General features: G+C 31.4%; 3 protein-coding genes across 3 annotated transcripts; 2 read left to right on the top strand and 1 right to left on the bottom strand.

Annotated features, from left to right (window-relative positions):
- Positions 1-12,633: 12,633 nt before the first annotated feature.
- On the top strand, positions 12,634-38,638 carry LOC139493045 (uncharacterized). Its single transcript, XM_071281186.1, has 4 exons — positions 12,634-12,785; positions 26,361-26,474; positions 28,669-28,769; positions 29,555-38,638. The coding sequence occupies exon 4, from the start codon at positions 29,558-29,560 to the stop codon at positions 38,636-38,638; it is 9,081 nt and encodes a 3,026-aa protein (XP_071137287.1). The 5' UTR covers positions 12,634-12,785; positions 26,361-26,474; positions 28,669-28,769; positions 29,555-29,557.
- On the top strand, positions 15,469-22,340 carry LOC139492032 (uncharacterized). The gene is made up of 5 exons (XM_071280096.1): positions 15,469-15,685; positions 16,545-16,627; positions 17,680-18,403; positions 19,240-19,346; positions 20,174-22,340. The coding sequence occupies exons 1-5, from the start codon at positions 15,505-15,507 to the stop codon at positions 20,555-20,557; spliced, it is 1,479 nt and encodes a 492-aa protein (XP_071136197.1). The 5' UTR covers positions 15,469-15,504; the 3' UTR covers positions 20,558-22,340.
- LOC139493046 (uncharacterized) lies at positions 21,253-23,514 on the bottom strand. Its single transcript, XM_071281187.1, has 2 exons — positions 23,219-23,514; positions 21,253-22,294 (listed from the first exon to the last, which is right to left on the bottom strand). Exons 1-2 carry the CDS (start codon positions 23,512-23,514, stop codon positions 21,253-21,255), a joined length of 1,338 nt encoding a protein of 445 aa, XP_071137288.1.
- Positions 38,639-72,089: the final 33,451 nt, after the last annotated feature.

Below are 72,089 nucleotides of genomic sequence, written 5' to 3'. Positions count from 1 at the left end.
AATGTCCGCTCCTAGATTGAAATACTTATCTGTGTTACAAACAGGTGCTGAAAAATGTACATTATCAGAAAATTATTCTTAAATGTGTTTTAAAGTTACACCGGATCAATTAAATCCAAATCATGCACTGCTGGTGAACTGTGATCAAAATGTCAATTTCCTACAAAGACAAAAGAAATTACATTGTGTGCATTCTGTCTCTATACATGTTGTCTGTTCAACGTCCCCACCCCACCCCACCCCAACTATATGTCCCCATTTCAATGCATTGATCGGCCAAAAAAAGGGGGGTTCCAACCTCCGGACACCCCCCCCCCCCCCCTGGATCCGCCAATGCACTGTGTACACGAAAGGTGCTGTCTACACGAAAGGCATTGTCTACACGAAAGGCTTTGTCTACACGAAAGGTGTTATGCATTTCACTGCATCTAGACACAATGTCGCTATTGTGTCTTAAATTACATAATGCATCTTATCTAGACAAAGGTTAAAATGACAGATTAAGCTATGTCACTTTTATGTGAATTTTAACTTGCTTTTCATAGTTCATGTTTCACCAGACACAAGTTGGTTCCTTTTTCCTTTTTCCTTTTTCGATATTCAAATTTTAAAAAATATACAAGTCCAAACTAAAAAAAATTTTTCCTTCAAAATTTTTTTTCCTCAGAATTTTTTTTTCCTCAAAATTTTTTTTCCTCAAATTTTTTTTTTCCTCAAATTTTTTTTCCTCAAAATTTTTTTTTCCTCAAATTTTTTTTTCCTCAACATTTTTTTTCCTCAAAAATTTTTTTTCCTCAAAATTTTTTTTTCTCAATTTTTTTTTCCTAAAAACATTTTTTCCTCAAATTTTTTTTTTCATCAAATTTTCTTTTTCCTCAAAAAGTTTTTTCAAATTTTTTTTTCGTTTCCTTATTCGGTTTTTTTCTCCTTATTCGATTTTCATTTCCTTATACAGTTTCTATTTCCTTATTCGATTTTCATTTCCTTATTCGATTTTCATTTCCTTATTCGGTTTCTTTTTCCTTTTTCAATGTTCATTTCCTTTTTCGGTTTCTATTTCCTTATTGGATTTTCTTTTCCTTATTCTATTTCCATTTCCTTATTCAATTTCCATTTCCTTATTCGGTTTCTTTTTCCTTTTTCAATGTTCATTTCCTTTTTCGGTTTGTATTTCCTTATTGGGTTTCTATTTCCTTATTGGGTTTCTATTTCCTTATTGGGTTTCTATTTCCTTATTGGATTTCCATTTCCTTATTCGATTTCCATTTCCTTATTCGATTTCCATTTCCTAATTCGGTTTCTTTTTCCTTTTTCAATATTCATTTCCTTTTTCGGTTTCTATTTCCTTATTCGGTTTCTATTTCCTTATTCAGTTTCCATTTCCTTATTGGATTTTCATTTCCTTATTGGATTTTCATTTCCTTATTGGATTTTCATTTCCTTATTCGGCTACTTTTTCCTTATTCGGTTTCTATTTCCTTATTCAGTTTCCATTTCCTTATTGGATTTTCGTTTCCTTATTGGATTTTCATTTCCTTATTGGATTTTCATTTCCTTATTCGGTTTCCATTTCCTTTTTCGATATTCAAATTTTGAAAAATATTACAGTCCAAACTAAAAGAAATTTTTCCTTCAAAATTTTTTTTCCTCAGAATTTTTTTTTCCTCAAAATTTTTTTTCCTCAAAATTTTTTTTTCCTTAAATTTTTTTTTCCTCAAATTTTTTTTTTCCTCAAATTTTTTTTTTCTCAAATTTTTTTTCCTAAAAATATTTTTTCCTCAAATTTTTTTTTCATCAAATTTTTTTTTCCTCAAAAAGTTTTTTCAAATTTTTTTTTCGTTTCCTTATTCGGTTTCTTTTTCCTTATTCGATTTTCATTTCCTCATACAGTTTCTATTTCCTTATTCGATTTCCATTTCCTTATTTGATTTTCATTTCCTTATTCGGTTTCTTTTTCCTTTTTCAATGTTCATTTCCTTTTTCGGTTTCTATTTCCTTATTGAATTTTCTTTTCCTTATTCGATTTCCATTTCCTTATTCAATTTCCATTTCCTTATTCGGTTTATTTTCCTTTTTCAATGTTCATTTCCTTTTTCGGTTTCTATTTCCTTATTGGGTTTCTATTTCCTTATTGGGTTTCTATTTCCTTATTGGATTTTCGTTTCCTTATTCGATTTCCATTTCCTTATTCGCTTTCCATTTCCTAATTCGGTTTCTTTTTCCTTTTTCTATATTCATTTCCTTTTTCGGTTTCTATTTCCTTATTCGGTTTCTATTTCCTTATTCAGTTTCTATTTCCTTATTGGATTTTCATTTCCTTATTGGATTTCCATTTCCTTATTCGGTTTCTTTTTTCTTATTCAGTTTCTATTTCCTTATTCAGTTTCCATTTCCTTATTGGATTTTCATTTCCTTATTGGATTTTCATTTCCTTATTCGGTTTCCATTTCTTTTTTCGATATTCAAATTTTGAAAAATATTACAAGTCCGAACTGAATTTTTTTTTTCCTTCAAAATTTTTTTCCTCAAATTTTTTTTTCCTCAAAATTTTTTTTCCTCAAAATTTTTTTTTCTCAAATTTTTTTTCCTCAAAAAGTTTTTCAATTTTTTTTTTCGTTTCCTTATTCGGTTTATGTTTCCTTATTCGATTTCATTTCCTTATACAGTTCCTATTTCCTTATTCGATTTCCATTTCCTTATTTGATTTTCATTTCGTTATTCGGTTTCTTTTTCCTTTTTCAAAGTTTATTTCCTTTTTCGGTTTCTATTTCCTTATTCGGTTTCTATTTCCTTATTGGATTTTCATTTCCTTATTCGATTTCCATTTCCTTATTTGATTTCCATTTCCTTATTTGGTTTCTTTTTTCCTTTTTCAATATTCATTTCCTTTTTCGGTTTCTATTTCCTTATTCGGTTTCTATTTCCTTATTGGGTTTCTATTTCCTTATTGGATTTTCGTTTCTTTATTCGGTTTCTTTTTCCTTATTCGATTTTCATTTCCTTATACAGTTTATTTCCTGATTCGATTTCCATTTCCTTATTCGATTCTCATTTCCTTATTCGGTTTCATTTCCTTTTTCGGTTTTTATTTCCTTATTCGATTTCGATTTCCTTATTCAGTTTTCATTTCCTTATTGGATTTTCATTTCCTTATTCGGTTACTTTTTCCTTATTCGGTTTCTATTTCCTTATTCAGTTTCCATTTCCTAATTGGATTTTCATTTCCTTATTGGATTTTCATTTCCTTATTCGGTTTCTATTTCCTTATTCGGTTTCGATTTCCTTATTCAGTTTTCACTTCCTTATTGGATTTTCATTTCCTTATTGGATTTTCATTTCCTTATTCGGTTACTTTTTCCTTATTTGGTTTCTATTTCCTTATTCAGTTTACATTTCCTAATTGGATTTTCATTTCCTTATTGGATTTTCATTTCCTTATTCGGTTTCCATTTCCTTTTTCGATATTCAAATTTTGAAAAATATTACAAGTCCAAACTGAAATTTTTTTTTCCTTCAAAATATTTTTTCCTCAAATTTTTTTTTCCTCAAAATTTTTTGTTCCTCAAAATTTTTTTCCTCAAAATTTTTTTTTCCTCAAATTTTTTTTCCTCAAATTTTTTTTTCTCAATATTTTTTTTTCCTCAAAATTTTTTTCCTCAAATTTTTTTTTTCCTCAAATTTTTTTTTCTTAAATTTTTTTTTCCTGAAAATTTTTTTTTCCTCAAAATTTTTTTCCTCAAAGTTTTTTTTTCCTGAATAAGTTTTTCAATTTTTTTTTCGATTATCATTTCCTGATTCGATTTTCATTTCCTTATTCGGTTTCTTTTTCCTTTTTCAATATTCATTTCCTTTTTCGGTTTCTATTCCCTTATTCGGTTTCTATTTTCTTATTGGATTTTCATTTCCTTATTCGATTTCCATTTCCTTATTCGATTTCTGTTTCCTTATTCGGTTTCTATTTCCTTATTCGGTTTCTATTTCCTTATTCGGTTTCTATTTCCTTATTCGGTTTCTTTTTCCTTATTCGGTTTCTGTTTCCTTATTTGATTTCTTTTTCCTTATTAAATTTTCATTTTCTTATTCGGTTACTATTTCCTTATATTTTCAACTATCAAACATCAACACACACCAAACTGGATGTAATTGAAAGATATCTAGAGGTCAATATACAGGCTCGAACAAAAGACAAAAAAGGAAAAATATAGCGAGCTTTTTTGGGATGAAGATGTAGTAAAGACCGAACGTCAGTTTTAGTCGGATATACTTTAATGTTAGTCTTACATGTTGTTCTGGAACTCATTCCTCATTTATTCGTCAAGTGATCATCATTTTATATTGTTAACGTTCCATTGCGTACATCGCTTAATGTGCGCCAGTTTTAGGAGTTTTATACAGGACAGTGTAGGAATCCATGATACTTTCCCCTTTCTCTAAATAACGAAAACTGCTCAGCGTGTCATGTGCACAACTACAAGGATTCAGCGGACACGTTGTCCAAAGGAACAATTCATGGCTAACCACAGCGTGAGTTACATTTAAAACATTACAAATTTTGTATTTACATCAGCCATGAACTGTTTTAATATCTTTTCTTATGTTATAAAGAAATTATGAACATTTTACCGTTCAAACTGTTCGTATCTTAGATGAGACAACTTAATTCCAGACAGAACCCGACGTGTGCAAGAATATTTATCTATTTATTATTATAAAGAACTTTAACGGCTTTATATATCTACGAACTGTTTATCCGTATATTTTATGGACTTAAATTATCATTGAACACATTGTAAAATTGTATTTATATTTGTATTTTCAGTTTTTCATCTTTTGGATTGGTAGTAAAATAAAAGTCAGCTCCTGATTGTTTTATCCTTACATTAACCCAGTCATCTTGGTTACACTCACTGGTCCGGCCAGTACACATGTATAGATGTGTATATATATCATTGATTCAGTGGCGATGGCAAATAGACACTGATAAGTCTTGAATGAAATTTTATAGTTTTGAATGTTTCTTCATTAGTTGACTAAAAATAAGTGGAGGTATGTTCTTATTACCGACAAGAGAGGCACTCTACCTATATTAATTTGTGCATAAAGCGATTGAAAGTTGTTAGATACTGAATGCTTTTACCACAAATGCGCCTAAGTTTTAATCTTAGTATATATACTTAAAATATGATGATAAAATTCATGTCTTTTTCAGGTTTTCTGTCAGATCCAACTATGAAGTAAGTCATGTTTGTGAGATATGGTTTTAGTCGATGATGTTCATGAATGATCTGTAGTACAAAGTATATCACTGGATTGAGCTCTCTGTCTAAGTGTATCATTAAAGTGCTTTGCTTTGAGCTGAGTTCATTGCGGTGCAATTCATTTTTTGTGAAATAAAGATTTGACAGACAACTCTCATGTACAAGGATTTGTCAAAGTAGTATTCATTCTATGTACAATGTATGTAATCACTGTGCTTAAACGGCCGTGGGTAACTTAAGTTACCTACAGCCCAAAATGGAGCCGCCTGGCTTCGGTTAGGAAGTTTGCTCCTATATGATAATAATACAATGAATACAAAAGAAATGTTCAGTAATTAAAAAGTTATATAAATCTTTTAAGAAAACTCTGCAATATAAAACGTGGTTTATTACTACAAAATAATTGATTACAGCACGATTTTCCAAAACACTAATGATGTCCGTAACTTAAAAACAGCTCGTCCGTAACTTTTTTCCTTATACCAATAGGGCTGTCCGTAACTTTAGCATGATGTCAGTAATTTTCAAAGAATCTTTATTCGTAGATGTAATTATAAAAAAAAGAAATGATAAATAACAAAAATACCGAACTCCTAGGAATATTCAAACGGAAAGTCCTTTATGGAATTGCAAAGCCAAAAGCTCAATTTAACACACCAAACGAATAGAAAACAACGGCCATATTCCTGCCTTGGTACAGGCATTAAAAACTAAAATTACAAAAATACTAAACTCTGAAGAAAATTCAAAAAGGAAAGTCCCTTATCAAATGGAAAAATCCAAAACTCAACCGAATGGATAACAACTTCCATTTTCCTGACTAGGTACAGGCATTTTCTTATGTAGAAAATTGTACGGCAAAATTAATGTATAATCATACATTCTACTGACTTTATAGATTGTTTACTGCTTAAGTTTTAGATGATAAATCATGACATGCAGGTTATAAATCTCACCATTTCCAACTGTAGAAATTACATTAATAGTGAACACCCCAAAGGGTGACTGGGGAATAGAAATATGGTCACTTGGTCTTCTCCCGACCGGCAGTAAAACGCTTGCCGAAGTGAGGCGTCCGTTTGGCTGTGCGGGATGTATCAACTACGCAGTCACGTCCGGTCAGATTTGGGACGTTAAATCCGATGCCTCGTGTAAGGAGGGCACGTTAAGAACCCTTGCAACACTTCTTTGATGGGTCCGTAGGTGGCCTGTAGCTAGGCAAAATTTCTGTCCCTATCCGATATACCATTAATTTCCAGTGGCAGTCCATATTTCCCCGATCTTCATCCCAGATGGCTTCTATTATTTCAAGACCTACCTATAGTATTTATTGTGAACTTGTTACCGTCTAGATGTGCATGAAATATTTGCCACTGGACGTTAAGCAACCAAAAATCGATCAATCAATTAATAGTGAACATATGCAAATGACATTAGGAGAACAATTTCGGAGGACAATCCTTAGCAGAAATACATAGATATATCAGTCCAAACCTCTAAAGAAGATATGTATGATTTGATACCCGATCTTATTGAATCTCTGAGGTCAATGAAACTTTTAGAAGCTTTTAAATCTACTTTTATTGCTATAATAAACTAAATCCTGTTTAACAATATAGCCTTCCATCTATTCCTAGATATTGGCATTTTTTTTTCTCGAAATCAACAACACATCACACTAGATATAGTGAAGAGACTAACAATTCAGAATATCATGATTTAAAGGAAAGGATATCAATTTTTCCGCGGCTACACCGACCAAGGACTCATCAGTGAACAATCTTTATAGCTAGAAGAATGTTAGATCAATTTCGCCATACCGTAAAATCCCGTTTTATCCCAGGAATATTTTTTGTTTAATTTAACGGAAAATCCGTGACACTTTTGTTTGCTTTTTGAAGCATATCGTTATTGTATAAATCTATGTAATAATTAAAGGGTTTGATAGTGTTTATTGTCCTTTAAGTGTTGAAATTGTTAATCTTACAGTTTTGAAAACAAAGTTACCCACATCCGAAAATAAAGTTACGGACAGTCTGATTATTTTTGATTTATAAGTTACGGACATCTTATGCTTTTTTTTAAAGTTGGCCTTGCGCTAAAATGAAGTTAAAATTAACGCATACATGTATGTAGTGATGGCAAGTGATTTCTTGATTCAAAAGTCTTCTCAATATTTACATAGATCATGAAAAACGTTGCAAAAAGTAGATTTCGTATCAACTATCATCTCAACAAGTTTAGAGTCCGCCATCTTGGGCTGTGGGTAACTTAAGTTACCCACGGCCGTTTAAGCACAGTGATTACATACATTGTACATAGTATGAATACTACTTTGACAAATCCTTGTACATGAGAGTCTGTCAAATCTTTATTTCACAAAAAATGAATTGCACCGCAATGAACTCAGCTCAAAGCAAAGCACTTTAATGATACACTTAGACAGAGAGCTCAATCCAGTGATATACTTTGTACTACAGGTCCTTCATGAACATCATCGACTAAAACCATAGCTCACAAACATGACTTCTACATGGTTGGATCTGACAGAAATCCTGAACAAGACATGAATTTTATCATCGTATTTTAAGTATATATACACAGATTAAAACTTAGTCGCATTTATGGTAAAAGCATTCAGTATCTAACAACTTTCAATCGCTTTATGCACAAATTAATATAGGTAGAGCGCCTCTCTTGTCGGCAATAAGAACATACCTCCACTTATTTTTAGTCAACTGATGAAGAAACATTCAAAACTATAAAATTTTATTTAAGACTTATCAGTGTCTATTTGCCATCGCCACTGAATCAATGATATATATACACATCTATACATGTGTACTGGCCGGACCAGTGAGTGTAACCAAGATGACTGGGTTAATGTAAGGATAAAACAATCAGGAGCTGACTTTTATTTTACTACCAATCCAAAAGACGAAAAACTGAAAATAAAATATAAATACAATTTTACAATGTGTTCAATGATAATTTAAGTCCATAAAATATACGGATAAACAGTTCGTAGATATATAAAGCCGTTAAAGTTCTTTATAATAATAAATAGATAAATATTCTTGCACACGTCGGGTTCTGTCTGGAATTAAGTTGTAACATCTCAGATACGAACAGTTTGAACGGTAAAATGTTCATAATTTCTTTATAACATAAGAAAAGATATTAAAACAGTTCATGGCTGATGTAAATACAAAATTTGTAATGTTTTAAATGTAACTCACGCTGTGGTTAGCCATGAATTGTTCCTTTGGACAACCAGTTGACGGTGGCCGCTTACCGGAAGAAGAAGAAGAACGTGTCCGCTGAATGTTCCTTGTAGTTGTGCACATGACCCGCTGAGCAGTTTTCGTTATTCAGAGAAAGGGGAAAGTAACATGGATTCCTACACTGTCCTGTATAAAACTCCTAAAACTGGCGCACATTAAGCGATGTACGCAATGAAACGTTAACAATATAAAATGATGATCACTTGACGAATAAATGAGGAATGAGTTCCAGAACAACATGTAAGACTAACATTAAAGTATATCCGACTAAAACTGACGTTCGGTCTTTACTACATCTTCATCCCAAAAATGCTCGCTATATTTTTCCTTTTTTGTCTTTTGTTCGAGCCTGTATATTGACCTCTAGATATCTTTCAATTACATCCAGTTTGGTGTGTGTTGATGTTTGATAGTTGTAAATATAAGGAAATAGTAACCGAATAAGGAAATGAAAATTTAATAAGGAAAAAGAAATCAAATAAGGAAACAGAAACCTAATAAGGAAAAAGAAACCGAATAAGGAAATAGAAACCGAATAAGGTAGCACTCCACAGTTAGATGTGTAGTTTCGCATTTTGGCCCCTGTGAATTTTTCAAATATGAGAGCTAGTGTGCAATAAAATTCATTTTTGGATAGCTGAGTATTAAAATAATCTTTGTATTGGGTTTATATGAACATCAAGGTTATGTTATGTATGTAATATAGGCTGTTTTCTGTATGACAGTCCGTATTTGCATGTCCCTACCATACACTGGTCCGGCAATTATTGCAATGTTTTTTTTTCAACTTTTTATCGCACGAACTTTGTGATTGGATTTTACGAAAAAATGAGGCGAAAGACACCCATTTTTTATTTGATCATTAGGAAGATTTAGGGAAACAGTTTCTGAAAAGGTATCACTCAAAGGCATTGAAATTCTAGTTTGATCCAAATTTTTGGGTGAAATGTGACATGTTCACCCCCCTTTTTGCAATATTTTATGGGAAATAAATGCAGAATGTTGTTATGAATTAATTTTCACCCTTTCACTTTTGAAAATCAAATCTATGGAAGATACTGATTACATACATATGCACATGTACAACACAAACAGTTAGGTTAATGTATTAGAAATCCAGGAATAGGAGATGATAAAATATTTTGTGGCTCATTTTTAATTTTATTTTTTAACTGTGGAGTGCTACCTAAGGAAATAGAAACCGAATATGGAAATAGAAACCGAATAAGGAAACAGAAATCGAATAAGGAAATGGAAATCGAATAAGCAAATGAAAATCCAATAAGGAAATAGAAACCGAATAAGGAAATAGAAACCGAAAAAGAAAATGAATATTGAAAAAGGAAAAAGAAACCGAATAAGGAAATGAAAATCGAATCAGGAAATGGAAATCGAATAAGGAAATAGACACCGAATAAGGAAATGAAAATCAAATAAGGAAAAAGGAACCGAATAAGGAAACGAAAAAAAAAATTTGAAAAACTTTTTGAGGAAAAAAATTTTGAAGGAAAAAAAAAATTCAGTTTGGACTTGTAATATTTTTCAAAATTTGAATATCGAAAAAGGAAATGGAAACCGAATAAGGAAATGAAAATCCAATAAGGAAATGAAAATCCAATAAGGAAATGGAAACTGAATAAGGAAATAGAAACTGAATAAGAAAAAAGAAACCGAAAAAGGAAATGAATATTGAAAAAGGAAAAAGAAACCGAATTAGGAAATGGAAAGCGAATAAGGAAATGGAAATCGAATAAGGAAATGGAAATCGAATAAGGAAATAGAAACTGTATAAGGAAATGAAAATCGAATAAGGAAAGAGAAAGCGAATAAAGAAACGACAAAAAAAAATTTGAAAAACTTTTTGAGGAAAAAAAAATTTGAGGAAAAAAAAAATTTTGAGGAAAAAATTTTTTGAGGAAAAACAAATTTTGAGAAAAAAAAATTTGAGGAAAAAAAATTTGACGGAAAAAAAAAATTCAGTTTGGACTTGTAATATTTTTCAAAATTTGAATATCGAAAAAGAAAATCGAATAAGGAAATCAAAATCCAATAAGGAAATGAAAATCCAATAAGGAAATGGAAACTGAATAAGGAAATAGAAACCGAATAAGGAAAAAGAAACCGAATAAGGAAATGAAAATCCAATAAGGAAATGAAAATCCAATAAGGAAATGGAAACTGAATAAGGAAATAGAAACCGAATAAGGAAATAGAAACCGAAAAAGGAAATGAATATTGAAAAAGGAAAAAGAAACCGAATTGGGAAATGGAAATCGAATAAGGAAATGGAAATCAAATAAGGAAACGAAAATCCAATAAGGAAATAGAAACCCAATGAGGAAATAGAAACCCAATAAGAAAACAGAAACCCAATAAGGAAATAGAAACCGAAAAAGGAAATGAACATTGAAAAAGGAAAAAGAAACCGAATAAGGAAATGGAAATTGAATAAGGAAATGGAAATCGAATAAGGAAATGAAAATCCGATAAGGAAATAGAAACCGAATAAGGAAATAGAAACCGAAAAAGGAAATGAACATTGAAAAAGGAAAAAGAAACCGAATAAGGAAATGAAAATCGAATAAGGAAATGGAAATCGAATAAGGAAATAGAACTTGTATAAGGAAATGAAAATCGAATAGGAAAGAGAAAGCGAATAAGGAAACGAAAAAAAAAATTTGAAAAACTTTTTGAGGAAAAAAAAATTTGAGGAAAAAAAAACATTTGAGGAAAAAAAAAAATTTGAGGAAAAAAAATTTTGAGGAAAAAAAAATTTGAGGAAAAAAATTTTGAAAAAAAAAAATTCAGTTTGGACTTGTAATATTTTTCAAAATTTGAATATCGAAAAAGTTAATGGAAACCGAATAAGGAAATGAAAATCCAATAAGGAAATGAAAATCCAATAAGGAAATGGAAACTGAATAAGGAAATAGAAACCGAATAAGGAAAAAGAAACCGAATAAGGAAATGAAAATCCAATAAGGAAATGGAAACTGAATAAGGAAATAGAAACCGAAAAAGGAAATGAAGATTGAAAAAGGAAAAAGTAACCGAATTAGGAAATGGAAATCGAATAAGGAAATGGAAATCGAATAAGGAAACGAAAATCCAATAAGGAAATAGAAAACCAATAAGGAAATAGAAACCCAATATGGAAATAGAAACCGAATAAGGAAATGGAAATCGAATAAGGAAATGGAAATCGAATAAGGAAATGAAAATCCAATTAGGAAATAGAAACCGAATAAGGAAATAGAAACTGAAAAAGGAAATAAACATTGAAAAAGGAAAAAGAAACCGAATAAGGAAATGGAAATCGAATAAGGAAATAGAAACTGTATAAGGAAATGAAAACCGAATAAGGAAAAAGAAACCGAATAAGGAAACGAAAAAAAAATTTGAAAAACTTTTGGAGGAAAAAAGAATTTGAGGAAAAAAAAATTTGAGGAAAAAAAATTTGAGAAAAAAAATTTGAGGAAAAAAAATTTTGAGGAAAAAAAAATGTTGAGGAAAAAAAAATTTGAGGAAAAAAAAAAATTTGAGGAAAAAAAAATTTGAGGAAAAAAAAATTCTGAGGAAAAAAATTTTTGAAGGAAAACAAATTTTTAGTTTGGACTTGTAATATTTTTCAAAATTTGAATATCGAAAAAGGAAAAAGGAAAAAGGAACCAACTTGTGTCTGGTTCATGTTTCATGTTTTTATCTGTACAAATTGTTGATATTTGTTGAATTATGTAATTTACTAATAAACTATGTAAACTTGCTAGTGTTAAGTTTTGCAAAGCCATATATGAAGGATCAGAGACTCGGCTAGGATTCCGATATCTACTCTTCACACGGGCTGGGGTAAAATATGTTAAAGTTGACACTGCCAAAATACGGTACCGAAAATACACATTGTAAAAACCCCTCCGGCTACATATTTAACATACCTGCTATTTTAAAAATTGTTATAGTAATGTTTTATGTTTTCATTAAGCAATAAAATATATTCGTATATCCTGGGACTATCATACTATATATATAATATTACTTATTAGTATTTATATATAGTCCCAGGTATGAGCTACAAAAAATGCGGAATTCTCTCCGACTTTGGTTTACACGTTAAAAATTTGATTTGATTTCCTGTGCAGGCTTTGTGGCATAGAAGATTTCGAGCTGTTTTGAAAAGATAATCTTATTATACGCGATAAGCACATTTGAAAAAAGACTGAGAGTATCGTCACTCATTGTTTAAAAGGTATTCATATCATCTTTTCCTATTGATATTAAAAATTTAACATCTTTTTAGGGTAAACTTATCATAACAAATGGAGAAATATGAATCCGGGTCCGTTCGTCCTGATTCACGTTCGTCCCAGAGACTGTTCACCCTGATTTTAATTTTCTTCTTTAAGAAAATATTGTATTCTAGTTGTATATTTTTTATTATTTGAACAGAATAAGTACACAGTCTTAGCCAAACCGTTATAAAGTTAGCCTGACCGAAAAAAGAAAAAACATTTTTACTACATGTTCAACTAAAAAATCTTGAAAGTTCTGTCTCTCCGAAAGAATTTCTTGTCTGACATCGTGTCAGCCAGACAAAGTTTGGGATACACTAAGTTAATGTTTGTTGAAACATTCGCCGAATATTTGTATTGCCACAAATAAGTGTTAGTATAATAATAAATGAACTACTTGTATTTTTCCTCTTCAACATATGTTGAAAAAATAATTGATACTGCACAAAAGATTTGGGAAATTGAAATATAATAAGATGGTCACCCTGCCTCAGTCGTACGGGAATCAAAATTATGTACATTTACAATGCTTTACCTGTGATACAAAATTAGAACAAATTGTTCTAAAAATAGATTTGTTTCTATGACCTGTACATGTTTGTATGTTCCAGACCGTATGAGTATTTGAACTGTACATGTCTACACGTACTCATATGGTCTGGAACATGTACAAATTACAATGTACATTGTTACGCTTTGATTAAAGTAAGTTGTTCAACTACACATACATTGTAACGCAGTCTGTTATCATTTTTATCAATAAATGTGTATTGAACTGCCTTTGAAATGCAGTATTTACCACTTGCACAGTGATGTAATACTGTTTCTTGAACCTGGTTATTTTTTTATATACATGTGTATGTGCGAGGCAGTAAATAGGTAACTGTAAGTAAGGGAGGGCTATACAGGTTATTTGCTGGAAAGGAGTGTTGAAATTGTGAAAATATAATAATTGCTTTAAAATAAGTTAATAGAGGTGAATGCACTTTTTTGAAAATAATAATAATATAAAATGATTCACGTATGAAATTCCTCAACCGTATACTGTATATATTTTTTTAAATGAGCTGTAATGTCACATACCAACTCTGCACATGCTCATCAGTTTGAACTAAGCATATCAAGGAGGCGATTATTTTCTATGCAATTAACTGAAATGCCACTTGAATGACTTGTAAGGCTAATAATTAGTTTGTGATAATGTATAGTTTATGGTTAACCACAAGTGGCAGGTCAATGATATTTAGTATGCTGTATAAGCATTGGCATATCTCATTTCCATGGAGATTATTTGGTCATGCCCCCTCATCCTCAGTCATTGTCTATTGACTTTGAAAATTTGCTTAGTTTACATGTACATATGTATTAGTTTGTGATTAGGTCAGTTTTTGGGGAACGACCAGAGGCGAATTTAGGGGGGGGGGCGAGAAAAAAAAATGGTTGCTTATATAGGGAATCACTGAAGCATGACTGGAGCGGGCCCCCTCTTAGGTCAGTCAGTGGGCCCCCACTTATGAAAATTTCTGGATCCGCCACTGACGACTAGTGGTAGCTATACATGTAGGTCAATGATATTTGGTATGCTGTTGTATTACATGTACCATTGGCTAGGGCCCTCATGGGGTTTTTGATTATGTGATTACTTGGCCGTTTTTTTAATGATTATTTGATTATTAAGCCAAATATTTCATGATTATTTGATTACCTAGGACTGTATTTTTAGTTTATGATTATTTGATTACTAAAGATAAGCAAATATTTAATGATTATGTGATTATATTGGCAAAAAAATGGTGATTATGTGATTACTAGGACCCCCCATGAGGGGCCTCATTGGCATATATATCTCATTTCAATGGAGATTATATGGCTCTGCCTCCTTAGTCATGGTCTATTGACTTTGAAAATTTTGCTAAAGTTTACATGTATTATTAGTTTGTGATTAGGTCATTTCAAGGAAAACCATTAGTGGTAGGCCAATGTTTATTAATATTCAGTTGTACAATGAATAAGCATAAGCACATCTTATTTCCATGGAGACTATAAAGCCCAACCCCCTCATCATGGTTCATTGACCATGGTTGACTATGAAACTTTTACATATACAAGTACATGACGTATTAGCTTTCTAAAAAAGCTATGTACTGCTTTGGTTTACACTAATTTAAGGTTATATGTGTGCATGTGGTTGTTAAATTAGTATTGGAAATGTAGTATTTTTAGATATTGATTGATATAAAATGGATGTACTTTAAGAGTGTGCGTTAAACACCCATGCCTTTAAAAAATTTTAATTTCTTGTTGAAAATTAAAACAATTATAGATTTAGACACGGCTCTTGAGGTGTGCCTATATTGTCAGAAGTTATAAAATACAGACAATGCATTTTTGTAAACATTGTATAGGAACATTGTTTAGCAAAGCAAAACATGCAAATTGCAGAGTAACAAAGCAATTAAACACATATTAATAATTGATATTTCAATATTGAATTTATCTGTGAAAGGTATGCATAATAAAAGAAACATGAATTAAAGACAGTTGATCAGAACTGAAATGCACATAGTTAATCATTGTTAATTTTCTGGCATTTGATGTCTTATACTCCATTCTTAATGAGATGTCATGAATATTCATATAATTATCAGAACGAGGTTAAGGTCGTATTCTAGCAACATGGCCGATAAACAAGATCGCTTACAAGACAGTTGTGGAACACACGATTTAACGATCGTTCCACCAATAACTTTTGGATTTGTTGAAGACATAATTAAAGGCAGTAGCCAGAGCCTTGGAATTAAAGAAGTATCAAAGGGTTATAAGTACTTCAGCGAGAAGTACGTTACAAATATTACTGGTAAGTTATTGACTTTTGTTCAAATTCCGCCTTTCAGTGTTTATTTACATTTTTGTACATGTGTCAACTGTCCTCTTCTCTAGTTTTAACGAAAAAATACTCTAAATACTAACGTCTTCCATCCATTTGTTTCCTCAATTTTTCTCTATGTTTTTAGCTAAAATTAAGAATTCTTCAGGCGACTTTATCAACGAAATTACAGTTCCCATATTTCTGATGGGACTCTGACTCCCTTTACAAAGACATAAAACTTTCTACCTCCCACTACTTTTATACTTTACAAATATATACTAGCAATCAACATGTACAATTTCCATTTAATAAAAAGGATTGAATCTGTACAAAGGATGAAGAGCTTCATGTGTATGATGTGGCTGAAGTTATTTGTGACTTCATGGAACTTTATAATCCAAATAATCATGACATCTTGAAAGGCTATTATATTTTTTTTTCTTTGGCGTCTTACTCGCAGGAAGGTATCAAAGCAAAAATTTTTAATAGCCTTCCATGACATCGTAATTATTTGGACTAGGAACATTATCATGATTATTAGACATATATAAAAATGAGATGTGGTACATGCATGCCCATATGCCACAAACTGACAAACCCTCCTTAAACGACAACTGCTAGCATACATGTATATACATTTTTGTACATAAAAGTTTAACAGAGGTTTGATTACTTGACTTTAAGTAATTAAAAACTGTAATACTGTTCAATTTCTTGATACAATGTAAAAATTTTACATGTAACACAGGTTTGGTACGAGTGTATACATACATGTACAGTACATGAATATACATGTATATAAGGAGTAACTTCCTGTATTTTGCACGAACTTCTTTGTCTTTTTCAGTGCATAAAGTAGATAATGGATGCCTAGTGAAAGGGAAGTGCCACAGGTCACAGAGAAAGAATGAAAGCCCACATGACATTGAGGTATGATATTTGATATAAAATCAACATCTGAGAGTATATCTTTATTATAAAAAGAATTAGATAGACCAAAAAAAGTTCAATTGATGACTGTTTTTAGTGCGAGAATGGAGATTCAATAGATAATGACAAATCGAATTATATTTATGTAAAAAGTTTAAATTTTACTTATTCATGTTATTCATGAATCATGTTACTCCTGAGAATCTGGTGTTTATGAAAAACAAATTTAATTGTCTGAAAAGTACAAGCAGATGTATGAATAATTTTGATATGAACATTACACAAGGATTATTTTTGGCCATTTTTAATCTGGTTTCTTTTATCATGTTTATTTTTATTCTTTAACTTTTCAGTAGTTCTACAACGGCTTATGATGCCACACAATGAAATTTAAGAAATCAATTGAAAGTGTTTCAGTTAATTTTTATTTCAATGTAAAATTATGTGATAATGTCTTAGTATGTTAACACTAATTACATCTATACACAATCCTTGTTAGTATAATTGGCAATTACACCCATCTTTGATGAGAAATCGAGGTTCGAATCCTCGACAAGGAGTATAGACAGTGTTACCTGCTCTTTGATGTTGTAAGCAATATTTCACTTTTGCAAAAATTCATACATTCATGACATTTAGAGTTTAATACAGCCTGGTTTCGTATCAAGCCAGTTAAGAACTTTGAGCTTTCTATGATACAGTATTTTATGGTTTACTCCATATATATATATAACATGAATTGATACTGTATACATCTCAACATCTTTCAGTAGTTTATTATTGTTTCTGTTTAATATTAATGAAACTTTTATATAGACTGGACAACTTTTTTTAAAAGCTTGCCACATTGTAATACAGCTGTATGGACCTCTATATTTGATTTTGGTTGTGTTTGTAGTTTGGTTGCTGTCTTATGGTAATTTGTGTACACCCCACATCTCTGTTTCTTATATGTACATGTCCTTTGACTTATAAAACATTTAATATATATATGTAAAGGCATTTTCTGCTTGTAATTATGTATGCATGTATAACAATGATTATTTTTGCAGATCATTTTATTGGATGGACCTATTCTACAGGAGAGTAAATGCTCATGTGCAATTGGAAAATTGGGAACGTGTGGCCATGTAACTGGTTTATTGTACAGCTTAGCACATATGAAGACCAGTAATTACAGATCTATACCAACTGATGTTTTAAAGACTTCATTGCCACAATCCTGGCACATGCCCAGAGGTGAAAAGGTAAAGGGAAATACAGCAGATGATGTTATTGTAGTAGGCTACGACACAAAATCACCGTACAGGCAACCAAGAGGATTAAGGTCTACCCTCTACAATCCTATTAAAGTACCTCTGCCTCCTGTATCTGATTTATGTTCTGCAATAGCAGACATAGATAACACCTGTCTTTTGTTGTCGGTCTCTTCACACCACAATACATCTACATGTAACATGATTGAGACCAGATTTGGAAAATATCCTAAAGGATCACCAATTAGCTACCAGCAAAAGTTATCTAGCCATTTCATTCTGAATGTCTTAGATGCAGATTTCCCCCTTTTGCCTATTGAGAACCTGATGGTCAATGAATTGAATCCAGTTTTAGATCAGAAAAAGTGCACCAGTTTGGACTCTATATGTGTAACTGCTGAGGAGAGCCACAACATAGAAGAAATGACCCGTCTTCAGAGTGTCGATCCTAAGTGGCATGCTATCCGCAAAGATAGATTAACAGCATCGGTAGCTGGGGATATCGTAAAAAGAAGGGCTGGTTTGTACATGTATATAGAAAAAAATGCACACATTTGCCACAAGTTAAAGAACATTTCTTTAAACTATAAAATTTTAATGATGTCAACAAGATACCTAATGTAAAAAAACAAAAAAGTGACATTTATCAACATTTATTTATCACTTCATTGCATTGGGTGTCATGAAGTACATATACATTGTACAATATTTAAATGTAAAAGGGGGTCCATATGCAAAATCTATATATATATATATTCAAACATAAATTATTATAAATATTGAATTGAATTGAGTATACTAATAATTTATTTACATCTATATGTGTAGCCAACATATTTTAAAAAAAGACCATTCATTAGATAGTGTCAATGAATTTTTATAGAGTATATATCTTATTAAATTAGAAAAGATTTCATCAATAATAAAAATTATGATATGTTGTATGAATGCCAGTAGGATACATTTTGTACATGTAGATATCGAACAGAGTTCAAATGAAGCAGATGAAGGACTATTTACATTAAAAATATTTGCTTAATTATGATATAAAACAAATAGCATACATGTGTAATGCACACTTGGAAAGGACTTGTTGGATAGAACATTGCAAATTGTATGATAATTGTCAACTTAAAAAAATTTGCTAACATAACATACAACCAAACATATATACATGGATCGAACAATGATGAATAGTATCCTAATGTTAAAAATCTATAGATAAAAACTATAATCTTCTTTTTACAAGTAGACACAGTTAATATTATTTTTTATAAAATGCTGAATAATGAATACCAGATATTATTTTAATGAAATGCTGAATAATGAAAACCAGACATTGTTTTATTTTTTCAGATAATGATCCTTTAGTTGCAAGATTAAAGACAACTCGTAAAGTTGTAACAGAAAGTATGAGACATGGGTTGTTGTTTGAGGCTGTAGCTGCCAATGAATATGCCAAGGTATTTGAAATTACTATTTTATAGCCTATTATACAGTTTCTGTAGTTATACATGTATATAATAATTCTTCTTTACTTTTCACCATAAATTCAGCCAAAGTATGTTCATTCACGGCTTAAAGTTTGTGACCTAATAAGGTAAACATTTATGTAACACAAATGAATTGTACTGCATGTATTGTAATACATTTTTAAGTGTACAAGAGTGTGCATGGGGTTTACATATTGGAGAATAATAAGCCAAATACACAGTAAAATGAATAAAAAATAAAGAAAAGAGATTATTGGATTTCTTAAGGTGGTACCTAACACTACAGGGAGAAAACTCTGCAAAATCAGCTAAACGTTTTAATTACGTTGTGTTGTTTAGGGAATATTAAGCTTCTCGATGATCAAAATAAGTACTTGTCAAACTGCTATATAAACCCGTGTCATTTTTCTGATAAAACGGTTGGTTCAATTTTTTTTTATTTTTATATTTTTGTCAAAGGGATAAAGTAAATACTTTGTCAAAATTTTATGAAAATAAAACGAGCCATAATTTTAGTTAAGGTGTTGGGTACCACATTAAATATCAGGAAAAAAAGAATAATTGACAAAAACAGTAGAGAATAATTAACAACCAAAAATTGAAGATTGCAGGGAAAAATGGAAAAGTACTGAAATGAATGGCTACTTTTATTACTGTTTCAACAAATTGTCTATATGAGTGATTAAGTACTGTTGAAATGAATTAGATAGAAAAACTATAAATTCGATAACATTTTTGTTATTATTTCTATTTCATTCGACTTGTAGCTTTTTATACCATTTTTGTGTTTCTTCCAGCTTCAAGATGACAGTGTAAATGTGTACCCTTGTGGCATAATTGTAAGCCCATTCTCTCCTTGGCTGGCAGCAAGCCCAGACAGAAAGGTATATAACCCATTAATGGTGCCACCTTACGGGTTATTGGAGATCAAGTGTCCTGTCAAGCAGTTAGAGGAATGCATCTATCTGACAAAAAGTGATGATAACACCTGGACATTGAAAAGAAATCATAACTATTACCACCAAATTATGATGCAACTGGCTGTTACTGGCTTAAAATGGTGCCATTTTTATGTGTGGCGCTCAGATGAAAGCCATCTTGAGTGTGTAAAATTTGACGAGAAAGTGTGGAAAGACATGAAAAGCAAATTGGACATATTTTACTTCTATCATTTTCTTTAAAAAAAATTACTGATCTTAATTTGTATTTCACAATCAACAGGACTTTTAGGTGTTTTTACAAAGAAATAATCTCATTTATGTTAATTGAAGAAAAGAGTGGAGTTTAAAACTTTAAAATAAGTTGTTAAGATGGGTAGGTAAATAAGTTTCAATATTCACTTCACTTGTTGAAAAATATATATATTATTGAAAATTAATTAAACTTTGAATATTTTATTTTGGGGAGTGACATTGAAATACAACAGTATTGGCACACATTTTTCCTGTAATTAACTTTTCACAAATTTAAAGGGGTTCTTCCACAAGGTTTTAAATTAAAATGGAATGTATGATGTGGGACAGGAGGTACTTGAGTAAAACTTGATTGCATTTTGTTTACAATAGCTTCAGGAATAAAGTTAAAGATGAATGTATAAAAGTCCTGCAATTTTATAGTTTATCAATATATTTATGTATATATGATTCAATATTGTCCATGATTTGTGGTTTAAAAAAAAAAACTCACTTAATTTTATAACAGTGTATATATATACTCTGTTGAATGAATTTCCAAAGTTATTTCTAAAGTTTTAGAAAGAGCACAATTATTTTTTTGTAACCTTATCATCAATGAAAACAACTATGTATGATTAGTCATTACAAATTTTTTAATAAAGTTAAATTTAATTTTCAAAATTAATGTTTAATTCAGGATTTTATACCGCTTGATGCCAATCTTTAACTAGAGGACCTTTAAACAAGGTCAGCATGTTTGCCACAGTCCAAAGCTGGTTGATAGTACCAACCATACTTAAAGGAATTATATTATCAAAGAGATGATATTCCTTTACCCTGCGAATATGTCGCTCAATGTGAATTCTTAATTTAGCAATAGTTTGAGTTTCCTCCACTTCCTGTCTGCTAAACTGACCGTGGCTCATAAGGAAAGGTGGAGTGTTTACTGTTATACCTGTACCATCTAAAACTTTGTTAAGTACAAAACCTTTGTCCGCCATAATACTATCCCCACTCTCCAGTAGATCAATTAAACCACACAGTTTTGTGATTTCTACATCTGACATTGAACCAGTGTATAAACTAGAAACAAAAGTTAAAGCACCATGAGGTGCAATACCAACAAGTCCTTTCCATGTATGGGAACTCTTATATGAAGAGTAACATTTTGAGCCAAGTGCAAGGGATGAGGGTCTCTCTGTTTTTATCTCAGTGCAATCAATGACCACTCTAGTACTTGGATACAACATTCTAAAAACAGCTGGCATTTTAGCTTCAATGTTATACTTATTAGGCCATATATTAAAGCTACCTAATACAAAATATAAAAAATTAGACCAAGTAATTATCTTACGACTAACTGTAGATATATGACAATTAAATCGTACCGCCAAATCTTGAGTAAGGAGCCCACACTTTAGTCTACATAAAAACATAAAAAGTTCATCAATAAGTAACATATTTCTTTGTCTTCCAATAGTAACATTAACATTATCTACAGATTTATAATAATAGCTTGTCATGGAATTAGCAGCAGGTTTAATGAAATTAAAAAATGTAGTGAACATGGACATTGATACAAATCCAGTATAAAACAAAATCATTGAGTCATCTTTGGTAAATCTGAAAATGCCAAATCTTTCAATTTGTAATTTATCCTGTAGCCGCTTTATTTCTTCCTCTTTTTCCTGTAATTTCTTTTCTAGTTCAATAACTCTTGATGAAGAAATTTCATCAAATGCACTGCAAAACAATTGACATACATGAACATAAAAGTATCATATATATATATATACATGTATTTATAAGTATATTATGTACGGTAATGTCTAAGCAACAGTGTTATACTCATAAATATTATAATTAATTGGTGATAAAATTTGATTAAAATGAATAGTTTTGGTTATGTCTTTATTTAGATGATTATGAGTACTGTATTAGGTTTATTGATATATTATTTGAAACAATATATATAACACAACAACCACTGAATTTGCATAAGAATGCTGAGTGTCTGCAAAAATTTCTGAAGGTGACACATCAAGTGTATCATACTTTAAATTTATAATTGGAGACTGCATATAAATTTAAAGAAGCAACAAAAAAACTAACATGTTTGAGAACTTTCACGAGATAGTATTGGAAAGTCATATATATATGCATATATACCTTGATTCTATTGAAGACTCCAACTGACCAGCAGATGTGTAACAACAGATTTTTAAGGTCCCATACCGTAGTACTATGATGATCCAGCATCTCTCTGTCCAGCAGCAGTACATGATGTAAATTAACTCATTCAAAATAATTAATTACAATTGCAAACTGATTATAAAGAAGCAGTTTGACAACTGAATAATCATCTTGAGAATGATTTAGGGTCGTGTTTACTTTCAGCTCATCAAACTATAAATCATAATCTATCACAGAATTCTGATAAAAAAGACTGAAAAATTTAATTATTCTATATATCTTTAATGCAAATTACATTTTATATTGTTATACACAATTTTTAGTATATACAAAATGTATTTGAGAGAAAAAATTAAATATAAATGAAATAAATATAGACAATACATCAAAAAAACTGACCAGCAGATATGTTTTTGTCTTTATCATCATGATTATGAAACAATATACATACATTATGTACAATGTAATAATTACCATAAGCTTAGATCTCCATCTTGAATCTCTGGAATCGGTTCACAACCTAGATCTGCAGCATTATCTCCAGCTTCATCTTCATATTCTGGTCTTGGCCTTTTCTGTGGCACTGGGTGTTTAAAAAGTTCCCTCCGCGGTGTTACTTGGTTGGACCAGTCAAAGATCGACGGAACACTGTCTGGTTTCAGTGTCTTTCTCACAGGTGTCCATTTAAAATCAGTGAGTTTAAAATGTCTTGAGCAAAGAACTGTTTGATCACTGATCTGAAATTGAATAGTTTTAGGATTTATATTCATTATTTCTATATAATTGAGTTACATTTAATATATATATGTAGTTAGATATAAATAAATGACTTGTTGAAAAGCTGCAATCATCAAAAAATTGTTTGACCAAAATCATGGAATATATATATCCTTTGCATTTTATATTTAAATGTGAATGATTCCTAGGCTTAATGTTACAGGTGGTGAGGTTGGAAGTCATCTGATCACTTGTCTTGGTAAATGTTACGGACCATCACAAGTTGGTTATCCTTTTCACAGATAATAATATAAATGTCTTTAAAATTTTCTTTTTAAGCAAGGGTTTTGTCTGATGTTTTTTTTACTTGTGAGTTTGAATGTTCATCAGGTACAAAAATGTATCTTTTGCCTTCTTCATAAAAAGAAACTCAGTTAATTATGTTAAAGGGAGCATGAGAACTCAAACTTTTACAAACTTAGAAACGATTATTAGTGTAAGTTTCAATATTGTATGAAAGAAATACCAAGTAAAGCGGGACGGCTACAGTGCAGTCGATTTAGTGTCATGATATCTCAGTAGCATGGGTTCAAATCCCGGCGAGGGAAGAACAAAATTACAGATCTATCATTGTTGGGTTGATGTTTAGACGAGTTGTATGTATATGTATATATACAATGTATAATGCACGTTAATTATATTTATAATATAATAATATAATAATAAATACAGGTTACAAGTTGGTAGAAGTACAAAAAAATGTATGAGTGTGTAAATATACATGTAGGGTACAGGTTGGTTGAGAACCAGCTAGCAACTGAATAGTTGACATGGTTCCATTTCACTACACATTTCTACAGACTACATGGTATTATCATTATCTATAAACTGACTTGTCATATTAACAATAATGCTTTTCCCGTTATTAAAATATTCGGAATTTAATTAAAATGTTCAGTATCAGTGATGAATGCAGTAGAAACCATCATTTTCATTCAACTGAACCTTGACTTATAACTTATGTACATCAACAAAGACAACATGCGATGTTTATACGACACCGATAATTTGGTAATTATTACGTTGAACATGGGCCCTGGATCCCTTCTTATTGCTTGTATCCACAGATTTCTTATGTTGTCTGTTTTGGGGAACCTGTGGAACGACAATTCCAAGTGCCTCCGCCCGTTGCCATTACATAACGGCACACAACAGTGCTTATCGTTCCCTTTGGATTTGCATGTTATTTCGGCGTCCATCTTTGTTCGATTTACCGACCTTAGCCTCGATTTGAAATTTTAGGCGGAACTTATGAATATTCGTTGAGAATGGAGTATCCTGAACGAGAAAAGTCTGTAATTCTTTATCTCATTTAAGCCAATAGCTGTTGCTGTATTGATCTCAGCCTCGTTATTATGCAACTAATCAGAATCTATACATGATAAGTAATTTATTCAAGATGGCGTGTATTTCGACTGAAACTAATAGCTCCGCACCGTGATGTGAAGCAAAAAAAGAAGATGTGGTATGATTGCCAATGAGACAACTCTCCACAAGAGACCAAATGACACAGAAATTAACAACTATAGGTCACAGTTCAGCCTTCAACAATGCCCATCCTGCATAGTCAGCTATAAAAGGTCCCGCCCCAAAATGACAATGTAAAACAATTCAACCTAGAAAACTAACGACCTTATTTATGTACAAAAAATTAATGAAAAACAAATATGTAATACATAAACAAACGACAACCACTGAATTACAGGCTCCTGACTTCGGAAAGGCACACACATACAGAATGTGGCAGGGTTAACATATTACCAGGATCCCAACCCTCCCCCTAACCTGGGACAGTCGTGTAACAGTACAACATAAGAAAGAACTATAAAAATCAGTTGTAAAAGGCTTAACCCATCAGATAGATAAAATACAAACAAGACAAGTGGACGTGGCTGGGTACTTATACATCCCATAACAAAGAGACACTGATAAAATTGGGAAAGGAAATGGGGAATGTGTCAAAGAGACAACAACATGACCATAGAGCAGACAACAGCCGAAGGCCACCAATGGGTCTTTAATGTAGGGAGAAACTCCCGCACTCAGTCGTCATTCAGCTGAGATAAAATAGATAAAATTAATGTTATTCAACGTCATGCAATCTATGTTCAAGACATATTTTCTAAACGGTTGAATTGCCATAGTTGACTTGTAATAACTATGGTGCTATCATACATGTATCTATATTTATTTTATTAATTTCCTATCAGACTTGTATCAAAATTGTCGGTATACTTATATTCTATTTTTTATCATTTAATTTTGTTGAATTTTAAAGGTATCATATACATTTTTCGGTACTAGTCCCTTTTACTATAACAACATACTAGTTAAACACTTTTAACCATTTCATGAAATTCATAAGGCATGTTATAAGATGACATCACAAAGTATATCAGTTTTAAGACCTTCTAAAAATAACCGTGCAATGTCAGTTTTGCTTTCCCCCGTTTTCTATCAAAAATATAGTCGTGTCACTAACCCAGAACAAATTAAGTTAGTTAAAATATACAAAATTAATAATATCACAAAATATTGATTAAGATTAAGCACTTTGTTCCATTACTTTTACTGGTAGGGGACTAGTGTCACTACATATTACCAGGCAATACTCTCAGAATGCTCTCAATCATGTCAATTCATGCAAGTCTTGTGAAAAATAAAGGCAATTTATTGTAATGATAACTTCATACACATGTACTAGGTATTTGTTTTTCTCAAGCAATGATAAAGTTATGTACAACAGTAGACATTGTTCATGTTGTTATATAAGTACATCTCATGAATACATGTAGTATTAAATTAAAGTTACATTTACCAATAACATTTTTATTTACAGGCCTACTTCAGTTCTTACTAGTTGGAGTAACAGAGGTTTTTGATTTAATTAAGCTGACCAAAAAAGCTGGTTTCTTTGATTTTGGAACTTCATGAACTTATAGTAAACATTGTGGTAAGCTAATATAATATACCGTATTCAGAAAGTACAGCACTTAAGGTAGATCTTCTGTGGCGTTACCTTGAATTGTAAAGTAACAGAACACAATTGTCTAGATCTTTAATGAAATACACAAATTTTGAAAAAAAAAATGTAATTGATTTGTGTGAAAATTGTGTAATTGTTTTTAGCTCACTGTTCTGAAGGAACTGTGAGCTGTAGCCATCACTTGGCGTCCGTCGTTCTCGTCCGTCTGGTGTAAACTATTTCAAACATCTTCTCTGAAACTACTGAACCAATTCAAACCAAACTTTAGCTGAATGATCCTTAGGGTATCTAAAATAAAGTTTATGTTTTATTTTCTGTTTCGTCAAAAAACATGGCCGCCATGGCTAAAAGTAGAGCATATGGGTAAAATGCAGTTTTTGGCTTATATCTGAAAAACCAAAGCAGTTAGAGCAAATCTGACAAGGGTTAAAGTATTCTTAAGGTAAAGTTCTATCAGCCCTGAAGTTTTCAGATGGATCTAATAACCCATTGTTGGGTTTCTGCCACTAAATTGGTAATTTTAAGGAAATTTTGCAGTTTTTGGTTATTATCTTGAATAGTATTCATGATAAAGATAAACTGTAAACAGCAAATTTGTTCTGCAAAGTAAGATCTACAAATAAGTTTATATGACCAAAATTGTCAATTGACCCCTAAAGAGTTATTGCCCTTTAAGGACAATTTTACAAAAGGAGTAGGTCCGGTAAGGCCTGATTTCGGCCTCAATTTTCAAATTCATCTAACGAAAAATTTTAAACGCTTTTTAAACACTTAAGTGTCTATTTCAATTGATTCAATTAGTTTATGGGAAAGATTTTAGCTGATTACTTCATTAAAAACGCTCCGACTCAAGCTTAAATATGAAAAATCTATCAAATATGCCAAAAATCGTCATTTTTCAGATGGTTTTTGTCAAAAATGAATGTGGCCGCATCCGTGTTCATCCTCAACCTTTATATATATTGTGTATTATCATAAAATACAACTTACATTTCAATATTATGGATGAACACGAATGCGGCCACTTTCATTTCAGACGGAAACCGTCTAAAATTTAACTAAAATGATCAAATTGTGAAGATTTCAGTAACTTAGCACGACTTAATGATGCTAGTACTCGATATATGTGCATCGTATTGTCAAAAACAGCCCATATTTATGTAGCAGAAGCATTCTACTTTTCAATAAATATCTTAACGATTACATATTCACAATTTTCTAAAACTGCTATATTTTGAGGCCAAAAATGGGTCTTACTGAACATACTCCTTTGTTTATCATGTTTTCGAGCTTTAAAAAATCTTCTTTTCTGAAACCATTGAAATAATTGCAACCAAACTTAAGCTGAATGATCCTTAGGATGTCTAGAATAAAGTTTGTGTTTTATTTTCTGTTTCGTCAAAAAACATGGCTGCCATGGCTAAAAATAGAACATAGGGGTAAAATGCAGTTATTTGCTTATATTTCAAAAACCAAAGCAGTTAGAGCAAATCTGACAAGGGGTAAAAGTATTCATAAGGTAAAGTTCTATCAGCCCTGAAGTTTTCAGATGGATCTAATAACCCATTGTTGGGTAGCTGCCACTAAATTGGTAATTTTAAGGAAATATTGCAGTTTATGGTTATTATCTTGAATAGTATTAATGATAAAGATAAGCTGTAAACAACAAATATGATCAGCAAAGTAAGATCTACTAATAAATATGACCAAAATTGTCAATTGACCCCTTAAAGAGTTATTGCCCTTCAAGAACAGTTTTACACAATTTTATTTAATAACAAACTACAATGACATGTGACACTTAAAACTCTAAAACGAAAGATAAATGCCAAAAATCAAGGTGAGTGATTCAGGCTCTTGAGAGCCTCTTCGTCATCTTATAATTTTAAAAAAACCAAAAAAAACCCAGAATATATATGTTTAATTCATATTCATTCTACTCTGCCATATAACCCAAAGGGCAGCTACTCAGAAATACTTTTTTAAAGGCGCATTTACAATACAACTGTCAAATTCATGTTCACTGATTTGACGACAATAGGAACTGTTAATACATGTCAATTTTTTTTTCTGAAGCTATATTTTGAAAATTATGAAAATATAAAAAAGACAAACATGAAACAGTCAAGTACATGTACACTGATAACATTTCTTTTAACAGGTATTTCTTCAGTTCTGACTTGTTGAAGTGAGGGTATAGATTACATTTGAAGCTGACTGTTAAAGCCTGTTAATTTTATTAAGAAGTGGTAAATAGTTGTGGTAAGTTAATACAGCTTTTTCTGTTATTAAATCACATATATATAACAAACAAAAAAATCTTGTAAAAGATTAAAAAGGAGTAGAGGCATTAAGGCCATCTTTTTGCCAAAGAACATTTAGTTTATGAGAACTGTTTGGAAATGCATTTATTGTAGTGGGGAAAAAGTTAAGAATATTAATGGTAGCTTTTCAAATTGCACTAATATTTGGGCCGAATAAGGGCCTTATTGCCTCTACTCCTTTGTCATTGTAGAATAACCCATCCAATAATTCAAGTATAGAAAAATATCAAATGAATAACAGAATTATATATTGCATAAGTTGATTATCAGAGTTGTTTGGTTTGAAGTATTTGAATATTATAAGATCGCAAACACTTTTTATGCCCTTCCTGTGATAGTAAAGGGTCATATTTTTTTCTGGACTGTACGTCCCTCCATTTGTTCATCTGTCCATTCGTTCGTTCCTCCGTATGTCCTGCTTCAGGTTTAAGTTTTTGGTCAAGGTAGTTTATGATGAGGTTGAAGTCCAATCAACTTTAAATTTAAACTTAGTACACATTTCCCTATGATATGATCTTTCTAATGTTAATGCCAAATTAGAGTTTTTATCCCAACTTTGAAAATAAAAGTGTGAGTGTACTGTACTATGGACACATTCTTGTTAGATAATAGAATATATATATTCCAGGACTTTTCTTGTCTTTTAATCCTCTTTACACAATGTTAAATGTTGCTTTTAGATTTCATAACAGGGTTTTATATAATTTTATTCTTATTTTGTAGAAAATGCCACGTAGAGGAAGAAAGAAAAGTGATTTAAGTAAAAAGAAAGAGCAGAGAGATCGAATGAGAGAGAGAAGAATAAAGCAGGCCAATAACAAAAACCTCATCTCCGTGGATAATCAGAGCGCCACCTCTTTAAACTGCCCTACTAATCAGAGCGCCAACTCTCTAAACTGTCCTACAAACAATGATCAGAGCATCAACTCTTTAAACTGTCCTATGCAGCTAGAGCAGAGCGTCAACTCTATAAACTGTCCTATACTGCTAGATCAGAGCGTCACCTCTATAAACTGTCCTATACTGCTAGATCAGAGCGTCACCTCTATAAACTGTCCTATACTGCTAGACCAGAGCGTCAACTCTATAAACTGTCCTATACAGCTAGATCAGAGCATCAACTCTATAAACTGTCCTAAACCACTAGATCAGAGCGTCAACTCTATAAACTGTCCTATACAGCAAGATCAGAGCGTCAACTCTATAAACTGTCCTATACAGCTAGATCAGAGTGTCAACTCTATAAACTGTCCTATACTGCTAGATCAGAGCGTCAACTCTATAAACTGTCCTATAAAACAAGATGAGAGCATCAACTCTATAAACTGTCTTATGAAACAAGATCAGAGCGTCAACTCTATAAATTGTCCTATAAAACTAGATCAGAGCGTCAACTCTATAAACTGTACTATTAAACAAGATCAGAGCTTCAACTCTCTAAACTGTCCTACCAACAATGACCAGAGCATCAACTCTCTAAACTGTTCTACCAACAATGATCAGAGTGTCGACTCACTAAATTGTCCATATAATAATGAATCAATCAATAGTACTGAAATAATAGTATCTAAAGAATCTACCAAATTAAATCTATCAATCAAATCTGAATCACAACAATCAGTCAAATCTGAATTAAAACAATCAATCAAATCAATCCAATTAAATAAATCAATGAAATCAAATGTGGGTTCTGAATCATTTATTTCAAACCTAGATATTAAATCAACTAAAACAAAGATGCATAATGAATCGATGAAAACAAATCTGGATTATGATTCAGTTAATACAAGTATGGATTATGAATGGATTAAAACAAATATGGATTATGTATCAATGAAAACAAACATGGATAATGAATCAATGAAAACAGATCTGGATGTTGAATCGATGAAGTCAATGATATCAAAACAAAGTTCTAAAATCAAACACAATCTTTCAAATTTGAATGATGCAATCCAATTGGATACAAATTTTAATAAGGAACACATGAATAGTCATGAATTCTTGGATAAGACTGAAAGCATGGCTATTGAAACTGAAAATATTCAGCTTGATTGTAATGATTTTTCAGAATGTAAACAAGAGAATGATAAGCTAAAGTTGTATAGTCATAGAAATAGAAGAAACATATCTGAAGATAGTATAGAGGTTAGATCAGTTTTTGATAATTGGGTAGTTCAAGGTAGTTTTCACCAAGGAGATACCAGATTTGGAATTGATAGTGGGAAGCAATGTGTTGCAAACTGTTTATCAGCTCTTGCCCATAGTAAAATTAAAGATCTAAGTGATTGGGATCCTATGTATTTAGACAATGTTTTGATTGATGGAAATGAAATATATAGAAATATTCATGGTAATAATACTCATTTACTTGTATCAGACCTACCAGGTATGATAGACATGTCAGGAAAGTTATTGGAAATATCAAGAAAAGAATCAATTACAGCTGTTGTAGATACTTCTGGAACTACAGATTTTAGTGCATTTGGAAATTCTTTACCTTTAGACCAAGCTTTACAAGAGTCCCTTATAGACTATGATGCTTGCTATATATGTGCATATGACACTACTTTTTTAGCCTTGAAACATAATCAAGAATTACTTTTGTTTGATTCTCATGCACGAAATGAGCTTGGCTTAAAGGACAGTGATGGTAAAAGTTTACTTTTAAAGTTAAACAGTCTGGATCATCTATACCAGTATTGTTGCAACATGATTGCTGGTGCAAGTCAAGATCAATGGTTTGAGGTAACAGGAGTCAGTATTTCTAATTTTGGACAACAACCTATAATCAAAACTAACTCTGAACTTTCAGAAAGTCATACACAAATAAACACTAGTGAACTTAAACTATCTGAAATTCTACAAACTGGAAACAAAGATAGTCATGAGCTTCCTAAAACTCAAGAAAATATTACTCTGAACGACAACATATCACCAGAAATAATCGAATTGAACATTAATAAAAGTATTGGCATTGATAAAATTAATGAAGTACACATTAATGAGGTTATTATGGATGATGAATCTGATATTGAAATATTGTCTTCAGCTGAAATCTTTTATGATTTTATACCCCTGCATACACTTTTAAAGAGGAAGCTTTGTAAAATCATAAATATACCAAGCAAGTATATATCCAAACAGAATTCTTCAAATTCTTATAAAATAGGACCACCAATTGCTTGCAAGACAATCACAGGTGATGGAAATTGTTTATTTCGAGCCATTTCATATTCACTATCCAGTAGACAAGAATATTTTGGAAAAGTAAGAAGGGCAATAGTTGATCATTTGATGAGAAATGCAGAAATATTCAGGTCTTTTTTACAGCCAAGATTTAAAACTGTAGAAGAGCATATACAAACACTGAAAATGGTAGAAAATAATACATGGGGAACTGAACTGGAAATACTAGCTTGTGCCGACCTTCTTAAAACAGACATTTATACTTTTTTTAACAATTCATGGATTAAATATTCTTCATCTCAAATATGTAGCAACAATAATGTTAATGATCAAGCAATTTATCTTCAACATAATGGAGATATAAATCATTATGAAGTAGTCACAGCTGTTACACAAGAGTCCATTTCACTAAATGGATCACAATCTAGACAAGAACATTGGAAAAAGTATCAGAATTCTAAATCTGAGGTGCCAACAAAGAAAATGAAAATTGATGAAAACCAGATGACCGATTCAGATAACAAAATAAAAGTCGGCAGAACTGAATCAAAAGTCTTTTCAAAAAATGAGAAAGAAAGGATCAAGTACATGACAGATGGTGAATTTAGAGCTAGAAAGATTGATACAGGAAAAAGAAAATATTGGGAAAATGAAGAAATACGTTCAAAAAAAATCTATTCAGGCATTAAGAAATATGAAGAGAATGAAATATACAGAGATAATATGATACATGCAGGTATTCAGAAATATCAAGAAGACGAAAATTATAGAGATACCTTAATAGACTATGGAATTCATAAGTATCAAGAAGATGAGGATTACAGAAAAGCCCTAATACAATCAGGAATTGAGAAATATAAAGATGACAATGAGTACAGGGAAAAGCTGAAGCAAGCTAGTATACACAAGTATGAAGCAGATGTTAATCATAAGGAACATGTGAAGCAAGCTAGTATACACAAGTATGAAGCAGATGTAAATCATAAGGAACATGTGAAGCAAGCTAGTATACACAAGTATGAAGCAGATGTAAATCATAAGGAACATGTGAAGCAAGCTAGTATACACAAGTATGAAGCAGATGTAAATCATAAGGAACATGTGAAACAAGCTAGTATACACAAGTATGAAACAGATGTAAATCATAAGGAACATGTGAAGCAAGCTAGTATACAAAAGTATAAGGTAGATGTAAATCATAAGGAACATGTGAAACAAGCAAGTAAACAGAAGTATGCAAATGATGATGCACACAGAATTAAAATTAAACAACAAACATCAGTACGTCGTGAAAGTCTTCAGGAAGAAAACAAGCAAATATCTGAGGTAATAAGAAAATTTAAAGATGAAGTTAAAAAAGGTCCAGAATGTGTTTGTGCTTGTTGTTTGAGACTGTTTTTTGAAAAACAGGTTCAGATCTGCAAGAAAGATTCTTATGATAATTCTATATTTGATTCAGTTACAACAAATAAATATGAACACAAATGCACAGATGATTGTAAGACAAATTGTGCTTTTGAAGGAACATGTAGAACAAGTCTATGGATCTGTTATACTTGCCATCGTAAAATGTTGAAAGGTAAAATACCTGCTGACTCCTTTTCGAATAGTCTATTACTAGAAGATGTTCTAGTAGAGTTAAAACGGCTCAATTCAATAGAGCAGCAACTTATAGCACAGAACATTCCATTCATGAAAATTATGGCTTTACCAAAAGGAGGACAAAAAGGAGTTCATGGACCTGTCGTTTGTGTGCCATCTGATTTGAAAAAAGTGACATCTATATTACCCCGATCTGAAGATGAAAGTCTATTACTAAAAGTAAAGTTAAAGAGAAAGCTTAACTACAAAGGATATGACAAATATCAATTTGTAAGACCAAACCATTTAGAGCAAGCACTTTTGTATTTAAAGGATCAAAACATATGGTATAAAGATGTGACTATCAATAATGAATGGATTAATCCAATTCCTGAATTAGACGATAATCAAGTAGTAAATGAGGAATCTGATGATAATGAGCTGGTAGTGGAAAACGAAATACAGGAAGAAGAAATGAGAAAGTCTTCTACAACAGGCAATGAAAGAGAAATAGAAAGTGAACCAGTTAGCTACATTGATGATAGTTTACGTGGTGTTCAGTTAGACACTTGTTTACAACCTGCTGATATCGGACAAGAGGCTTTAGATTTATGCTTTGACCAAGTATTTAATATAGCTCCAGCAGAAAATAATAGTCCTCTAAGTGTTCTTCAAGAACCAGGAATTGAAGCTAAAACCTTTCCTGTACACTTTCCTTCAGGCAAAAATACTTTTGATGAAAACCGTGATGAAAAACTGACTATTGGAAGGTACTTTAATCTTAGATTGATGAGTGTCGAAAATAGATTTGCCAGAGATACTTCCTATATATTTTTCAGTCAATATTTAACAGAGCTCACTAGCGTGATTTCAAATGTACAGATATCTCTTAGAAAGCAATGTCCTATTTCAAAAGAAGGAAAGAAAGTAACTAGAGAAATGCTATGCAACAAGGAAACATTAAAAGAATTATTTAAAAAAGATGAAGCTATAAAATATTTAAAACCTATTCGAGGAACTCCTCCCTATTGGCAAAGTTCACAAAAAGATATATTTGCAATGATAAGACAGTTAGGAGTCCCAACATTCTTCTGTTCTTTTTCTTCTGCAGACTTTAGATGGACAGAAATTGTAGACACAATTTTAAAACAACAGGGTGACATGCGAAATACTGAAAATATGACATGGGATGAAAAATGTAAAGTTCTCTGTAGCAATCCAGTTACAGCAGCAAGAATGTTTGATAATAGATTCCATAAATTTCTGAAGAATGTTATCATGTCAGAAGCTCAACCAATAGGGAAAATAATCGACTATTTTTACCGAGTTGAATTTCAACAAAGAGGTTCTCCCCACACACATTGTTTGTTTTGGGTAGAGAATGCTCCAAAATTTGGTGAAGTTGAAAATGATGAAATTATAACTTTTATTGACAAGTACATTTCATGTGAGATACCAGATGAAAAGGAAGACAAAGAGTTGCATGACATTGTTATGGCAGTACACCAACATAGCAAAAAGCATTCAAAATCTTGTAAGAAAAAAGGAACAGTATGTCGTTTTAATTTCCCTAGACCTCCCTCAAATAGAACATTTATCTCAGAACCAAGTGATCCAGATAAGGATTCAGAGGAAGAGGAAGAATTTGCAAAGGAAATGTTGTCAAACTTATGGAAAGTAATAAAAGAGAATGAAGACAAAAACTTAGATGTATCTGAAATTTTCAAGAAAGCAGGACTAACTCAAGAAAGCTTTGAAAAATGTTACTGTTTCATCACCAATCGAAATACAGTAGTTCTTAAACGTCAGCCAAATGAAATATACACCAATCAGTATAACCCACATCTTTTGAGGGCTTGGGATGCAAACATGGACATACAATATATTTTGGATGCATTTTCCTGTGTTGTATATATTATAAGCTACATAAGTAAAGCTGAGCGAGAGCTAGGATTACTACTGCTGCAGACCAAAAATGAAGCTGAAGAAGGAAATTTAAATGCTCAACAGACTTTGAAAAAAATTGGAACTTCATACTTACACCATAGGGAGATAAGTGCACAGGAAGCTGTTTTCAGAGTAACAGGATTGAGATTAAGAGAATGTTCAAGAAAAGTAGAATTTATACCCGTTGGTGAAAATCCATGTCGAATGAGCAAACCTCTGAAAGATCTGGAGAAACAACAAAGTTGTAAGTCTGCAAAAAGAAAAAGGAGTAATAGTGACAGTGAAAATGAAGATGAAGATGAGAATAGCACTTGGATGAACAATGTTGTTGATAGATATAAAGGTAGACCACACATTGACATCTTTATCAAAATATGTCTGGCAAGATTCTGTTCTGAATACAGTGTTATACTAGAATCACAATTACCACAAAAAATTAATAAAGAAACAACCTTCAAACTTGATGGCTCACTTGGATACATTAGAAAGCGCACAAGAACTTCCCCTGCAGTTATAAAATATCCACGCTTCTCATCAGAAAATTCACCAGAAAAATACTATCAAAGCATATTGCAACTTTATTTACCATACAGATATGATGAACAGTTAAAACCACCACAATTTCAAACATATGAGAATTTCTTCACCTGTGGTACAGTAAAATTTGAAGGAGATAATGAGTTAAGTTCTGTAAGAGAAATTGTTGTCGAAAACATGTCAGATTTTGTAAAAGATGGTCATGATTTAGAGGAAGCAGAAAAGCAATTAAATGAAAAAGGTCCGAATGAAGATGCTTGGTGTGAGTTATGCCCAGAAGCAGAAGTAAATAGAAGAGAATGTATAGATGAAGGCAAAGTAACAAGTGTGATTGAGGAGGATTTATCAATACCAGATTTGAATAATGAAAAGAGCTCATCATCTGTTGGAACCAATTTGCTGTCTGTTTCTCTCACAAAAAATGAAATTATTCCAAGGCTAAGAAGTCTGAATGTGAAACAAAGAAGAATTCTCTATAAAGTAAGAGATTGGTGCATTCAGAAATCAAATGGAAAAACACCAGAGCCTTTACATTTATTTATCACTGGAGGAGCTGGAACGGGTAAAAGTCACTTGATCAAGTGTATACAATATGAAGCAACTCGAATATTAGCACAAACTTCAGAGAATCCAGATGATCTCACAGTTCTATTAACAGCTCCAACTGGAACAGCTGCTTTTAATATCCATGGATTGACAATTCATAGTGCTCTTGGAATTTTCAAAACACTGTCACCTGATCATGCAACTCTCAGTGAAGACAAAATTAATTCACTCAGAACAAAGTTAGAAAATTTGCAAATCTTGATTATTGATGAAATTTCTATGGTCAATAAGAAATTGTTGTTTTTCGTACATGAGCGACTTAGACAAGTGAAAAAAAGACCAGACAAATGTTTATTTGGAGGTGTTTCAGTTATTGCTGTTGGCGATTTTTATCAGTTACCACCTGTCAAAACAAAAAGGGTAGACAAATTGTATGTAGATGATCCCTCTAATCCCTCAAATCAACTATGGAATGGTTTGTTTGAAATTGCTGAGTTGGATGAAATAATGCGTCAACGTGAGGATGGTTTGTTTGCAGAACTACTAAATAGATTGCGTGTTAAGCAGAAAAATGAAAGTTTGACATTGTTTGATAAAAGAACGCTAACACACTGCTTTGGAGATGGCCCCGATGAAGCCTTGCACATATATTCCACAAATGCAGAGGTTGATAACTTTAACAAGGAGATGATAATGAAGCTATGTACAGAATCAAAACTAATTGAAGCACAAGACTTCCAAAAAGACAAAACGTCAGGAAAATTGACTTTGAAAAGAGTCCATTGCACAAAGTCAGATGTATGTCTTCCAATATCTATCCTTTTGGCCGAGGGAGCAAGAGTAATGCTTATCAAGAATGAGGACACCGCAGATGGTTTAGTAAATGGTGTAATGGGAACTGTTATATCTATCAAAGACTTCTTGCCTAACTCCCTCCCAAGTACCATATTCATTCACTTTGACAATGAAAGAGTAGGAAGAAATGCAAAGGTACAAAAAATCATAAGTGGAAAACGCTGTGTTGGATTGAAACCCTCAAGTGAAGACATTCCTTTTAGCAATTGTGTACGAAAACAGTTTCCATTAAAGTTAGCCTGGGCTTGCACAATTCACAAAGTTCAAGGATTAACAGTTGAAGAATGTGTTGTTGATTTGAACAAATGTTTCACATATGGTCAAGCATATGTTGCTCTTAGCAGAGTTACCTCAAAATCTGGTCTACACATTAAAAGCATAGACACTGAAAAAATAGACAAGAAAATCTTCTGTGATCCTGATATTGTAAAGGGTGTTTCAGAAATGACTAGATTTTTGCTTGAAATTGATGATGTAGCAGAGAAACCTACACAATCTTTTCAAATAATGTATCACAACATTCAAGGTTTACAGACTCATGCAGAAGATTTGAAACATAATCCAGACTTTAGAAGGGCTGATTATATTTGTCTAACTGAAACCTGGACTAATCAAGAACTCATTTGCTTTGAAATGATGGGATATGATGGTTTTCATTTGCCCAGATCTCTAGCTTTCGAAGATGATAATTCTTATTATTCTTCTTTAAAGGAAATACAGCATGGTGGTGTATGTGTTTTTTACAAGCTTTCTACAGAAACTGAAATATGCAACTTGGCCTCAAACTTAGAATGTATAGTTTTCAAGATATCAAGTAAAAATATTTTAGTTGCTACTGTATACAGAACCCAGAAGTATAATCTAGGAAAATTTTTGGAGAATTTGGAGATATTAATATGTAAGTTAGTAGACTTATCAGAAAAAATTGTTGTAATTGGTGATTTTAATCAAGATATTTTGAAAGGTGGTTGTACAGTATTTAATTTCATGTCATCAAAAGGTTTCAGACAGCTTGTAGATAGTCCAACAACAGAAGGAGGGACTCTTATTGATCATGTGTATGTAAAAGGATGTCTTGATACACAGATTGCTATTATTCCAACATATTACAGCTATCATGAGGCACTGAAAATAGTAATTCCATATGACTGAAATAGGTAAGATAAATATGTAGAACCGACAGAGCCATAAATTATAAATATGAACAGTATTAAACAAATATCAGTTTTAAACTTGATTTAAAGCATTGTATAAATAAAAAAAAATATGCCTCCTAAAGTCCAACCCTTCGTCCCCGTCGTAGGAGGCGGATATCAGCACTAAAACATGATTTAGTGCTGATAACAAACAGGGCTCTGGCAACACACCATACCCATTGTTATCCGACACAATGGGGGATCAGAAAAAATGTCGAAATACTCGGGTTTTTTCTGCAAGGATAGGTATATTTTGGGACCACTAAAATGTGTCGGTTAAAGCAGGATGTTGGAATACTCAGGTCTCGATTAGGCAGGTTAAACTGTATGACCATCGTAGTTGCTAAAGTGTTTCTTTCGTCATTCTGAATGAGTTTGAAATATTTGCCACTGTATGATAAACAAACAATTATTTAATCAATTAATCCAAATGAAAGATTAGAAAAGATAATTTCTTAAAGTAATACACATATTTAATGTTTATAAAACAATTCTATGTTATATTTTTTTCTCTGTCTAAATATAATAATTGATCATAAAGATATATATTTTCCAGAATGAAAATCATCGTTCTCTAGAAAATGTCCTCAGTGAGAACAGTATAAAACTCAATTGTTTTAGCTCTTGTGCATTGTTTCATATATAAAATTACAACTGCCATGAGGTGAAATAGTTGATAATGACTTATCAGCAAAGAAGGAAGATGTTTCTATAAGACATAGTTTATATCCAAGGCTTTGAGTACTGGTAAGTCATACTTTTCATACTTTTCATACTTTTCAGGTCAATATAACAATGTGATTATTTTGTATTTCCCAATTTATGCATTTCAGGATATTTTTGCTATTTATAGAAAAGATAACTTGAGCGATAAGGTGGAAAGACCTTCAATTGTTCTCTGAACAATTGGTTTTTAATTATTATTATTATTATTAGGTCTTTCCACTTTTCCGTGGAAAGACCTATTGGATTTCTTCTGATTATTATTATTAGGTCTTTCCACTTTTCCGTGGAAAGACCTATTGGATTTCTTCTGATTATTTTTTTTTTTTTTCTTCCGCCTAATTTTTTTCCTTCGCTGTTTTTTTGTTTCACAAGATGTCGCTTAGATTTTTGGAATATGATATCGAACAGTTTATACGCTTTTGAAACCAACTCTGCTTAACCGAATACTTTCCCAAATAAGAGTTATCTCCCCGAACACTGTTTTTCTTGTTATCTCTAAGGCTTCCCAACCGTATAAGAAACCGACAAATTTATTTTTCCAAATTGTTCGTTAAATCCTCAGAATGTTCTGTTTTATTTTGACCGAAGCTATTCGGAGACTCCATATGAGAGTTATCCCCCCTTTTGTATATGATATAAGTGATATGCATTTCTAACTGGTAAACCATAAGTGATAGCGACCTAGGGTCTTTTGATTTAAGATCCTTGGTCCAAAAAAATGAAAATTAGGTCAAGGTCAAAGGTCAAGGTCAAATTCTAAATTTTGATTTTGACCTATTTTCACTTATTTTCATTAACCTTATAAGATATCGACAAATTATTTTTACTTAACTGTTAGTTGCGACATGTCGTAACTTATAAATTTTGGTTGCAAGGGTGCGTAGACAATAAATGGGAGTTTTCGCCCCTCTTATATTTAGAATTATGTGTAAAGTGATATTACTCATGAACCATACATATTAAGGAACTAGTGTCTTTTGATTCGATATGTTTAGTCTATGACCTTGAAATTGAGGTCAAGGTCAAAGGTTAATTGGACGTTCTAGATTTTGACCTTTGCTTTAAATTCATATTTATACATCATTAAGCCATAGGAACTGACATTTTCAACTGAATTTTAATATTTTCATATCTAAATAGATCCTGATTGGTTGAAAGACCTTCAATTGTTCTCTGAACAATTGGTTTTTAATTATTATTATTTTTTTTTTTTTCTTCCGCCTAATTTGTTTCCTTCGCTGTTTTTTTGTTTCGCAAGATGTCGCTTAGATTTTGGGAATATGATATCGAACAGTTTATACGCTTTTGAAACCAACTCGTTTTAACCGAATACTTTCCCAAATAAGAGTTATCTCCCCAAACACTGTTTTTCTTGTTATCTCTAAGGCTTCGCAACCGTATAAGAAACCAACAAATTTATTTTTCCAAATTGCTCGTTATATCATTAGGATTTTCTGTTTTATTTTGACCGAAGCCGTATATAGATTCCATATGAGAGTTATCCCCCTTTTATGTTTGATATACGAATTTGAATTTCTAACTGGTAAACCATAAGTGATAGAGACCTAGGGTCTTTGGATTTGAGGTCCTTGGTCCAAAAAAATGAAAATAAGGTCAAGGTCAAAGGTCAAGGTCATATTATAAAATTTGATTTTGGCTGATTTTCACTTATTTTCAAAAGCCGTATAACTTATCGACAAATTATTTTTACTAAATTGTTAGTTGCGACATGTGGTAACACGTAGATTTTAGTCGAAAGAGTACGTAGACATTTGATGCCAGTTTTGCCCCCTTTTATATCTAATATTAGTTGTATGGTAATACAACTCATTAACTATATATAGTAGAGGCCTAGAGTCTTTTGATTTGAGGTCCTTGGTTTATGACCTCGAAATTGAGCTCAAGGTCATAGGTAAATGTGACGTTCTAGATTTTGACCTTTGCTTTTACCTCATATGTATACATGATCAAGACTTGGGACTTTTTAAATTAGGTTGCAAGCAATGTGATCTAGAAAAAGACAACCGGAAGTGACCTTTTGTAAACCGGAAGTAGCTATATTTTGTACTTCATTAATGAAAAAGTATATAGAACCATATATTTTTGGAATCAGTGTCACTTTAACTATCAAACTATACCGGAAATAACATCGTTTGAACCGGAAGTAAACAATTATCTCCCTTATCTATATCTTTTTCCATAGAAACCATACATTTTTGGAATTAGCGTTCAATAAGCTGTCATTTGACGGTACAATTGACATTTAAAACCAAATTTTAATATTTTCATATAAAAAAAGGTCTTAACTGGTGGAAAGACCATCAATGGTTCTCTGAACAATTGGTTTTTAATTATTATTATTATTATTATTATTATTATTATTATTATTATTATTATTATTAGGTCTTTCCACTTTTCCGTGGAAAGACCTATTGGATTTCTTCTGATTATTATTAGGTCTTTCCACTTTTCCGTGGAAAGACCTATTGGATTTCTTCTGATTATTATTATTTTTTTTTTTTTCTTCCGCCTAATTTTTTTCCTTCGCTGTTTTTTTGTTTCGCAAGATGTCGCTTAGATTTTTGGAATATGATATCGAACAGTTTATACGCTTTTGAAACCAACTCGTTTTAACCGAATACTTTCCCAAATAAGAGTTACCTCCCCGAACACTGTTTTTCTTGTTATCTCTAAGGCTTCGCAACCGTATAAGAAACCGACAAATTTATTTTTCCAAATTGCTCGTTATATCCTCAGGATGTTCTGTTTTATTTTGACCGAAGCCGTATATAGATTCCATATGAGAGTTTTCCCCCCTTTTATGTTTGATATAAGAATATGCATTTTTAACTGGTAAACCATAAGTGATAGAGACCTAGGGTCTTTTGATTTAAGATCCTTGGTCCAAAAAAATGAAAATTAGGTCAAGGTCAAAGGTCAAGGTCATATTCTAAATTTTGATGTTGGCTTATTTTCACTCATTATCATTAACCTTATAAGATATCAACAAATTATTTTTACTAAATTGTTAGTTGCAACATGTCGTAACATAAATTTTGGTTGAAAGGGTGCGTATACAATAAATGGGAGTTTTTGCCCCTCTTATGTTTAGAATTATTCGTAAAGTAATTATACTCATGAACCATACATATTAAGGAACTAGTGTCTTTAGATTTGAGATCCTTAGTCTATGACCTTGAAATTGAGGTCAAGGTCATAGGTTAATTGGACGTTCTAGAGTTTGACCTTTGCTCCAAATTCATATTTAGACATCATAAAGTCATAGGAACTGACATTTCAACTGAATTTTTAATATTTTCACATCAAAATAGGTTGTAAGTGGTGGAAAGACCATCAATGGTTCTCTGAACAATACGTTTTTAATTATTTTTTTTTTTTTTTTCTTCCGCCTAATTTTTTTCCTTCGCTGTTTTTTTTGTTTCGCAAGATGTCGCTTAGATTTTTGGAATATGATATCAAACAGTTTATACGCTTTTGAAACCAACTCTGCTTAACCGAATACTTTCCCAAATAAGAGTTATCTCCCTGAACACTGTTTTTCTTGTTATCTCTAAGGCTTTGCAACTGTATAAGAAACCGACAAATTTATTTTTCCAAATTGCTCGTTATATCCTCAGGATGTTCTGTTTTATTTTGACCGAAGCCGTATATAGATTCCATATGAAAGTTATCCCCCCTTTTATGTTTGATATAAGAATATGCATTTCTAACTGGTAAACCATAAGTGATAGAGACCTAGGGTCTTTTGATTTGAGATCCTTGGTCCAAAAAAATGAAAATAAGGTCAAGGTCAAAGGTCAAGGTCATATTATAAATTTTGACTTATTGATTTTGGCTTATTTTACTGATTTTCAAAAGCCGTACAACTTTATATCGACAAATTATTTTTACTAAATTGTTAGTTGAGACATGTCGTTACACGTAAATTTTAGTCGAAAGAGTACGTAGACAGTTGATGCCAGTTTTGCCCCCTTTTATATCTAATATTAGTTGTAAGGTAATACAACTCATTAACAATATATAAAAGAGGCCTAGAGTCTTTTGATTTGAGGTCCTTGGTTGATGACCTCGAAATTAAGCTCAAGGTCATAGGTAAATGTAACGTTCTAGATTTTGACCTTTGCTTTTACCTCATATGTATACATGATCAAGACATGGGACTTTTTAAATTAGGTTGCAAGCAATGTGATCTAGAAAAAGAAAACCGGAAGTGACCTTTTGTAAACCGGAAGTAGCTATATTTTGTACTTAATTAATGCAAAAGTATATAGAACCATATATTTTTGGAATCAGTGTCACTTTAACTATCAAACTATACCGGAAATAACATCGTTTGAACCGGAAGTAAACAATTATCTCCCTTATCTATATCTTTTTCCATAGAAACCATACATTTTTGGAATTAGCGTTCAATAAGCTGTCATTTGACGGTACAATTGACATTTAAAACCAAATTTTAATATTTTCATATAAAAAAAGGTCTTAACTGGTGGAAAGACCATCAATGGTTTTCTGAACAATTGGTTTTTAATTAGGTCTTTCCACTTTTCTGTGGAAAGACCTATTGTTTTTCTTCTGATTATTTTTTTTTTTTTTTTTTTTTTCTTCCGCCTAATTTTGTTCTTGCGATAAACATTTGTTTCGCAATATGTCGCTTAGATATTTGGTATATGATATCGAACAGTTTATGCGCTTTTGAAATTTACCCTGCGTAAACGAATACTTTTCTTTGTAGGAGTTATCTCCCCAAACACTGTTTTCCTTGTTAGCGCAACTCCTTCGCAACCGTAAAATATTATGACAAATTTATTTTACAAAATTGCTCGTTATATCCTTCGCATGATTTGTCCTATTTTGACCGAAGCGATATGAACGCTCCATATGAGAGTTATTTCCCCTTATGCATTTGATATAAGTGATATGCATTTCTATCTTGTAAACCATAAGTGCTAGAGACCTAGGATCTTTTGATTTGAAGTCCTTGGTCCAAAAAAATGAAAATTAGGTCAAGGTCAAAGGTCAAGGTCATAGTCTAATTTTTGAATTTGGCTTATTATCTCTTATTTCCAGAAACTGTATAAGATAACGACAAATTATTTTACCTAAATTGTTTGTTGCGACATGTCATTACACGTAAATTTTGATTGCAAGGGTACGTTGAACGTTAAATGGAGTTTTCTCCCCTCTTGTATTAAAAAATACGCGTATGGTGATATAACTCATTAACCAACTATAAATAAGACCTATAGTCTTTTGATTTGAGTTCCTTGGTTTGTGACCTTGAAATTGAGGTCAAGGTCATAGGTTAATAGGACGTTCTAGATTTTGACCTTCGCTCTAAATTCATACAAATACATCAAAAAGCTATAGGAACTAACATTATTAACTGATTTTTTCTATATCAATATCAAAATAGATCTTTACTAGTGGGAAGACCTTCAATTGTTCTCTGAACAATTGGTTTTTAATTATTATTATTATTGTTATTCTTTTTCCGCCAAACTTTGACGAAGTTAGCAGCCTTAACCCTAAGACGTGTCGCTTTCATGTTCACAGTTTGTATCGGTGTCATGAATACCTATCTGGAACTCACCCTGTGAGTCGAAATATTTTGTCGGTTTGGAATAATCCCTCCGAAACCTAAAAACCTTGTTATCGTTCCAACACCGTAACCGTAATAGGTAGAAAAAAACGAAGGGTGAAATTTGTTCAGGACCAGACCCTGGTTCTTCGTTACATTTGGATCGAAAAGATTCATTGACTCAATGGTAGGGTTATGCCCCTTTTAAAATTAATCGGTGTCGGTTGGCCACCAATATTCAGAAACCGTAAGTCGTAGACACCTAAGATCTTCACCATTCATCATCAATTCATGTGACTTGAAAAATACCTCAAGGTCAAATGTGTATGTTGACCTTACCTTTGACCTAACACCTTGTTATGGGATAATATCAGCAACCTTAATACTTTCAGAAGTGTTGTATAGTGGAAATTGTTTGGGTCATTAATGCCCAACTTTATTACATTTTGACCGAAGAGATTTGACCTTTCTGTAAGGGGCATAACTCTTGTTTTAGGTTTCTGAAAAGGCAAAGTCAGCTTTTACTATATGACCAAAGGTCCTAGACCCATGGGGTCTTCAGCAATGACATTGGGGACTAATGACCTCGACAAAGGTCAAAAGGTCAAAGGTCAAGGTCATGTCCCATATAGCGAATTTTGTGTCTTTGACCTTATTTAAAGGATTTTCAGTGTGTTTTAAAGCTTTTTAAGGTTGACCTTGACCTTTGACCTTACAATTTTTTAGTCGATATCTCAAAAACGATTGTACTTATAGAAATAGTAAATAGTGAAAAACGTTAAGATGGATGAGGCGCAACTTTTTTACATTTGACCGAAGACATTTGACCTTTCTGTAAAGGGCATAACCCCTGTTTTAGGTTTCTGAAAAGACAATACAACTTTCACGCTTTAACTATATAACCAAAGGTCCTAGACCCATGGGATCTTCAGCAATGACATTGGGGACTAATGACCTTGACAAAGGTTACAAGGTCAAGGTCATATCCCAGATAGCAAATTATGTTTTTTTGACCTTATTTAAAGGATTTTTAATGTGTTTTTAAGCTTTTTAAGGTTGACTTTTGACCTTAAAACCTTTTACTGGATATCTCAAAAACGATTATACTTACAGAAATACAAAACAGTGAAAAATGTTTAGGTGACTGAGCCTTAACTTTGTTTACATTTTTTACGAAGAGATTTGACATATTCTTAAGGGGCATAATCCCTGTTAATGGTTTCGAAAAGGTAAAATAAGCTTTAACTCTTGAACCAAAGGTCCTACACCCATGGGGCCTTTTGCAATGACATTGTGGACTGATGATCTTCACAAAGGTCAAGGTCATCTAAAAGATTTTTATATTTTAAGTTTTTTGTGTGTAAGGACTTTTCAATACATTCTACGTCTATTGGAACATGTATTTTACATTACAAAAGGAAAGACCTCTCATTTGTTCAAGAACAATTGACATTTTAATTTTAATTATGTATTTCTTATTTTATCTTTTTATCTACAATGCACTTAATTTACATAAATTACTTATTCAATTTGATCGATATCTTTTTTTAATGAATTATCTATAGATATCGTTGTTACATTTATCATGTGTATATGGCATTTTCACAAATGTTCATGATAATACTTGAACATAAATATAGTATTACAAAAGATTGTAAAATCGTATTTCAAGACAATTTCCGCCTAAACGATAAAGTCAATGTGTACTCAAATTTGAAACAATTTACTCTTTCTAAAAGAAATATATTACTAGTATTATTGCAAATAATTATGGAAATATTAGAAGCATATTTTCTCACGACTGAAGCAATACTACATACAAATGCAATGTTGTTGATTCCACATTAATTATAAAGATAGAGAATGAACAATAATTATGGAAATATTAGAAGCATATTTCCTCACGACTGAAGCAATACTACATACAAATACAATGTTGTTGATTCCACATTAATTATAAAGATAGAGAATTAACATAACTACGTACATATAAAACATAGTAGATGTGTCTAAATAAAGGCAACTGTAGTATTAAATCAACGGGTTACAAACTAAAACTGAAGGGAACACATTAACTATAAAAGGAAAACAACAGAACAACAGAAACAATGAACTACATCAAAAACAAATGCCAACATACATAGGAACGGAATATTTTATGGCAACTGCCATATATTAATTGATGCTTTGTATTCAGGATATGATTTACCGGTAAAATGCAGATAACCGCCAATGTCCAAAATCACGATAGCATTACTGCTATACATGAAGTCCGAACGAACTGTTCAAATCTTATACAGATGGTTCATTCGTAGCACGTATAGATATGTTTACCATTTCGACGCACCGATCTAGTTTATTCTGGAGCTTATGCAATTCTATGTTTTGTTTGTTTCTAAATATGATTTTGTTTCTGTAGTTGTTGAGTTAAAATTTGCATAACTGTTGACTACTGTTTATCTATCCTAGATCCGATTTTAATAAGTTTACCCTCGAGAACTTATCTTGGTAGACCTTCTCTTGAACAAATCCGGATAGTTCTCCCTTAGAGCTAGTCGAAAGGGTTCTATATTTACAACCATTTTGGACAGTTCTAACTAATTATGTAGTTAATCTAATACATTAATTTAGTGCATGTTAATTATTTTTTGTCTTTCTTTCTTTTCTGATCATTATATATTTATCTGAATTACCTTATTTGATTTAACTCATTATTTTTGTTTAATTATTTTTTGTTTTATATATTTAAAATGTGTAAATAATAGCCAACGATAACATATATCTACATTGTTTCCAAAATGATCCACATCATTTAAAGCAAAATATTTATGGATATATTTGCAACTAGTATATAGCATGTTCAAACATATCCAACATTAAACAAAAGACATACGTATTATTACTTGTGATTTAACTAAATCAGGTGAAGTCTGGTGTATTTCTGTCTTTTTTTATAGAACTTGTTTGCTGTGAATGAACTTTACATACAGTTATATTTGTGATTGCTCCTGATCCAATTCGTGACATACGTTGATATTATAGTAACTCGAAGTTTCCTAGTAAATCAAGAACATGTTTGTATATGTACATTTGATGGATATACAACGTGTAAGTGTCTTTAATTTTTGAATAAATGATAACAATAATATGCATCACAGATAAAGATTAATGGATATAGAGGGTAACTGTAATGCCTTTTTTTTTATAATAATTTGCCTTTAAAAGTCTGAGTGATACGCAAGTACCAGAAGCATTTAAAGTGCATCTACTTATCATACTATAATTTCATAATGCACAATATTATATAAAGCCTTGTAAACTGGTATAAAAAGACAATCCCAATGAAAATGTAACGATGACTGTGTATCTTTTTTTTTAAATATCTATCTCTTCTAAGTTTTTAAATTTTGCTATTAATTGTGGAAATCTTAGAAGCATCTCATTTCTCTACTAAAGCCTTATAGCATACATATAAACTATTTTCGGCTTACAATGAATTGAAATATAGATTAATAGCAGAATTAGCAATAACAAAAAATATGTCTTATAAATTGATACTTTGTATTAATCATATGACTTACAAGAAAATCCAGCTATCACAGACAGTTATAATTTCTGGCGAAAACATATTTTCATTCTAGTATTTATGATAAGTTTATTTTATATTACTATGTGATATAAAGTCACTGATCGTAAATAGAGTTAGACCACGCCTACCACTTTGAAATTCATATTGAAATGTACACACTTCAGCGAGGTAATCACCGACACAAAATCCCATATTTATCCTACAGACATTGCACAAAAAAAATATGTTCCTGCTATTGTTAATTGATAGATGTTTATAGTTTCTAACATTCATTTCTTATTCTTGATATTTTATTCTGCCACACTCGTTCATCCATCTGCATGAATTTTATGATTTTCTTTATCACAGTTTAAAAGTAGCAATTTATATCCGTCAAAGTAAGATACTTTTCTAGAGTTAACCTTTAAAAGCATTTTGAAGAATATTTAAAAAAAGCAAAATGATAACACAAGATGCGTATTAAATTGTTTCAGATCGGAGAATAAAGATTCCTATCATCATTGAAATTTTGACACATCATATATAAAAATTAAAGGTGGACTAACTTGACATACGCAAAGAATGCTCTACATAACCTTAGGTTTTATATAAAAGTAAAATAATAGTAAGAACTGTATTTTTAATATATGTTGCTTTTTCTTCATTTGCCTATACTTATTTTTTTATTTTTTTGCAAATGTATTGTTTCCTAATTTCATGCATTTTTCAAATTCGCATCCAAACGTTAATGTTACAGTAAATAATAATTTGATAATGAATCTGCAGCATTTGTTTATACTAGTATATATTCATATTCAATAAATATATTACTTGTAATTTTCGTTCAGTTTTTAATTTTAACTTTTAGATAAATGATAATTAGATGTAAAATTATATGCAGATGTCTAATATAATTTACCATAATAGTATTATCTCTTCTCAAGTATCGGAGGCACTCAATGTGTAACTACTTATCATAACTTACATACAAGACAACATATAATAACGAATGTACGAATGATAAATATCTGATTGAACAGTTTAATAGCATAATAGGTCATATTTGATATGTTCTTGATAACCTTTGAGAGTGTTAGATTATCTACGAGGAAAGTAGGAGTTGGAAGGTATTAGAATTGTATAACAGGAGGGAAAAGGATGTACAAGTAATTATCATCTTCTTGAAATTAGAACATAACATCGTTATCTTTGATAAATGCTTCATTAACCGATATACCAAACCTGAAATTACTATTACGCAGTAGTCTCAGATCAAACTAATCAACTATCTATTAAACATCATGAATGTCATAGTGAATTTCCTCATAATTGTATAATTGATATAAATGAACCTAATATCTGGAGAACACAATTAATACTATATATTTTTGTTTGACTTGCGATAAAAATATTGTGCTTTCTCAAAAAAGCTTTGTTCAAACGTTAATAACCGGTTTTATATACAATTGAGTATTACCTCAAATACATTTGCTTTAAACTACACATATTGGTATGTATAACATAAAAAGTAAGTCTCATTAAAGGTGGGGTTGAATGAAATGTAATCAAATTGAGATTGCAAATAAACATAGCAGAATACATTATCATAAGTTAGAAATAGAACATATTTTAAATTCACGTGTTTCGTTATTAAATTAAAATAACAAATCTGATAAACTTGAGATATCATTTACGGTAAATTCACCTAAAAGGTATAATACAAAAATACCGAACTCCAAGGAAAATTTAAAACAGAAAGCCCCTTCTCAAATGTCAAAATCAAAGCTCAAACACATCAAATGAATATACACATAATTTATCCCTTTATTGTTGATGCGTAAGAAACACTTCCAGATTGACTTTCATAAGAAACGGTGATACCAAAAACAAAAAACATAAAACCAAAGGTTGTGTATGTACTTTTAAATACAGATTGTGATTAGTTCTAATCAATCTCAAAATTTATCAGAAACGATAAAAAAAAAATAACTGCTCTGGAAATATCAGTCGATTAGAACCCCTTTAGAACAGTTTCTGACTATACCAGTTTTACCCTAGAACTGTTGTGGATTGTTCCGACTATGAATAGTCACAAACTGTTCTTGAAGATAACATATCATGATAATTCTAAAATATGACAGATTCAGACAGTTCTATATGATAACAGATCTTGAGAGATCTATCCTAGATCCGTACTTGGCAGTCTTATCTATTTATATAGTAATTTAATGCAAATGCAATATTTTCAATTAGTTTATTTTGAACATACCTGTTCTTGCTTTCATAAAACAATTTATTCAATTAATTTAATTAAGTTTATAAAGCTTATTATTCTATTTATACATTTATTTTATTTTAACTACGTATCTATGACATATGATATTGATTAATATTATGCCAAATCAATATGCATTGGTTAAATTTATGAAATATTATTTTTGTGTGTATTCATGTATTTATCTTTTTAGCAATGTGTCTATTTTATATAATTGTTTCATATAATGGCAAACAAAATATGCACGGGTAGCGTTGTTTTCTGTAGATTGCACAAGGCAATATTTCTAAAAAAAAAATAGACCAAACAATCATAGTATTATCATAGAAGATTGTAGTATATGAAAGGTATAAGGTACAATCTGATTTTTTTGCAGATATGTTTTCTTTTACTTGGTGAGGTAATTTGCTTGTATACTAACATTTGTGAAAATCGCTCTCGGTTGTGTTTCCATTTATAGTTGTCTCATTGGCAATGCTACAACATCTTCTTTTGTATTTAAAACAGGCTCCTGACTAGGCACAAAAACCTGAATAGTTATGTTAACGTGTACTGATAAAAACTGTTATGTTAGTATTGATGTTGCCATACGAAGACATCATGTTTGTAATGTGCAAATCATCAAGAGTGTTTTTAGAAAAAAACATTTATTTTCAAAAGTAAAGATATATAATTTGATTCATCAATTCTCTCATAAGATGGCTAAAGGTATCTGCTCTACAAAAGACTTTTGTCCAAAAGTGATGTGAATTTCTTAATCATATCTTAAAAAACAGAGATATAAAGTATATATTTGACATATAAAGCAACCCCAATCTTTATCAGTGAATAACTAAATGCACACAGAAGAAAGTTCATGAAAATTATTATTTCAGAGTACAACATGGGGCATAGATGATTTGTTGTATTAATAATTGTGTTAATTCAATATGCACTCCTCATTGTGACAACAAGGTGTTCCGTAACAAAGTGTTTCATGTACAGTATACAATCACAGCCGGACCACCATTTAGCAACAAAAGTCAAATCTGTAATAATGTAGTATAAACATCTAACAAGTTTGTAATCAAATATATACTTCTCAGTAACAATGACATTAAACATAAACTGTCATTTATAATTTACTTTACATTACATTTCTAATCAAATACAGGTTGAAAACACAAAGAAGCTGGCTCTACATTGAAATGAAATTTAAATACTTAACATGCTTACGGGGAGACAAATCAAATAAAAAAATGTATTGATGGACAAATTTCAGATGAAAAAAAAAATCACTTACATCATCTTTTAACACATGTTGTTAATTGATAATATGCATCACGTCTGTCTTACATTTAACATGTTTAAATACAAAGTACTTATAAAAGCATAATTATTATGAAATAATTTATGTTTATTTCTGTAATTTTTTAACATCACGTCATTGTCATTTCCTTAATACTTGCATCGATCAAATCACGTCTTTCAACTAAAATCAATGCCATTAACCAATCATTTGTTTATGTATGGTTCATTGTGACAACAAAGTGCTCTTTCGCAATATGGTATTTTTCATCTATGTAATGGTATATGTATAGAATCACAACCAGCCCACCGTTCAGCGACAAAAGTAAATTCTATAGCAATGCAGTATAAACCAAGTGCAGAAATTCATAACAGAAATCATACACGAGGTGAGATCCACTTTGGTGAGGCTCAGTCTTATCATTCATGAGATGGTCTACAGATTCACGTTGGGGAATTTAGTCTAATCATACATGAGATGGTCTACAGATTTACGTTGGTGAGGTTCAGTCTTATCATACATGAGATGGTCTACAGATTCACGTTGGTACGGTTCAGTCTGATCATACATGAGATGGTCTACAGATTCACGTTGGTGAGGTTTCGTCTTATCATATATGAGATGGTCTAGAGATTCACGTTGGTGAGGTTTAGTCTTATCATACATGAGATGGCCGAGAGATTCACGTTGGTGAAGTTCAGTCTAATCATACATGAGATGGTCTACAGATTCACGATGGTGAGGTTCAGTCTAATCATAAGTGTGATGGCCGACAGATTCACGTTGGTGAGGTTCAGTATTATCATACATGAGATGGTCTACAGATTCACTTTGGTGAGGTTTAGTCTTATCATACATGAGATGGTCTACAGATTCACGTTGGTGAGGTTAAGTCTTATCATACATGAGATTGCCTACATATTCACTTTGGTGATGTTCAATCTTATCATACATGAGATGGTCTTCAGATTCACGTTGATGAGGTTCAGTCTTATCATACATGAGATGGTCTACAGATTAACTTTGGTGAGGTTCAGTCTGATCATACATGAGATGGTCTACAGATTCACTTTGATGAGAGTCAGTCTTATTATACATGAGATGGTCTACAGATTCACGTTGGTGAGGTTCAGTCTTATCATACATTGAATGAGTTCGTCTGTCTTTCATTGAAAGTTCACTGTGCAGTTCTTCGTGAATGACAGTAAGTTTTATTTTCTTTCAGAACGATAGCTCTTTGTTTTGAAGAATCAACCTGGACGATATCAAGTTTCAATGAAATTTGCTTCAAGGCATACTTTAATGACCTGTGTAAGGTCATCATTTTTTCCTGATTAAAATGCAATATATAGTTTACTTAAACATTCAATTCATTTGATAGTTAAAGTGCGTTGTTGCCTGACAATGGAAATAAAAAGTTTCCTAAAACATTCAATTCATTTGATAGTTAGTTTTAGTGCTTTGTTGCCTGACAATGGAAATATAAGAGCAGACGATTTTACTACGAAAGAAATTGCTACAAATAATGCTACAGCCTGAACTGCAGATACTATATATTGATGATCCTGTAAATCTTGAAGCGAAGCTACAATTACACCTCCCCCCCCCCTTTTTCCAAAAAAAAAAGAAAGAAAAAAATAAACTAACAAACAAACAAGCAAAGATGCTAGATGCAATTGGTTCAAAGTGACCATAAAATATATGAAACATTTTTTACGGAACAGATTCTGCTATTTATTGAAGCCACGGAGGTGATTTAAATATTCCTGCACCCTTTACACAATCATTCACAAAACTTCATGTTATTTTTCTTTACCTGTATGTACAAATGCAAGATCTTTATAAAATGTATATCAAAGGTGTATATCAAAAGTGTCAATGTTTATCAACTATTTTTATAAGAGATGTGTCTGCTGGAGATACAAATTATATAGAAAATTGCATTGTTAGTGCTCTCACGTGTACAATTTCTTGCCAACGAATTTATGAAATTTCGTATTGCCCTTGAATGCATTATTACAGAGCGAGACCTTTATGCGCCTTGTACATATAAATATTTTCGTTTGATGGAGATCTTTTCTTGTGTGCACCAGTTTGAAATATCGTGCGCACGACTTTGAAACTCATGCGCAATAACTTAAACTAATGTGCACGACTAGGAAACTCCTGAGTATGATTTATGAATTATGAATATTTGCCTTTATTGCGCATAACTTTCAAAGACATTTTGACTTACTCTATACGGGTTTGAAGTTGTGTGCTACATTTTGAAGGTCCTGTGCACGAGTTTAATAGTCATACGCACCATTTTAAATCTTGAACCAGATGAAAACTTTAGCACAGAAAAAATGATACTATTTGCATAGCACTTAAGGTGCTATGTACTTTTCCCCAAGACTATATACAGTGGAAACAAATAGTCTTAAAACAAAAACATAAATGAAAAATTTGATCAAAAGTTTTATGCAATTCCTCTTAACTTATTCGTCTGGTATGAGAGGGTCATTTTTTAAACTTGAAAAGGTTTTTGCTTTTTTTATGTAATCGTTAATATTATCTTATAAATGGAGCAAGATATGTTCATGATCTTTGTTGTTCAATATTTTTAACCACTCTTCAACTGTTTTTGTTCTTATACATCCTTGGGTTTTAAATAATTGGCTCTGAGTGTTTTTTATGAATATATTGACCGTCTCAGGAAATGTTGCACATATTACAACTACTTCTACTTTTATTACTATCACTAGTACTTCTAATAGTATTTCTATTATTTGTATTACTACTGCTATAACTTATTGAATAACTACTGCTTCGAATTATATTACTGCTACTATTACTTTTACTTCTGTTTCTACTATTTCCATTTCTAAAAATTAGTAGCAATACTAAAAGTAGTAACAGAAAAAGAAGAAGTAGTATTCTAATGCAATTTTTATGTAACCATTTTTTTTCATTGGCTAAAAGTTGCCGTCATATCCACAGTTGACCAGACGTAACTAAGGAGGGACCCGCCATTTTGAATTGATTGAATCAACAAATGTTCGAATACTGCTATATAAATATAGAATAAAGTGTGTGTTTTTGATACTGACCTGATATTTTCTGTGATAAAGTCAGTATCAAAAACAAAAAAGTCCTTTATTCTGTTTATCGGTAAGTTAAAAAAAAATAATAATCACTACAATAATAGAGAAAATAACAAACGAACTTCTTTTTCGCGTCGAATCACGGCGAATCACACTTGATGTCACAGGCTGCATTACGTCATTTGAAATTTTGTCACAGTGCAGTAAACATGGCGTTCTCTTGCACAAAGTATTGAAAAGGAATTATTGTATGTGTTTCATAAATATTCTGCTTTGGACATGACTCTAACAATTGCAAATATAATGGTACCATACCGGTAAGTCAAATTTCTTTATTTTTCACAAAGCATCAATATAGAGGGGGATAGGAGGGGTCCTGATCCCGGGTTTAAAAACACGAAATCACGAGGTTCCGATTTTAAATAAAGTAAATCCCGACATCCCGAAATCCCGAGCTTAAAAACTTTCGATCCCGGAGTCCCGATAGAGTTCCTATCCCCCCTAAATTCGCTTATGAAATTAAAGGTTAATACCACAGGGACTTTAAACTCCCAAGTTTCATTTTTCTGGTCCGTGTTGAAAATAGATGAACAAGACTTTGACAAAAGCAAAAATTATAAGTTAAAAGTTAAATGATGTCTATTAAAATGTTTGAAGTAATTATGAAGTAAACAAGAAATGAGCCTTTTCAGATAATTTACAAATTACACACATCAGCTTACAATGCCTCCTGACATGTCTTGTCACAGTCACCTCCTTATAAAGGGTACAATTCTGGTCATACCTTTATACATGTAGTTTGGTGCCCCCGCTTACCCCCCTTTTTAAAATTTATCCTAGATCCGCATATGAATAAGCTCACTTTTTATTTTTGTTCTTTGTTCAATTAATATCTGTCTTAAAATTGACAATGAAACCACATTTTTTTAAAATTGTATATGATGGTCCCACAAAAATGTCGAAAATGCGTAAATTTCATTTTTTTTTCTGGCTTCTCTCATGCGGTAGCGGTACCTTTTTGGTCACTATTTGTGTGTTGTGTTTAAATTTAAATTGTACCACTTTATAGTGACTGAACAGGTAAAACAAATACTTCTCAAGAAACAGAAAAAGAAAACTACTTGGAACAGAACCATGTATTGGTATTCATGGTATGAAGTAAGAATAAAAACTAGGATTGGAACATCATGGACAATATGTTAGTTGTACTTCATATATCAATTATAGATAACGCTCTTTTTTTTTAAAGTCTATCGGCTCTTTTTGAAAGTTTCAAACAATGTCAAATGTTTCATTCGCCAAAAAACTCGTGAGTTTCTGCGAAAAAAAATCACGCGCAATTTTGTGAATGAAAGGGGAAAGTAGATCCTTACGCGTTGCATTCGCACATGTCATTTGCGTACTAACCCAATAATTTGTATATCACGGCCAGTCCACTGATACTGACATTATCAGCGAGTACACATCAAAGGAAAAATGAACAAATTACCGATAATAGAAAATATAACAACACCTACCTCGAATTCGCCGTTTTAATGTAATTTTATCCGAATTTGAATAGTACAGGTAACGTAATATCCTCCAGTTTGTAAGTTTTTATTTGTATGACGTCACGTTTGTCCATGACGTCTTTGCGCCAAAATCATATATAATGTCTCGCGTTTTTTTTATTATTTGTCAAATTTAGACATTTTATCAAGTTTAATCGTATCACTTCTTTTTGTAATGCATTAGAATCGGAATAACAGTACTGTAGTTGAAGAGTTGCCAGTAAAACTGCATTTGTGACCGTCAAATCTACAATTGACGGTGGCAACTCTTCAACTACAGTACTGTTATTCCTCAAGTAATATGAATCGCAAAAGTAGTAGAAGTAGTTTTAGTCGTAAAAGTTCCTAAATAAGTTGCTGCAGTATTAAGAACAAATAATTGAAATAGTATTTAAAGAACTAGTAATAAAAGCAGTAGCAGTAGTAATAGAAGAAGAAAATATGGAAGCAGCTGTAGTAGAAGTAGTAAATGTAGTAATAACAGTAAGTAGACGAAGTATAATACGAAGTTGAAGTAGTGGTATCAGTTATAATAATTCTACAAGGAACAGTTAAAACAGTTGTAGCAGAAGTAATATCAGTAGTACTAGTAGAAAAACCAGGAATGGGACATACATTTTTTTGTTTTCAGTTTTTGTAGAAGACATAGTCCCATTGTCAGAAAAAAAAATAGCAGTAGTAGGAAAAGAAGTAGAAGAAGTATATGAAGTATTAGCAGAAGTAAAAGAAGGAGTAAAAGAAGTAGAAACAGTAGGAGTTGTAGCAGAAGTAGTAGTAGTTACTTGAAATAATAGAAGTAGTAGCTGTAGTAGAAAAATTGGTAGAAGTTGTAAAACATTAGTACCAGTTGTAGAAAAAGTAGGACAATAAATCAACTGTTAGCAGATGAAGTAGATTTAACAGTAGAATAGATGTGGTAGAAATAAAAAGTACACGTAGTAGAAGAAGTATAACTAGTAGTACCAGTATTGAAGTAGTTATAGAAAGTTACTTAAAAATTCTACTACTACTACTTCTGCTCCTCCTCCTACTACTACTACTACTACTACTTCTTCAACTACATCTACAACTACTACTACTACTAAGACTACTACTACTACTACTACTACTACTACTACTACTACTACTACTACTACTACTACTACTACTACTACTACTTCAACTACAGCTACAACAACTACTACTAAGACTACTACTACTACTACTACTACTACTACGTACTACTACTACTACTTATACTACTACTACTACAACTTCAACTACAGCTACAACTACTACAACTACTACAACTATTACTACTACTACAAATACTGCTATTACAAATACTACTATTATTATCATATCATGTTAGAACCAATATTGTATATGTAATGAGTTTCAGTTGGAACTATTTTCATCTGTCAGGAATTGCCAGGAAAAAACTGTCAGGAACTGTCAGCAAAACTGTTCCAAAACTGTTGAAGTAATAGTTATCCTGTCACTTTAATAACAAATTCTGAAGTTCGATCATTAACCTCTTTGGATTTTCTTTTCCCTATACAGCTTGAGATTTTCAAACATTTTGTTCTCGATCATCACTGAAGAGACATTGAGTGTTGAAATGCGCATCTGGTGCAGAGAAATTGTTACCGTTAATGCTATTACTACCACTGCGTCGATGCCTCTGTCGATGGACTTATAGTCACCAGCCCAGTAGCCATACGCATTAAGATACGGATGTTGTGCTATTAAAATTTGCTGTTACAAAATTGTATCAAAATATTTTAGATTAAGGAATGTATCCTCCTCATGCAAAGCTCTGTTTCCTTGGCCGGTTTTGGTCATAATGTTTTTTGTGTGTAGTTCTTCATCGTTTAAATAAGCTTTGGATTTTCAAATAGTTTGGTCTGGAGCATGACTAAAAAGATTCTGATTGGTTGTCAAACTTTGCATCTGGTGCAGAAGAATTGGTACCGTTTGTGTTAATGGGCAGTTTTAACCTAGGACATGTTTAACAGTTCTATCTTATAACATATCCTGGAGATCTATCTCGAGAACCTTTTCTGAGAAACTTATTATTTGTATTTAGTTTTCTAATACATGTACATTAAAGTATTATTTTTTTTTCATTCATTCTTTCTTTCTCAGATATATCTTTTATCTTCTTTTCATTTTTTTGATTACATTTGTTAATTATTTTCATGTATTACTTATTCTCTCTATTATCTAATTTGTTTTAAATTCATTCAAATTTTTTCACATAAAATATTCATGAATATCTATGTTACGTGTGTTTATGAACCCTATTTAACTATAATTTAACTATTATGTCTGTTTGTTTTGTTCACACGTTGTTGTCAATATAATTAAAATTTTGTATACCACTGTCATACAATTGAGAGATTTAACAAGCTATAAAACCAGGTTTAATCCCCAATTTTCTGCTTAAGAAAATGCCTGTACCAAGTTCGGAATATGACAATTGTTATCCCTTCGTTTTATATGTCTAAGCTTTTGATTTAACCATTTGGTAAGGGACTTTCCGATTTCAGTTTTCCTTGTAGTTCGGAATTTTTTTTGAATTTTACTTTGTAGCATATTCCACCGTTTCCATGTTCATACTAAAACATAAAGGTATTGGTAGAGAATATGGTATGAAGTGATTTTATCTTTAGTATTTCGCTGCATATTTGAAGATACTATGCTTTAACTTTATTTGCCAATATATTTGTTTTGTGTGGGGTTTCTTTCATTCATTGAAATATTACAATTCCTGAACACACGTTGATATTAAAGTAACTAGTAGAGTTCACGCATGTCTAAAACATGTCCTTATATACATTCACATTAGATGGGTATACTGCTGGTAAATGTGATTCCGTGTTTTAATGAAAACAATAAGATAAATCGAAGAGGTGGAAGTTGTTCTATATCAGTATTTCCTGATAAATCACTTGAACAATTTTTGACAGTTCCATAACGTAATATAATATATTTTAAGTAATGTACTTTTTAATTTGTTTTTAATTTCTTTCTTCCATTTCTTTTTTAATTTGAGTTAATTTCTTAATTTAAGTTATTTCAGTGATCTTAATTACTGTGTTTTTATTCTTTTTTTTTGTCTATTCTATACATATCTAGTTTCTTTTAAATGTATCAATATTATATCAAACAGAGTATCGATTAAGCAAAAACCAATTCGGGTTACAAACTAAAACTGAAGGGAATACATTAACTATAAAAGGAAAACAACAGAACAACAGAAACAATGAACTGCAACAAAAACAAACGCCAACATACATAGAAACGGACAGCTTGATAACTGCCATATATTAATTGATGCTTTGTATTCAAAATATGATTTACTGGAAAAATGCAGATAACCGCCAATGTCCAAAATCACGATAGTATTACTGCTCTACATGAAGTCTGAACGAACTGTTAAAATCTTATACAGATGGTGCATTCGTAGCAGGGATATATATGCTTACCATTTTGACGCACCGATCTAATTTTTTTCTGAAGCTGATGCGATTCTGTCGTGTTTTTTTTTGTCGAGTAAAAATTTGAATAACTGTTGACTACTGTTAATCTATCCTAGATCCGATTGTAATAGGTCTACCCTAGAGAACTTATCTTAATAGATCTTCTCTTGAACGAATCCTGATAGTTCTTCCGTAGAGCTAGTCGAAAGGGTTCTATATTTCCACCGTTTTAGATAGTTCTATCTATTTATGTAGTTATCTGAAACATTGATTTAGTTCATGTTACCCATTTGTTTTCTTTCTTTCTTTTCTGAATATTATACATGTATTTGAGTTACCTTATTTGATAAAACTCAGTACTTTTGTTTATTTATTTCTTGTTTTATATATATATATATAATGCCTAAATGATAACAACAATATGCATCACAGATAAAGATTAATGGATATAGAGGTAAACTGTAACGCATTTTTTTATAATAATTTGCCTTTAAAAGTCTGATTGATACGCAAGTACCGGAAGCATTTTAAGTGTATCTACTTATATAAGTCTATAAAGCCTTGTAAACTGGTATAAAGAGACAATCCCAATGAAAATGTAACGATGACTGTGTAATCTAATTTTAGATATTTATCTTTTCTAATGATTTTAAGGAAAACACAGAACTTGTACTTTTTGCTATTAATTGTGAAAATCTTAGAAGCATCTCTTTTCTCTACTAAAGCCTTATAACATACATATATAATATTTTCGCCTAGCAATGATTTAAAATATAGATTCATAGCAGAACTATTAATTAAAAAAAAATATGGCTTTAAAATTGATACTTTGTATTTATCATATGACTTTCAAGAAAATCCAGCTATCACAGACTGTTCTAATTTTATAGTTTATTCTATATTTCTATGTGATATAAAGTCACTGACCGTGAATAGGGTTAGGTCACGCCTACCACTTTTAAATTCATATTGAAATGTACACACTTCAGCGAGGTAATCACCGACACAAATCCCATATTTACCATACAAAACTGCACAATAAATATGTAATTGCTATTGTTAATTGATAAAGATTCCTATTATTATTGACATATTGACTCATGATATATAAAAATTAAAGGTGGACTAACTTGACACATTGACGATACAAGGATTCGTCACAAAACGCAAGGAATGCTCTACATAACCTTAGGTTTTATAAAAAACAATGATAGCAAAGACTGTATTTTTTAATATATGTTTCTTTTTCTTTATTTGCCTATACTGAATTTTTTTTTTTTTGCAAATGTATTGTATCCTACAATTATTCGAATACGCGTGCAAACGATACTTTTATAATAAATAATAGTTTGATTATAATGTATCTGAAGCATTTGTTTATACTAGTATATATTCATATTCAATAAATATATTACTTGTAATTTTCGTTCAGTTTTTAATTTTAACTTTTAGATAAATGATAATTAGATGTAAAATTATATGCAGATGTCTAATATAATTTACCATAATAGTATTATCTCTTCTCAAGTATCGGAAGCACTCAATGTGCAACTACTTATCATAACCTACATACAAGAAAACATATAATAACGAATGTACGAATGATAAATATCTGATTGAACAGTTTAATAGCATAATAGGTCATATTTGATATGTTCTTGATAACCTTTGAGAGTGTTAGATTATCTACGAGGAAAGTAGGAGTTGGAAGGTATTAGAATTGTGTAACAGGAGGGAAACGGATGTACAAGTAATTATCATCTTCTTGAAATTAGAACATAACATCGTTATCTTTGATAAATGCTTCATTAACCGATATACAAAACATAAGATTACTATTACGCAGTAGTCTCAGATCAAACTAATCAACTATCTATTAAACATCATGAATGTCATAGTGAATTTTCTCATAATTGTATAATTGATATAAATGAACCTAATATCTGGGGAACACAATTAAAACTATATATTTTTGTTTGACTTGCGATAAAAATATTGTGCTTTCTCAAAAAATCTTTGTTCAAACGTTAAAAACCGGTTTTATATAAAATTGAGTATTACCTCAAATACATTTGCTTTAAACTACACATATTGGTATGTATAACATAAAAAGTAAGTCTCATTAAAGATTGGGTTAAATGAAATGTAATCAAATTGAGATTGCAAATAAACATAACAGAATACATTATCGTAAGTTAGAAATAGAACATATTTTAAATTTACGTGTTTCGTTATTAAATTAAAATAACAAATCTGATAAACTTGAGATATCCTATACGGTAAATTCACCTAAAAGGTATAATACAAAAATACCGAACTCCAAGGAAAATTTAAAACAGAAAGCCCCTTCTCAAATGTCAAAATCAAAGCTCAAACACATCAAATGAATATACACATAATTTATCCCTTTATTGTTGATGCGTAAGAAGCACTTCCAAATTGACTTTCATAAGAAACGCTGATACCAAAAACAAAAAACAATAAACCAAAGGTTGTGTATGTACTTTTAAATACAGAGAAACAATTGTGATTAGTTCTAATCAATCTTAAAATTTATCAGAAACGGTAAAAAAAAAAAACTGCTCTAGAAATGTCAGTCGATTAGAACCCCTTTGGAACAGTTTCTGACGATACCAGTTTTACCCTAGAACTGTTTTGGATTGTTCCGACTATGAATAGTCACAAACTGTTCTTGAAGATAACATATCATGATAATTCTAAAATATGACAGATTCAGACAGTTCTATATGATAACAAATCTTGAGAGATCTATCCTAGATCCGTACTTGGCAGTCTTATCTATATATATAGTAATTTGAAGCAAATGCAATATTTTCAATTAGGTTATTTTGAACATACCTTTTCTTGCTTTCATAAAACAATTTATTCAATTAATTTAATTAAGTTTATAAAGCTTATTATTCTATTTATACATTTATTTTATTTTAAAAATGTATCTATGACATATGATATTGATTAATATTATGCCAAATCAATATGCATTGGTTCAATTTATGAAATATTTTTTTTGTGTGTATTCATGTATTTATCTTTTTAGCAATGTGTCTATTTTATATAATTGTTTTATATAATGGCAAACAAAATATGCACGGGTAGCGTTGTTTTCTGTAGATGGCACAAGGCAATATTTCTAAAACAAAGTAGACCAAACAATCATAGTATTATCATGAAAGATTGTAGTATATGAAAGGTATAAGGTACAATCTGATTTTTTTGCAGATATTTTTTCTTTTACTTGGTGAGGTAATTTGCTTGTATACTAACATTTGTGAAAATGGCTCTCAGTTGTGTTTCCATTTATAGTTGTCTCATTGGCAATGCTACAACATCTTCTTATGTATTTAAAACAAGCTCCTGACTAGGCACAAAAACCTGAATAGTTATGTTAACGTGTACTGTTAAAAACTGTTATGTTAGTATTGATGTTGCCATACGAAGACATCATGGGGCATATATGATTTGTTGTATTAATAATTGTGTTAATTCAAGATGCACTCCTCATTGTGACAACAAGGTGTTCCGTAACAAAGTGTTTCATGTACAGTATACAATCACAGCCGGACCACCATTTAGCAACAAAAGTCAAATCTGTAATAGTGTAGTATAAACATCTAACAAGTTTGTAATCAAATATATACTTCTCAGTAACAATGACATTAAACATAAACTGTCATTTATAATTTACTTTACATTACATTTCTAATCAAATACAGGTTGAAAACACAAAGAAGCTGCATCTACATTGAAATGAAATTTAAATACTTAACATGTTTAAGGGGAGACAAATCAAATAAAAAAATGTATTGATGGACAAATTTCAGATGAAAAAAATATCACTTACATCATCTTTTAACACATGTTGTTAATTGATAATATGCATCAAGTATGTTTTACATTTAACATGTTAAAATACAAAGTACTTATAAAAGCATAATTATTATGAAATAGTTTATGTTTATTTCTGTATTTTTTTAACATCACGTCATTGTCATTTTCTTAATACTTGCATCGATCAAATCACGTCTTTCAGCTAAAATCCATGCCATTAACCAATCATTTGTTTATGTATGGTTCATTGTGACAACAAAGTGCTCTTTCGCAATATGGTATTTTTCATCTATGTGATGGTATAGTATAGAAACACAACCAGCCCACCGTTCAGCGACAAAAGTAAATTCTATAGCAATGCAGTATAAACCAAGTGCAGAAATTCATAACAGAAATCATACACTAGGTGAGATCCACTTTGGTGAGGTTCAGTCTTATCATTCATGAGATGGTCTACAGATTCACGTTGGGAAATTTGGTCTAATCATACATAAGATGGTCTACAGATTTACGTTGGTGAGGTTCAGTCTTATCATACATGAGATGGTCTACAGATTCACGTTGGTACGGTTCAGTCTTATCATACATGAGAATGTCTACAGATTCACGTTGGTGAGGTTTCGTCTTATCATATATGAGATGGTCTAAAGATTCACGTTGGTGAGGTTTAGTCTTATCATACATGAGATAGCCGAGAGATTCACGTTGGTGAGGTTCAGTCTAATCATACATGAGATGGTCTACAGATTCACGATGGTGAGGTTCAGTCTAATCATAAGTGTAATGGCCGACAGATTCACGTTGGTGAGGTTCAGTACTATCATACATGAGATGGTCTACAGAATCACTTTGGTGAGGTTTAGTCTGATCATACATGAGATGGTCTACAGATTCACGTTGGTGAGGTTAAGTCTTATCATACATGAGATTGCCTACATATTCACTTTGGTGATGTTCAGTCTGATCATACATGAGATGGTCTTCAGATTCACGTTGATGAGGTTCAGTCTTATCATACATGAGCTGGTCTTCAGATTCACTTTGGTGAGGTTCAGTCTGATCATAAATGAGATGGTCTACAGATTCACTTTGATGAGAGTCAGTCTTATCATACATGAGATGGTCTACAGATTCACGTTGGTGAGGTTCAGTCTGATCATACATTGAATGAGTTCGTCTGTCCTTCGTTGAAAGTTCATTGTGCAGTTCTTCGTGAATGACAGTAAGTTTTATTTTCTTTCAGAACGATAGCTCTTTGTTTTGAAGAATCAACCTGGACGATATCAAGTTTCAATGAAATTGCTTCAAGGCATACTATAATGACCTGTGTAAGGTCATCATTTTTCCTGATTAAAATGCAATATATAGTTTACTTAAACATTCAATTCATTTGATAGTTAAAGTGCGTTGTTGCCTGACAATGGAAATATAAAGTTTCCTAAAACATTCAATTAATTTGACAGTTAGTTTTAGTGCTTTGTTGCCTGACAATGGAAATATAAGAGCAGACGATTTTACTACGAAAGAAATTGCTACAAATAATGCTACAGCCTGAACTGCAGATACTATATATTGATGATCCTGTAAATCTTGAAGCGAAGCTACAATAACAACCCCCCTTTTTCCAAAAAAAAAAGAAAGAAAAAAAATAAACTAAGAAACAAACATGCAAAGACTGCTAGATGCAATTGGTTCAAAGTGACCATAAAAGATATGAAACATTTTTTACGGAACAGATTCTGCTATTTATTGAAGCCACGGAGGTGATTTAAATATTCTTGCACCCTTTACACAATCATTCACAAAACTTCATATTATTTTTCTTTACCTGTATGTACAAATGCAAGATCTTTATAAAATGTATATCAAAGGTGTATATCAAAAGTGTCAATGTTTATCAACTATTTTTATAAGAGATGTGTCTGCTGGAGATACAAATTATATAGAAAATTGAATTGTTAGTGCTCGCACGTGTACAATTTCTTGCCAACGAATTTATGAAATTTCGTATTGCCCTTGAATGCATTATTACAGAGCGAGACCTTTATGCGCCATGTACATATAAATATTTTTGTTTGATGGAGATCTTATCTTGTGTGCACCAGTTTGAAATATCGTGCGCACGACTTTGAAACTCATGCGCGATAACTTAAAACTAATGTGCACGACTAGGAAACTCCTGAGTATGATTTATGAATTATGAATATTTGCCTTTATTGCGCATAACTTTCAAAGACATTTTGACTTACTCTATGCGGGTTTGAAGTTGTGTGCTACATTTTGAAGGTCCTGTGCACGAGTTTAATAGTCATACGCACCATTTTAAATCTTGAACCAGATTAAAACTTTAGCACAGAAAAAATGATACTATTTGCATAGCACTTAAGGTGCTATGTACTTTTCCCCAAGACTATATACAGTGGAAACAAATAGTCTTAAAACAAAAACATAAATGAAAAATTTGATCAAAAGTTTTATGCAATTCCTCTTAACTTATTCGTCTGGTATGAGAGGGTAAATTTTTAACACTTTCCCCCTTTCTTCCATTTTGTTTAATTTAACCGTCTCCTCGAGCATTTTGGTTGAAAACGTCGCATTTCCGCACGCTATATTTAATTGGCACGTTTTGACGTCGGCCACTTTCAACTAATTGATCCCCATGTCTTGGCATCTGCCTTGACTAGAAAAACCTCATTATGGACAGAAAAAATAAGTTCCATGCATAGAGATACGAATAACATTTATTTAAACTATATTTTTATACCTTGTGGGCTTAAATACGGCGAATAATCGTGGTGTAAAGTTGTTTTCTGTATCATTTTTTTGTCAATTTTGACGAATGTCGATTGCGTCGGTGTTTTGTTTGGAAATGTATGTTACCGAATTTATTAGACAACATGGATATCTTAATTGAAAACTTCTGATATAAAATCGTACTTTATGTCAATTGATGAAATAACTATACGTGTTCTACGGCTAATTTAAAAAGAAATCAGATTTTTGATAACGTCTTGAAAATGCCGTTGTCATAGTGAACAAAGGGGAATAATCAAAAGAACTTCATATGCAATGAAATATTACCAGCACATTGAAAAAACCTAAATCAATTGCAAATTTAACCAAGCAGTTAAATCATGGTTACTGTTTATGTCAGTTAAAGTTTTTTTCTCCAAAGATAAACTGAAGACAATTTTATAAAAGAAATAAGATTACTGCGATTGATACATGTATTTAATGCAGTTATAATTTTTTATCTGCTTCACAGAAAAATCAATTACACATGTATATCATCAAAAGTGGACAAACAATTATAGTCATTAAATTTATATAGAATAGAATGGAATAGAATATTTTTGTCTACTAGATTTAATATTAATACAAAGATATAAAATAAAAAAAAAATCCTTTGAGATTTATAAAGTTCAAACTGATTGATTACTGTGCCAAACAAACCACAAATATTTAACAGTAAATATACAAATGGTATGATACTAAACCCCTAACGGGAAGGATTGTGCCTGATGTTCATATGATGAAATCATAATCTTTCAGTCAGTTTAATTGAAGTCTGGAGCTGGCATGTCAGTTAACTGCTACATTTGTAGTAGTCTGTTGTTATTTATGTATTATTGTCATTTTGTTTATTTTCTTTGGTTACATCTTCTGACATCATACTCGGACTTCTCTTGAACTGAATTTTAATGTGCGTATTGTTATGCGTTTACTTTTCTACATTAGCTAGAGGTATAGGGAGAGGGGCTCTCCTTTTAGTGAAAGAGTAGCCATTGATTAAATGTGCCACCAAATTAATTCTTAAATCAAGTTGGGTGTATCTTTTTTTTTCTTTTTTTTTTACTTGGTTGAAATGGTCATACAATACAAAGCCATTTATTACACACAAATTAGTGAAAAGGAAGAAAAGAAGCTTCTTCCAACAGGATATTTTGACCGAAGTTGGTCACAAATATTAATATCAACACCATGAAAGTTTGCCTGGTAATTAGTAATAAATAAATTTGGTGAATTTATTGTCTTCTGATTGGTTAAAATAATCATACGCAAACATCTGTGTACGTTGTTATTCGTATTTATATATATCTTTGAGCCTTATTTTTGATAGAAATTTATTTATAATGAATGGCAATAATTTATTTTAAATTTATTGAACCATAAAACTAATTTTTGACTCTTCACATTTAACATAATCCGCTTCGCGGATTATTCAATGTGAAGAGTCAAAAATTAATTTTATGGTTCAATAAATTCAAAATAAATAACAGCCATTCATTAAATGATCCGTGGTCTTGTGATTTGTTTAACAGTACCATCTTTTTGCCTCCTTTCAGTAATATCACTCTAAAATAATTGGTATACAACAAGTAATATATTCTGTGAGTACATATGTTTTATGTGCTAAAGGTATCTCATTTATACATATATTCTGTATATATTAAGTAAATGTTTTGATTTATAAAGGATCAATTGCAAGGATAACACATTTTTAATTTAAACTAAAATAATCGTATTAAAACATAGTTGATTGATTGTTTGCTGCTTAATGTCCAGTCACGAATACATCATCATGACATGGATTATAAGGAAGAGTAAACGTTTTTTTAGCTACTCGACATCTTTCAAAAACAGAGTCTAATAGAGGCCTAATTCTGGCAAGTTTGTCAGTAGAATCCGCCTCCGGCTCATTCACATGTAAATACTGTGTCAGCTTTTCATATCTTTTTACAGGCATGACCTCTTTTACACCTCCATTTGCAAGGAATTTATTTGTCGACCATAACAACTTGTAGTCCGGAACTTGTATAATCCCTATTAGAATTAGGATTCCTAGAAAAGATAAAATATACACTTTTTACTTTTTGTCATAAAAATGTTACTTTTAATATCACTTTTAAATATACATCATGTACATGTGGATATAGGCTGTACATACATATCTTGACATGTAAAATTTCTGTGTTAAACCTACTTCTACTTTTGAGAATTATAAAAATACATGTAACAAGCAAACACAATTTTAAAATATCAGACATGCATAAAGGCATGTACAAACCAATAAATATTTTAAATAAAAGCATGTGGTTTGATTGCCAATGAAACAACTCTCAATCCAAGTCACAATGAATAAAAAAAATAAACAATTATAGGTCAATATACAGCCTTCAACATAGAGCCAAGGCTTACATTTTGTACACAAAACAGCAAGCTATTTAAAGGAACCAAAAATGTAAAAAACAAAAGTCTTATCTACAACATGAGAAAGGAGAAACACCTATGAACCGCATCAACAAACGACAACCACTGAATAACAGGCCTGTACATAAACAGTGCATAAAAATGCATACATCACATGTACATGTATATACAAATGTATATCAGTTTAATAAAGGGAATTTACTATGCATTTCAATTTAATTGTCTTACTATCAACCAAGCTTACAATAAATCGTACACGTATAACCATTGTTAGTTTGTACAGATATTGTTTTCACTTACCTAAATAAGCAGATATTTCAGCAAAATCTGTCTCCGTCCAGTTTGTGTCATTTCGTCCGGCTAGCTGCTGTTTGCGTGTTGCATTTAGATTGGTCTCTTGGGCATGTTTACTAATCATGTTTGTGCCAGTTCACTAACATCATCATTCAATAATACTTTAGGTCCGGTACGTTCGTTAAACTGTCGAACACTTATATCTTGATTAGCCTCGCTCCATATTATCTGATTCATGTCAGCATGTCAGTATCATCATTTCCATCCTCCTGATCCTACACGATTTCATCATCAATATCATCTTCCTCCTCGCCAACCAACGGTTCATCTATATCAGATACATTCCCGTTATCCTCACCTTCAATACTTTCGTCGTCTGATATATTTTGAAGGGCTGGTCCAGACACAATTTGTTCCTAAACATCCCATACACTCGACCTGCCGGAGGCCGCCATATTTGTTATTGTCGTCTGTTATTAATACATTTGTGTACATGTGAGAATATCATGAATATTCATCGATTAAGTGTATAATGACCGCCCATTTCCTACGATAAGCACTGGCACTTGTCTCATTTATTGATTTTTAAATGTCACAACATTTATTTGTACGTTAAATTTTTACATTAACGTTTTGAAGACAAGATGCATGAAAAGCGTAGGAAAGCGTAGTTGCAGGGGAAGGGGATAAGCGTAAAAAGCGTATGCGCGGTGTAAGGGAGTAAGCGTAAAAAGCGTATATGCGTGGTAAAGTATTAAACTTGAAAAGGTTTTTGTTTTTTTTATGTAATCGTTAATATTATCTCATCAAATAAGCAAGATATATTCATGATCTTTCAACTGTTTTTGTTCTTATACATCCTTGGGTTTCAAATACTTGGCTCTGAGTGTTTTTTATGAAGGTAAATATATTGACCGTCTCAGGAAATGTTGCACACATTATAACTACTCTTATCACTATTACTAGTACTTCTAATACTATTTCTATTATTTGTATTACTACTGCTATAACTTATTGAATAACTATTGCTTCGAATTATATTACTGCTACTATTACTTTTACTTCTGTTTCTATTATTTCCATTTCTAAAAATTAGTAGCAATACTAAAAGTAGTAACAGAAATAGAAGAAGTAGTATTCTAATTCAATTTTTATGTAACCATTTTTTTTCATTGGCTAAAAGTTGACGTCATATCCACAGTTGACCAGACGTAACTAAGGAGGGACCCGCCATTTTGAATTGATTGAATCAACAAATGTTCGAATACTGCTATATAATAGAAATTATAACAACACCTACCTCGAATTCGCCGTTTTAATGTAATTTTATCCGAATTTGAATCGTACAGGTAACGTAATATCCTCCAGTTTGTAAGTTTTCGTTTGTATGACGTCACGTTTGTCCATGACGTCTTTGCGCCAAAATCATATGTAAGGTTTCGCGTTTTTTTATTATTTGTCAAACTTAGACATTTTATCAAGTTTGATCGTATTATTTCTTTTTGTAATGCATTAGAATCGGAATAACAGTACTGTAGTTGAAGAGTTGCCAGTAAAACTGTATTTGTGATCGACAAATCTACAATTGACGGTGGCAACTCTTCAACTACAGTACTGTTATTCCTCAAGTAATATGAATCGCAAAAGTAGTAGAAGTAGTTTTAGTCGTAAAAGTTCCTTAATAAGTTGCTGCAGTATTAAGAACAAATAATTGAAATAGTATTTAAAGAACTAGTAATAAAAGCAGTAGCAGTAGTAATAGAAGAAGAAAATATGGAAGCAGCTGTAGTAGAAGTAGTAAATGTAGTAATAACAGTAAGTAGACGAAGTATAATACGAAGTTGAAGTAGTTGTATAAGTAATAATAATTCTACAAGGAACAGTTAAAACAGTTGTAGCAGAAGTATTATCAGTAGTACTAGTAGAAAAACCAGGAATGGGACATACATTTTTTTGTTTGCAGTTTTTGTAGAAGACATAGTCCCATTGTAAGAAAAAAAAAATAGCAGTAATAGGAAAAGAATCAGAAGAAGTATATGATGTATTAGCAGAAGTAGAAGAAGAAGTAATAGAAGTAGAAACAGTAGTAGTTGTAGCAGAAGTAGTAGTAGTTACTTGAAATAATAGAAGTAGTACCTGTAGTAGAAAAATTGGTAGCAGTTGTAAAACATTAGTACCAGTTGTAGAAAAAGTAGGACAATTAATCAACTGTGAGCAGATGTAGTAGATTTAATAGTAGAATAGATGTGGTAGAAATAAAAAGTACAGGTAGTAGAAGAAGTATAATTAGTAGTACCAGTATTGAAGTAGTTATAGAAAGTTGCTTAAAAATTCTACTACTACTACTTCTGCTCCTCCTACTACTACTACTACTACTACTTCTTCAACTACAGCTACAACTACTACAACTACTAAGACTACTACTACTACTACTACTACTACTTCAACAACAGCTACAACAACTAATACTAAGACTACTACTACTACTACTACT

This window comes from Mytilus edulis, chromosome 10 (genome assembly GCF_963676685.1).
Source record: "Mytilus edulis chromosome 10, xbMytEdul2.2, whole genome shotgun sequence".
NCBI lineage: Eukaryota > Metazoa > Mollusca > Bivalvia > Mytilida > Mytilidae > Mytilus > Mytilus edulis.
This window is presented reverse-complemented; position numbering and strand designations above follow the sequence as displayed.

Bases quoted from the DNA above. Each gene is read 5' to 3' on its own strand.
- LOC139493046 (XM_071281187.1), bottom strand. From the start codon at position 23,514: ATGAATATAAATCCTAAAACTATTCAATTTCAGATCAGTGATCAAACA. The intron at 22,295-23,218 runs GTAATTATTACA...ATTGTTTTGCAG, and splicing joins GATGGAGATCTAAGCTTATG to TGCATTTGATGAAATTTCTT.
- LOC139493045 (XM_071281186.1), top strand. From the start codon at position 29,558: ATGCCACGTAGAGGAAGAAAGAAAAGTGATTTAAGTAAAAAGAAAGAG.
- LOC139492032 (XM_071280096.1), top strand. From the start codon at position 15,505: ATGGCCGATAAACAAGATCGCTTACAAGACAGTTGTGGAACACACGAT. The intron at 15,686-16,544 runs GTAAGTTATTGA...TGTCTTTTTCAG, and splicing joins GTACGTTACAAATATTACTG to TGCATAAAGTAGATAATGGA. The intron at 16,628-17,679 runs GTATGATATTTG...TTATTTTTGCAG, and splicing joins AAAGCCCACATGACATTGAG to ATCATTTTATTGGATGGACC.